At 35.3% G+C, this 72,089-nt stretch overlaps 2 protein-coding genes across 8 annotated transcripts in view; one reads left to right on the forward strand and one right to left on the reverse strand.

The window, feature by feature from the left end:
• The first annotated feature begins 2,562 nt into the window (after positions 1-2,562).
• Positions 2,563-36,207, forward strand: LOC149797938 (heat shock 70 kDa protein 12A-like). Of its 5 annotated transcripts, none has more exons than XM_089962992.1 (6): positions 2,563-2,667; positions 22,550-22,716; positions 23,969-24,290; positions 24,574-24,792; positions 31,254-31,407; positions 31,647-36,207. In XM_089962992.1, the coding sequence occupies exons 3-6, from the start codon at positions 23,982-23,984 to the stop codon at positions 32,711-32,713; spliced, it is 1,749 nt and encodes a 582-aa protein (XP_089819118.1). In that variant the 5' UTR covers positions 2,563-2,667; positions 22,550-22,716; positions 23,969-23,981; the 3' UTR covers positions 32,714-36,207. The 5 variants fall into 5 exon arrangements, with proteins under 5 accessions (XP_089819118.1, XP_089819117.1, XP_089819116.1 ...); XM_089962991.1 differs by lacking the exon at positions 2,563-2,667 and adding an exon at positions 13,682-14,046 and having other exon boundaries at positions 22,550-22,720; XM_089962990.1 differs by lacking the exon at positions 2,563-2,667 and adding an exon at positions 13,683-14,046.
• A 13,488-nt stretch (positions 36,208-49,695) lies between these two features.
• LOC149797939 (protein unc-50 homolog) overlaps positions 49,696-72,089 on the reverse strand; it is a 27,526-nt gene continuing 5,132 nt past the window's right edge. For 2 of the 3 annotated variants that reach the window (XM_089962995.1, XM_089962997.1), the window contains exons 3-8: positions 71,983-72,008; positions 66,665-66,730; positions 63,314-63,434; positions 60,664-60,800; positions 59,873-59,974; positions 49,696-57,946 (exon numbers count right to left, since the gene is read on the reverse strand). In XM_089962995.1, coding sequence (XP_089819121.1) covers positions 57,810-57,946; positions 59,873-59,974; positions 60,664-60,800; positions 63,314-63,434; positions 66,665-66,730; positions 71,983-72,008 — 589 coding nt within the window. In that variant the 3' untranslated portion in view covers positions 49,696-57,809. The remainder of the gene's footprint in view (positions 57,947-59,872; positions 59,975-60,663; positions 60,801-63,313; positions 63,435-66,664; positions 66,731-71,982; positions 72,009-72,089) is intronic. The other variant, XR_016421921.1, reaches the window with a different exon arrangement.

The following is a 72,089-nucleotide window of genomic DNA, read 5'->3' on the forward strand; positions in this document are numbered from 1 at the left end:
TAACGATTTTTGCGTTCTCGTAGGAAGGCTTATTTCGGCGAAATACAGGTGAACCAATTAGAGGTTGTTCAGCCTCCCTGCTGCTTATTATCATGTATGTTTACGGAAAATGGTCACGTAGTTCCTGCGGTTGGCGAATTTTGTGTTCTTTTTAAGAAAACTCGTATCATTTATAGAAAATATTTAGTTATATCAAAGACGTTTTAGAAGAAGTGTGTTTAGAATGGTTAAAGAGTTCGAAATATTCACTAGTAGTGCACACTGTCGGTAAAGATCTGAGATACTATAGGCGAATTATTCAAAGATTATGTTGAGCCGATGGGGTGGGAGGGTGGGGCATTTTGGACACTGTATGGGAGTTTGGAGCAATAGATGTACTCTGGATGAATTGAAATTTAACATTAGAATTTGCAACATTAAGGATGGGTTAATATGGGGCCGTGCAAATTCCCTTTAGTCATGGATTATTAAGGGGTCTGAGAAATTTAATATTACGTTTGGGAGAGTATAGCAACCTATAGAACTTTAGCATTGTGGTCGGTTTAGCATCTCTATGGAAACTGAATATGATTGGTTTGTATGGTGCGCTATGGAAATTCAACATGGAAATGGAACATATGGACAGACTTACAAGTACACATCTATCGATAGGCAAACACATGCGTTTCAGAACTCGGAAAATCAGTGAAAATTCTGTGGTTCAATGCTGACCGTTAGGGTGGATGTTAAGAATTTGGAAAGTACAGTGGAAATTCCAATATTGTTTTAGTGTACGATAAGAAGGTTACAATTTATTTCCGACAAAAAGTGGTGAACAACGACAACTATCATCCTTAAAGGATTTATGAGTTGGCGAAAAGCAAAATTAACTTTCAACTTCAGATCAGTTAAGTCCTGTAGCGCTACGGAAGATGATATTTTCAAGACTTCTAAATTGTAATTTAGTTATTAACAGCAATTGGCAAATAAAATTGTCAGTAGAAATTCAATCTTTAAAGTTGATTAATGTCTCCACTGACTAAGCAATTCATGTAGGAAATAGCTACATCCTGGGACCTTAAGTATGACTGTGTTGCATATATATATATATATATATATATATATATATATATATATATATATATATATATATATATATATGTGTGTGTGTGTGTGTGTGTGTGTGTGTGTGTTATGAGAGTGAATGCATAAATATCAAAGAATAAATGGATCCGCAAACAAAAGGAACAATTCCTGTCTCATTAAAGCTAATCCGGGGTATATGATATGATGACAAATGCTTTCTTAACAGACAAACAGCCACAATTACTAACAAGTGTACATGCGACAAAAGTTTGTTTTTCTGACTCTTACAGATCCACGTATTCTGGGAAACTAATGTATGTAAGTCTGTTATAAAAGGAAGACAAACATTTGTACTTACTAACACACAAAGTCTTATGGTAGGACTCTCAATATATTGAGAGTACAATCGAATCAAATTTTATATCATGAGTACGTGTCTTCATGAAGCGAAAACAGAGCATTGTAGCAAAGACAGTGGTTGAAGTCGACAACGTTCTGTTTTGAGAGTAGTATTAGCACAAATCATATTGTATTCTTTCTTTAACGGTTCACCATTGGCTGTTTAAATTCTTGTACACGTTTTTCAAGTTGTCTACCAAACTCATCTCAACATGCATATTTTGGATCTGGGACAGTATCTTTTTCAGGTTCATTGCTAACTTTGTTTTCAGTTTCATTTTTGTTATATTCCACTTTTTTTAATTTGTACAGAAATTTAGAAAATTAACTCAACAAAGATCTAATGTTAACGAGGATATTTTCCAAGCCTTGCTGGAAACGTGTTTTGCAATTATGATTTGTAATTTTGTCGTATCTATTTTCGGAATTGTGATACTTAGAATATGGGCGGGCTAGTGATACTTAAAATATGGGCGGGCTAGTGCCTTTTAATTTTGAATCTTGAAGCAGGCCTAGTAAAAGCTATGTTTCCTGTTCGAATAAGTAATGCTTTGATCGTATCCGTGGAGAAACGGTACCATTGTATTATTATATCCATCGTCTGCATGTGTAGAGCAAGATTTTCAGAGGTTTTAGTTTAGTTTATAAGAAATGGAAGTAAGGGTGCGAGCTAGGGTGTCAGAGGCCGAGTGGCCGAGTGGTCTAAAGTGCTCTCCGTTACGGATTACTGCCATCTCACCTCTGTCTGCGTGGGTTCTAGTCTAGGATTCGGCCAAAGAGGGTATGTGAGAAAAATTGCCAGTAGCTTCTCGTGGATCGGTGGTTCTTCCCGGGGTTTTCTCGGGTTCGTCCTCCATCATTAATACTGGCCGCGATGCATAGCCTATCGTGTGCTGAAAATGGCGTCAAACCTCACAATAACAACAACAAATAAACATCTCATGCAGTTGCTTGTGTTGTGTTTCTTCGCAAGATTCCACCCTGTTGCAACAGATATACATACATACATACATATATACATACATACACGCATACATATATCCAAAGATGAGACAGAGAAGTAAGATTAATTGCCACGTAGCACAGAGACCGTGGCATGTAAACAAAGCATATTATCTTATCAATGTTAATGCAAAATTAGATGCATGTTTATGTGGCTATAATATGGGAGATATTCCATAATATGACCAACACACACATATGGTAGGTTCCGATTTTTATTCTCTTATTTGAACGTAAAAGAATGCATGCTGACAGTGAGGCGGGCAGACATTAGAAAGCTTGCTTGCAACCGCGCATGCCATTATGGCTAACTTATGCAGTCGATCTCATCAACCATGTATTGTTTGCTTGTGTTTTTGTACTTTTATTACTTTTTCAAATTACATAGATATAGCTTAAAATGAAATTAATGCACGACAAGTACCTCTTACAAGTACATTTAAGTATTCTAAACATGTAAACAGCAACTTGTACAGAGAGAAAATTTGAGAAGGGACGTTTTATTTGTGGTAGGGGTAGAGATGGTGGTGATTGTGGAGGTTGTAATGATAGATCTTCTGCCTATTCCATTAGTCCATGACCAATATTTGTCTATTTAATTCACGAACAAAAACTTGCGCGCGCGCGGGCACACACACACACACACACACACACACATGAAAATAAGTACGTGCGTGCAGCTGTACATGCAGACATACTACATTTAAACAGACGACGGAGGTTTTATCGATTAAACAATACGCCATATATGTGTTATCTTATCAAATTTTAAATGAGCAAGAGCAGTCTTGTTCATTCCGAAAAGCAAAGTGCAAATCCAATGTTGTAAGGTAAGTCCTGTTGATTTTGTCACAAACAAGTATTTAAACTGTTACCGAATTTAAAAACTTCTAATTAAAATCAAACCTTTTTTCTCTGCTGTCTTACAATAGGCATCGCCCTTTGGGTTGAAGATAATTTATTATTGTCTTACACATATGCAGAAGAATTACATGTATTCGAGGAAAGGTAATTTAATCCAGTGATCTCCATTAGATATAATATAAAATAAATATGGATTTATACTGTGTAAAATGTAGAGCACGTACCCCAACAAGTGATCTAACAACTGTTACAACAAAAAATAACAGATCTGCGGTTACGGGCAAGTGTGAGCGATGCGGTACAAAAAAGTTCAAATTTATCTCCCTGACTCCGTCAGGTGGTAAGTCAGCGCCAAAACCAAAAATCATCACCAAGTAAAAAAAAAAAAAAAACGAGGAGGTGACATTGCCGCCAAGTTAGGAAAATTACCAAGGGCTCCGTGGGCTACATACCCAGGAGAAAAACATCTCCCAGGATATAATTACTGTGGTCCTGGAACCAGACTTGATATCAGACTTGATGACCAAGATCGACCAAAACCCGGAGAAGAACCAATAAATGCTATCGATAAAGCATGCCATGTCCATGATGTAGCTTATAAAAGTAAAAATCTAGAAGATAGGCATCTCGCGGATGTGAAATTAATTCACTTGCTAAATTCCATTACTGATAAATCTTTCAAGGAGAGGTTAGCTAGTTGGTTAATAAAATCTGCGATGAAATCTAAGCTTGTATTAGGCGCTGGTAATTAATTATAATGGAGTCGATTTATTATTCCCGACTGGAGGGGTAGCGCAGCAATTAGTAAACTTGCCAGTGCAGCAAAAGTCACACGTGATACTGCGGCAGATTGGTTATCCAAACAGGCAATATGGCAAATTTATCTACCGCGTCCTAAGAAAATTAATTTTGCACATTTTAATGTTAGTGTGCCAAATGAAGTTCATCAAACTGATATATTATTTCTACCACATGATACCGTTCGTCGTCGAACATATAAATACGCGTTAACTGTAGTTGATGTTGAAAGTAAATACAAAGATGCAGAACCGTTAACGACTAAAACAGCATCTGAGGTTGCTTCTGCTTTTTAAACGAATTTATCAACGAGGTGGTCTGCGATGGCCAAATCTATTACAAGTTGATCCTGGCAGAGAATTTCAGGGTGCAGTATCATCAACGATGAAGCAACATAACGTCACAATCAGATGAGGGCATACTGAAATTCACCGTGATCATGCAATTGTTGAACGATTTAATCGAACACTTGCTTTGGATATCAGTACACGAAGGAATTCATTCAGGACAAGAGATCGCGTGAATGGGTTGCAAGATTACCAAGTGTGATAACTGCATTAAATAATGAAATAACTCGAACAACCAGCATGAAACCTATTAAAGCAATTGCCAAAAAATATACCCTTACAACGACGTGATTTTTCAGTACAACCAATACTGGGTGATGTCACTGTCAGATATTTATATGAACCAGGTGAACTTCAAGGTGGTAAAAAAAGAGCGACTGATCCTATCTGGAGCATCACGACACACAAGATATCTAACATAACTAGATCTACAGGTAGACCAGCAATTTATAGACTGGATTCAACTGCTCCTCAACATGGATTCACACGTGAACAATTACAAGTAATTCCCGAAGACACACAATTACCGCCAAGATAACTTAGCTAGCACCAAAGGTGCTGGCACCTCTACGTCGATTACACTCAAGACATGTCAGCATCACATTTTGTCGTGTATGACCGCGACTATTATCTTTTCTATCTACGGTGAATTATCTTGGATTATTACTCGAATACTGCCACAACATTATACAATTACAGCTCGCACAGTGATTATTCTGCTGTTGTTTCAGTGTCATGATAAATTCAACATCGAGATCAAATTCTCGATTTTTTTTTGTCACTTTGTTTGTAACCAGCTAATTTTTTTCTTATTATATCGACTTGACATTTATCGTTGTCATCAGCCATGGACTCATCCAAGACAATTCTCCGCAATTGAGAAAATCTTCTGACTCTGGACACTGCTAAGTAAACTAAGTATGACCATTCGATGCAATCTTCAACGATCCAAACAACTGTTTCAGAAATAGTCAACCCTTGAGATGAATGAATTGTCATTGCGTATCCTAGCGTCCACGGGGATTTATCAGCGCGCAGTGCATCTTCAACAACATTGACATCAGCTGTGACAATATCATTTAATACTAAATTCTGTTTTCTTGACTCTGTCAAGGGTCCTGCTATATCAACGTCAATATTTTGTAGTCGTGTATCAGCTGGTCTATAACACAATGGCACTGGCAACATTGGAAACTTCTCCCGTTGCAGTGAAAACAATTTCATTTGAAGTGTGTCTCTGACTATCTTTCTACTTGCCACTATCAAATCGTTTGGTCTCACGTTTACCAAAAGTCGCTCATTGAAGTCTCTGAAATTATTTTACGCATAATTTCACATTGAATTTTATTCGGTTGTAGTCTGATTAATGTTTTAAATTCCTTCAACGTTGCATCTAGTGCTCTATAATCATCAGACACTTCTTCACAATAATCAACAAAATCTTTTAACCACAAATGCGTAGATGGTCCAACATAAATTAGGTGGCTGACCGTGATCGCCGCACATAATAACTGCAGTATTTTGTATTTTTAATACATCTAACGACACATTGCCTATTTCATCCCAAATAATAATCCGCCGAATATATTTCTCTCCCATTCGGTCAGGAGTCCATACACCACCGCTGTATTTGAAAAAGCTGTGATAAGTACAAGAATTGGCTCCTCGTTGTTTCATCTCCCTGGCTAGTCTGTGTGTTGGTGTTAGCACAATCATATCTGAATTTCGAAATAATTCAATCGCTCGAGTTGTCTTACCAGAACCACCCGGTCCGTTCAAATAAACGGTTTTGTGTCTGGTGATTGGATCATGTACAGACGGTGCAGACGACACTTCTGATAATTCTGATTTGCAATAACTGTCTTTGATAGCAACATCAAGGCATTCACAATAACAATGTAACATTTCCTTTTTTATTCTCCACGAACTCCATGATTCATCAGTGCTTGTAAAACTAGCCAATAATTATGAGTATCTTTTATCGATATAAAATGAATCTGTGGCAACTCTAACTGCAGTGTCGGGAAATCTATTTACTTGCGATAGCAAATTTATAGAAACATAAGCCAGCATCGAAGATCTTAAATGTGTGTATTGAGGTGATTCTCCATTAATATAACTAACAATTGTGCCCAACCGTGTTCCGTCGGACAAGAAAGCGTCCTCCCGATTACAAAATATATTTCTCGCAGCGGCATCAGCAATTATAAAATCTAATTCAACATCATCCATAATCAGTCGTGAGTGATGTCGTTTATGATTATATGCACCACCTTGAGTAAATTTACCGATTATTCTTCTATCGAGATCTTTTGCTGTTTTTTCACTATTGCAGAGTTTAATCTTAAGAATATTAGGAGCGTTATTGTTAATGACATCCATGGTCTGATGGGGACACTCTCGTGCATATTCTTCAATGACTTCATCGAGACTGATACGCTCCGGTGTTGGTAACCAAACCGAAGTCTGCGGTCGATATGATATGATTGCTTCACTGACCGTCAACGATACCAGTATTCGGCTGTCAAGCATATATCGCAACAACACTATTGGTGCCCAACGTTTCTCTGAGAAATGTCTGCCAAACCAAACATAACAAATTGGATGAAGTTTTTCAGCGAATTCAAACGACGTTACACGAGCAAATCCTGTCAAGTCAAAATCGGGTAAAGGACCATTTATAGCAACTCGCGTCATCGAGTTCGTGGGATGTCCAAATCTTTTAAAATATCCACTACACTCGCGCATCCCAAGAAAGCTTCCCGTATAACATGCAACCATATCAACTGATATCATCTCGCTGCGGTCATACTTGGTATTCCACAAACCGCCATGTCCATACTCGACACAACTCAATTGTATATCTTCGAGAAACTCACTTCGGGTTGGCTTCCATGAATTTCTTTCTCTGGCGGCGTGAGCGGCAACACTTGGAACTGTAAAACAATTAGTTAATAACTGCTCAGTGTTTTCTGAATATCTCTGTGCGAGTTTTTTCATTTCCTGTTGCAGAGATTCCGTCCGGTATAATTCACCGTGAGATCTTACAAATTGATCATACTCGCCATCTTCGGAACTTTTAAACAACCACACCGACACAGGGTCGTTTTTGCTTATCTGTTTAATAAAATCAAACCTATTTCCCCATGACGAATAATATTTCACAACACGATCCCACGGAAATATCGTAACTGCGTTAGTCCAAGCGTAAGCTTTATGCTCAATGATATTTATTGGAGCTCCGTTCCGATTATATTTCGATTTGTATAATACTTCCTCTGTTATCGTTGTTACGGTTATGGGAAATCTTAGTGCATTTTCTAGCTTGGCAACATCGTTTATTGACGCTCCTGTATCCTTGACTTTTTCAGCCCACGCTGCTCTCTTGGAACGTCTTAGATCAGTTAGACCGTTTCCACGCATCGCATTTTTGAAATGTTCCATTACTCCCTCGGCTACACAATTCAGCTTTGAGAATCTCATCCGGGAAAGTTTATTGATTTTTGGTGTTTTTATCGGATAGATTCCATAAATGACCGCTGTTACAGAATACGCTCGAGCGTAATATGGTTTATCAATCCCAGTCAACATTCCTGGTTTGGAATCTTTACTTAACAGAACGGTTTTTCCATTAGCAAGGACAGGGTCATTTTTATCACGGATAATCCACGTATCGGAATCTTCTTGCACAATAAACTTTATTCTGAAAAAATATATCTGATCACCTTGATATTCATCAAGGGGAGATAATCGATAATTGTTTTTCCTCGTGCATCATTCATTGTAGCATCAATGTCTTCGTCGACATTGACTTCGTCGACATTGACTTCGTCAATGTTGCGTATAATTTTGAATGTAGACAATACGTGAGATGCTCCATCATTACGAAATTCCTTTTTGGCGTTCCTGATAATATAAAACAGATCAGTCAGGGCTCGTCTCCGCGAGTCAGGGGTTAGTCTGTCAAGATCGATTAGAAGCTTTCCAGGGTTTGATTGTAGATAATCTTTCAAACTCCTCCATATTATATTTGAGACAAACATTTAAATAAGAAATATTATATATATATATATATATATATATATATATATATATATATATATATATATATATATATATATATATATATATATATATATATATATATATATATACTGAATCAATGCAAGTGGTTCAAAGTTGGATCTGTAACTGTTTGTGATAAATCCTGCAGGAAAGAATTCTGCGGGGAACATTCCCAAAGCATCCGAAGGGGGAGTTTAGGGCCAATACCATGCCTGCGATGTGGTGTTGGGGTCAGGGGTAAAACACAGTTATGTGCAAGTCGTGCGGGAAAGAGATACCGTGAACTTAAAAGATATTATAACAAAAAAAATAGCAATGATGCGCTAAATGTGAGCGCGATTATATAAGTAAGTTTTCAGACAAATTATAAATTAGACAAATACATTATTATATAAATAAGCCAAGAATTTGTCCCACATCCTATAATAACAAACTACGAATCACATCATGATGGCGTGATAGACACTGTCAGAGGAAAGTACCAGTTGGTTCTGTTAATAATACTGGTTATCTCATGTTCACGTATCGTGCTGATAAGAAGAAAAATTATTACTGTCATCTTTTTGTGTACGAGTGTTTCTTTGGGATAATGAACGATGGTCTTGTGATCGATCATATCAACGGTGTGAAAACCAATTTACAAGCAATGAGGGAGATAGATAGCAAATATGGCATCGAAAACAGGCAGAACCTATTCAGTGGTTGTACATGTGCGAAACATCACTGCAAACAGGTCGTTTTGACTTTACATGTATGTGGCTAATTACGCAATTTTGGTATAACTCTACGAGGAATTTGTACCTTCAATAGTAGTTCTATATGCTTCTTTCTTATCACGTGTCGTGGATTTATTTGCTTGTATTGGACATATAAATCATCATTTTATACTGAGACTTCAATCACTCTTGACACACTTGTATGAAATAATACTAACAATACCGGGGCCCGTTATATGCACAATTTTTTCTTCTAGGTCAGCTACGTTATTTAATGTTTGCATCGAAAGGGATATACTAAGTTTCTGAAGCTTGCAATTTGATAGAACAGATCTCATTGTAAGTTCTCTAACGGTCAGTCAATGATATGGTTTTGTGCGTATGATTGGACAGCTTTGGGGAAAGATACACTCCAAAATCAAGCGCAAAGTGTGCAGAGACCTCTCACACACGCCCCACCCACCCAGACACACACACACACACACGCACTCACACACATACACACACACACAAGAATAGTAATAAATATCTTTACCCGGTAATAATACATAATGATATGACAAAGTCTAGCGGATGTTTAATCGCATCAGCAGATGTGTTATGCTCATGCTCTTTCAATATCTTTCTCATAATCCTTCTTCTCTACCCAATTTAATCTCTCTTGGCATTCTTTGTTTCCTAAACAATTTCTTGCCATATCGTCAAAGACTGCTTTTCAACCTTTGGAACATAGTTTTTTTCTATACCGATAGGTTGGGTTTTAATCTATTTTTAAATAAGTTAATAGAAGAGTGACTTCCTCCACCAACCATATAGTTCAAGGTCACGTTTGAATATGTTAGGTATTGTTGAAAACGATTCATAATTTCTTCATCTGAGTTGTAAAATTGCTCTTCTAAAAAATATAATTTTCTAACACTGTCTGATACTGTGTGACAGCTTGTACGTGAAATAAAGCTCATTCAGTATCATATATTTTATGTCGTCAACTATATCTGCAATATCAAAAATAGACTGCGTCCTAGAACGAGTTGCGTAGTGGTAATGTTCTGTATGTATTATTTTGTGCTTCTATTTTTAACTCCGATGTCCATTATATAATGCAATGATAATGTGCTGTATGTATTATTTTGTGCTTCTATTTTTAACTCTGACGTCCATTATATAATACAATGGTAATGTGCTGTATATATTATTTTGTGCTTCTATTTTTAACTCTGATGTCCAATATATAAGGTTAGAAATTGTATTAAATTGATGTTTCTTTTGTATTCACAAGGGCTTTTAAATGCCTTTTTGTTTGCATCTTCATGTCATTCTTCATCTATGTCTCATATCTTCATTTCTTCTACTTTTTCTATTTTATTCTCGTTTCATTTTGCACTCCTTTTATCTATGGTATGCTGTATTTAATTACGCTGTTTCTTCCATAAGTGTGTCCCTGTCCTGCAGCTGAAGACGATGAAAGATATATCAAGTAAAATGCATAGTTGATAGAGTTAGCACGATTTCTATGCATTTTTTTTTATAAAGTTCGACACAAGTTTAAAAGTCCCTATGACTGCATTAATAGTTATGTCATGTTCGCTACCTTTTATCGTATTAGAACTTTGAAGAACTGCTTGTAGTGTTTATATTGTTTTTATTTTTCAGCTTGTTTCAGCTTCAATTAGATACAAAAATAATAGATTTATCCATACATATATCAGTTTTCACCGTTGATTGCTTAAACATGAATCATGTCGATTGTATATGATGAGTTTTATTTCAACCTCAATCACCTTTTGATAAACGTGAACCCATTTTATGAGTTTTATTTCAACCTCAATCACCTTTTGATAAACGTGAGCCCATTTTATGGTTTCATTTTGAACCTCCATGTATTAGTTATTAGAGCTCTCTTGGACATTTCCTCTTTTTGTCCTATTGTAAACCCTCTGTCACGTTTCTGCTCAATGAAGACTTCCCTTAAAGTGTAGTGTCATCTCAGCTTTTCGTTTGTTCTGTTTCACCCTAAATGTATTTTGAGAAACTATTTATAGCTGTCGACACGTATTTATACCATCGTTGCACTTTACATGCGTTTGCATGTCACCAAAGAATGCCTGACACTGATTATCTGTGAGACAAACCGTACGATAGGGAAATCGTTTCCTCTTTATCTTGCGTAATGTATTGTACATTCATTTTTAATTTGTTCCCAACATGGATTCCTACTTCTGTAAGCGACTATAATTTGAGGATAGTAATAAAGATAAATTACATAATGTTCTTTGTCTGTTATTTGAAAATCAACTAACACAAAATGTCATGAGAGTATGCTTCATGACTTGTTTTTAAGAGTTACCAATGAGCCAACACGACGGCCACTTACACCATGACCTTTATCTTCGACACCTTACAACGTTTGTTTCAATTCTTTCAAACGATCAAAAATTTCAGATTAATGCCAAATTTGTACAATTCCTATGGTTGAGTCGAGTACAGATGCTTCATATACAGAGTCTCCATGTGGTGTTTAAATCTAACTGTGTCCTCTATAAATCATATCTCTTTTTATTTAATCAATATCAAAAGTGATTATGTAAGCTCTACGAGATCTTCGATTTGTACTGTAAATTTACATGAATACATAGTTTTGTATTTACTCAGATCAGTTACGTAATTTATTCTTTTGTCGTTCACTACTGTTTTAACCATTTGTCTACCAAGACTGGTGCTATTTATGTCGATGTCATCGTTATTGTACGCAATATGCTAATCTGTATCATTTCTGACACATTGGAGTATATCCTTTTAATGTTTGGAATCAACAAATCAACACGTTTATTTTCTAGCATGTTAGTCTCTAGCACAGCGTGATTTGACTTCACTTCTATGCCTGTCAAATTTGTCATTATCTTTTGATAGCGGCATTGTTGAAATCGCGATTAGTAATGAAATATTTATAACACATCTCTTAAAACGCTACACGTGGCTAAGCTTTTTGCCATGATTTATTATGTGAAAATTTACTTAAAAAATGTATGTATAATTTCTTCATAGTGCGACTGCGCCAGTAATTGTTCAATTTGATTTTTAGTGTTTTCGTATCTCAGTACGGGATAACAATACATACAGATATTATTGGCGTGGTGAATTTTAATTTCAATTTTTTCAAAACATGCACACGTTCACCCTAAAGGTGTGTCCCTCCTTCGGTAATGCTTGTCTAGTAATTAGTATTTCTGATTTGTGTAAAGCCCGAAGTGCACCTTAAGCGAACCTGCGTATAAACCGTATTGCTGGCACTTAAAACAAATAATATTTATTTTTTATATAACGATTTCGTATCCTTCTAAGACATGGTGGTAACATATAAGAATACGAGGGGGCGTCTGCGCTTTTATTTTAAATTTATTGTTGTCCTAGTAAAAGTGAATTTTGATTTTTTATATATTCTCGTAACCCTGATACGGGATGTATACTTTTTATTTAAAGAAAAAAGGAAGACTACAACTAAGGCTTATATGTTGTAATTCAAATTTAGCTGGAATTCTCTTCCAATTGCTGGGACGAGTTTCGGTATCGGATACAGCGTAAAAATTGAATGCTGTAGTACATCGGATGTTAATGAAACCTACACATGTTAAAGATGATATAAACGGACAAATACACTTTTGATTACATAAATAATTACAATTATTAAAATATTTTAGTGTTTTTGATAGTATAGCTCACATCTTACATGAAGTATTCAAATTCAAAGCCTCAGTCTACAAGGTATGGTGGTATTAAGGGAGTCAAAACCTGTTTAAAATGGAATCGGTGTCCAACATCTAAAGCAAATCCCTCTTCATTATCTTTTCTTTTGTATCAGTGCCATCATAAGGGACAATTGCTAGCTAAATCACGGGCACCTGCGGATAGTGACAAGGGGGAGCACTTCCCGTACTTCAAATAAACAAGGTCATATGGCTCCCCCCCCCCCCCCCCAACGAATTTCACCTCTAAACGTGTTTTGGCATACATCTGTAAAACTTAATAGCTGACCACGACATGTTTGCTCGCCCCCACCGAAAATAATTCTGCTGGCGCACCTCAGGCAAATCCATGTTTTACAACATACTCTATAACGATCTCAGATTTAACACAATGCTGCTGAAATAACTGCTACAACTAAATGTTGAATACCATTGAATCAGGTTTGTCTTTGACTTTGTTGTTCTTGTTTTTACTTCGCTTTTTTGCAGGATTTTGTCTTTGCACATATCTTAAATATCAAGATCAAAGAACGTAAATAAACTAGAGTCAGACGTTCATGTAAACGTCAGCTCCTACTGTTACGTAAACATCCACTGCAGGATGTAGCACGCGAGTTATCAGTCTTATGTATAGCTTATACATGTACAAAGGACACTTTCAGCACTTGAAATTTCCGATTTCTGCTCCCACTCATTCTATGACGTTGTTACACAGCGAACAATCGGAACACGTTCTGGCTTGTGTTTATCAATCAGGATATAAATCCACTGATATATACTGATGTGTACATTATGGAGTTTATGGTAGAAGTCTATGTGGTGTTGTACTACAGGATGTCGTACCTACATACAAGCGAACATACATAGAGAAAGAAAGAGACAAGCAGACATGTTAGCGTGTTTGTTCCCACATAACACAGATTCATTTGCTTGCAAACAAGAGATAGGAGACAAATAGCTTCCCATTCTTCAAAGTGAAAGTAGAGGCTTATTCATGCACAAATGATATGGTAGACACTGCATAGCATGACCCTCACAATACGTAAGGTACGTTCACAGTTGTTGTTGTTGTTGTTGTTGTGTGTGTGTGTGTGTGTGTGTGTTTAATATCCTATTTTATTCATCTAATGTGTTAAGCGTTTCTCATTCTAAACGAATTGAAAATAGTAATTCCATCTACTCTTTTATCCGCTGTTATCATGGTTGTATTTACATCCGGGTAGGTAACTAAGGCGGAATACATTGATGTACTCCAGTAAAATATCTCTCTCTCTCTCTCTCTCTCTGTGTGTGTGTGTGTGGTGTGTGTACTGTTGAACTTAACGGAAAATAATTGATGTTAAGTAAAGATTAATAGCTGATTCAGGATAGATTCACAGTATCAGAAAAGTATATTTTCTGTTGGTTTAAAAAACACAACAGTAACTGATATTCAGATGTCGACTGTCCCTTGTATGGAGGATTATATTCCTTTTATATTTTATATCTGGATGGCTTTTAGGTATTATTTAACGCAAATCTGAATATTGGGATCAGGGTAGCTTATCATCAAAGAGATGCATGAAGGAAATCGTTCCAAAAGAAAAATAGCAAAATGCAGCAAATGATATAATTTAATTAAATGGGTCTAAAAGAAAAGGCATGATGATAGAAAAAATAACTATCAACGTGTATTTTTATTACCTTAATCATAACTTAAATTACATGTATTGTTTAATTTATTTTGTAGACTCTGTTCTACCCTTGTCTGAAGTCATAATCTTTACCTCTGACAGATTATGAAATAATAAAGTGAATCACACCAATGCAGGGTTTGAAAGTACCGACCTCAACATTAAATGTAATTTGTGTTAACATCAATCTTCGTTTTGCTGAATACTTCAGTATACACTTCAAAGCATCCGCTGCAATGGAAAAAACTTTAGTCTTCGACCTCCAGCTGACCAATAAAGGTAGATAGGGCCTACAAGAGGGGATGGGCAATCTGTCGTACTGTATATTAATTTTCATTCCATCCATTTTAAAAACCCATGTGATACAAATAAGAAGCCAGTGCCTATTCACGCATCGTCTTGACAGCATATGTAGTAAGAAATTAGTATCCTCAGTCGTTGAGTGGTGTCTCGTTTGTAGAGACCTTAATAACTCTGAAAATGACCGTTTTCTCTACCACTACTAATTCTTAGTGGTTAGACCTCCCAGTTCGGGCACCACACGCAGCACATCCTTGAGCCAAATTGTCACGACAGAGACAGTAAGCCTAAAAGGAGGTTCAGTTGCCTCTTTATACCGGTCCGCTTTCTCCTCCTCCTCTTCAGGCATCCAATCGTTATCTCCCCGCCGCCTCATTTTTTGATCTTCGATCTTCGTCCAGTTTGCACAGAGTAGCCGAAATTCCCCCGATCTACCCTTTCGTTGCCAAGACCTCTTCTCATCTGCCACTCCTGTACCTTTTCTCCGTGCTGGTGCTGCTGCTTATATTCAGTCTACTCTTATAATTTCGGGTCTTCTTTCCTTATCTCCTTTTTTTGGACTCTTTCCACCAGGTCTTGGGCCATTTTGAGGAAAACGGTCGTCTTTTCTCCGTTTCCCTGTCTATTATGTGGTGCCTTACCCTGTTCAAGAGATTCACCTAACTTGCCAATAGGTTCGCTCATTCTTGTCTTCTTTGTCAAGTCGACAATAGGTGGCAGGACCGACGGACGGATCTCGAATCAGCGTCGCTTTCCCGCCCATTCGGCTGTTTGCTAACAGTTAACATTGAGCGCACAACGCACTATGTTATTGTTACTGAGCTTGTTACACACAATTCCAGTTAAAGGCCAAGTTTGAAAAGAGCATGTGCTGAGGAGCAAAGTGGTAGAAGAATCGTGAATTGAAATGCTAATGATGTATTTTTAATCAAGTTTGGCCCACGTGTTTAAGTCGGACTGTCTCTAACTGAAAATTATGTGTTAATCACATATTGTAATTGTATTAATCTATATATTGTAATTGTATTAATCTATATACTTAAAAATTTACGTATTTCATTACAGTTTAGAATTTGTGTACTGAGTGTACTTAATTTTTCCGAAAAATGTAACCAATCAGTGGATATAAATTATTTCACACACGGCATTTGGCTGATAGGTGATGTTGTTTTCCTAACCGCTGTTCCTGTATCTTGGACAAATCCGCCATTCCTTTCAAAACAATCACCTAAGATGCCACACAGTATCGATGATATCTTTGGATGCTTTTTGAATAATTGTCCTGGCATTTCAGCACGGGGTTTTGTCGGTGCTGTCAAAACATCCAAAATAGTTAGCTAAACGTTTTGGCGACATCCTTCTGTCTGCAGTGAAAAAAAACCTGAAGCAAATCTTCTCCTGCAATCGCTCCTAATTATACTGGAATTCGTCTCCACTGACTAGCTATCAGCCCATTGTATCATCTTGATTCTAGGTTAACAGATGTTTTCAATGCACTAAACCTTGCCAGTTCTTGTTTGGACAAATCCAGTAAACTTTGTAACAAAACTGTTGTGTCTTGTGTTATGTATATTTGATTTAATTTAATTGTTTGTAAGTTCCCCCCCCCCCAAAAAAAAAAAAAAAAAAAAAATATTTTTAATTTCATTGTTTATAAAATAATGTAATTTTGATTACTAGGAATTTGGTATTTTCCAGAAATATGTTGATCTAGTTCCCGACCTTGACTCAGAAATCACTGAGACAAGTAAACAACTTTTTTAAAATCTTATTCTTAGAGTAATGTGATTGGTTTTTGTCAAGTCATACTGAGACTACGTGCTTTTAGGCGTGAATACTTCTCGAAGATTCTGAAAAGGTGATGCTCATCGAGGAACCTGTTTTGTGTTTCAAGTTGCTATATAATCATTGTTTATATATATATTTCTTAGTTGGTGATTTTCCTTTGCACTGTAAAGTGTGGGTTTGTGACCAGCTTGGGAATTACATTTTAATTTTTATTCGAATTATATGGATTCTAAAAGATTAATTCTTTTTCCTGGAAATATTTGAGTGGTCATACAGATTTCTTGGACAAGGATATTTATTTAAATTTTATTCTGAAATTCAAGCACCGGAAATATTATTGACTGTGGAATAACAAAGGACTGTGCACATAAACTATATACTGACTACATCGCTTTCCATTTTGGATTCTTCGTCGGGACTAGAACTTGAATTCATTAGAACATTTCATTATTAGGACTTCTACAATTTTATTCGCGGATTATTCTTGGATTATTTTCCGCTTTGATTCTTAAAACCGTTAGTTATTATTTTTTTCATTTTTACAGTGTCTTTTTTTCTCCAGGGAAATAAATTATTAGTTGACTTTTTTAAAGCTTGTTGTTTTCAAACTTTCTTTTGTACTGTTCATTATAGCCTAAACTAGTAACATAAGGAATCAAGCGCTCGTCCTTGGATATTAGAATTTTGGCTAAATATTTCAGAAAACGTTGTTTTTTGAAATTTGAATTCCCCTAGTTTTTGAAATCTTTAGTGAAATTGGCCAGCTTTTACACAATATCATCAAAAGTAGATAATTGTTTGAATTTTACTCTGGAGTGGTTTAAATTTTGAAAATTGAAGTACAACTAAAACAGTTGGAATTAGAGATAACACAGGTTCAGTTTCAGATCGAAGAGATACAAATGGAAAGAGAGATGAAAGTAAGACGAATGCAGTTTCAGAAAGAGAGAGATGAAAGACAAATGCAATTTCAGAAAGAGATGGAAGTAAGACGAATAGAGTTGCAAAAAGAAAGTGAGGAAAGAGAAAAGCAAATGCATTTACAATCAGAGAACGTATTGATCATAGTGATCCTCTTTTAGCAACTCACTCTCTTTATTCTAATCTGGGTGATAAACGAGAATCACTTGTCGTCGAACAGGAAAAAGATTTTGAGATCTAATGTTTGTATCAAAGATATATTAGTAAAACCGAAGCCACTCAAGTTCCTGTCTGTTATTTCATTAAAAATGGAATTCTTATGAGAAAATGGAGACCTCCCGAGGTACCTGCTGGTGATGAGTGGTCAGTGAACTTACAGACGGGAAATACGTAGTGTGGCCCATAATACTCCTTTGGATGGTCATTTAGGTATTAATAAGGCTTATCACATGATCTTGATTTACTTATACTGGCCTAAAATCAAAAGTGATGTTGGTAAATCTGTAGATCTTGTCATACTTGTCAAATGGTAGGAAAATAAAATCGAAGATACCTAAGTCTCGGCTACAACTTATTCCTGCATCTGACGAACCATTTAGTAGAATTATGATAGATTGTGGTGGTCCTTTACATAAGACCAAGTCAGCTAACCAATACCTGTGGACCGTTATGTGTGCGTTTACAGGGGCAATTCCTTTGAGGAATTTTAAAACTTTGATAAATGTTTTTACTTAATTTGGCCTTTCCAAATCTATCCAATCGGGTCATGGGTCAAATTTTAGGTCTAGAAATTTCCAGACTTTTATGCTTGAATTCGGCATTCAGCAATTCAAGTCAAAAGTGAAATTACTGTTTGACAGAACTACAATAGAGAGAACTTTTGAGTTTGGTAATAATAGAGTTCTGTCCTCCTTGCTCATTCTTCAAAATTTTCTTCAGATTAGATGTTACGGCCATTACAAAGTTAAGAAGAAAATGAATGAGTTAAATTATAACATTAGTGCTCCTTGGATATAAATAAATTATAGGACATCGGTATATTGAAAGAGATAGCCAGGTAAAACATGCAATTAATATAGTTGTACCTGTCCCACCCAGTGAAGATTAAGGTGAAGGAATATCATCGGATTATACTGATATTGGAGTGACAAATCTTTGGAATTTAGAAATTATTAAAGATCTGTACCAGAAACTTTCACATTTGCAACAGCAAGAAAGAAACAAACTTAAACAGTTATTATTTGAATATGAGCACTTATTTCCAGATGTTCCTACCAGAAAGAAAAAAATATTTCTATGAAGTTGAAGTCGTAAATTCCAAACCTGTGAAACAACACCCGTACAGGATGAAACCTCTAAAACAGGAATACTTGACAAATGAAATTCAGTATTTGCTGGAGAATGAGTTTATAGAGCCCAGTAAAAGTGACTGGAGTTCACCATGCATACTTGTTCCAAAACCAAATAAAACTTTCCGTATGTGCACTGATTAAATGAAGGTGAAAAGTGTGACAAAAACAGATTCATTTCCATTACCAAGAATCCATGACAATATTGATAATTTCTGAAATGCCAAGTATGTCACCAAATGTGACCTTCTGAAAGGATTTTGGCAAATTCCACTAACGGAAAGAGCAAAGGAAATTTAGGCGTTCGTGACTCCAGATGGACTTTATCAATATAAAGTAATGCCGTTTGGGATGATACGGTCGCCAAGTACTTTTCAACGTCTCGTGAATGTGATTACCTCTGGTCTAGACAATTGTGATGCATACATCGATGATGTCATCATCTACAAGGACACCTGGAAAGAACATTTAGCAACAATTCGGAAATTATTTGACAGACTCACAGATGCAAGTTTGACAATTAATTTGTCTAAAAGTGAGTTCTGCCGTGCTAATAACTTTTCTAGGACATATCGTGGGACTTGGACAAGTTAAACCTATAGATGCTAAGGCCAAGGCTATCTCTGAATTCCCTGTGCCTGTAAATAAAAAGTAACTGATGCGATCGATTTTTAGGTATGGCCGAATACTATTAGAAATTTTGTTCCAATTTTTCTGTAATGGCTGAACCCTTGAAAAATTTACTGGGTAAGAAAACCAAGTTCCTTTGTACTGAAAAATGTCAGGAGGAGTTTGATAAGTTAAAAGCCATACTTAAAAGCGCCCAATTCTTAGAGCTCCAAATTTCAGCCAATCATTTAAATTGTCTGTTCATGCAAGTGCTGTTGGGGTTGGAGCAATACTGATTCAAAAAGATGAAAATGGTATTGATCATCCAGTGTGTTATTTTTCTAAAAAAAATTAAAAAGCACCAACGATATTATTCAACAGTCAAGAAGGAATGTTTGGCTTTAATATTGGCATTACAACATTTTTCTGTTTACCTTCGTTCAGCTCCTTCTTTGATTATTGAGTTTAGTAACCACAACCCCCCTACTTTCATTGGCAAGATGAAAAATAAAAATCAAAGACTACTATGGTGGGGTTTGTTGTTTCATAAATATAATTTTGACATCAGGCACAATAAGGAAAAAGATAATTTAATAACAGATGCACTTTCCCGTGCATAGAAATATATTAGTTCATACACTGTGTATAATTCAAAAGAGTTCTTCTTATGTTTCTCTTTTTAACCTCATGTATAATTAATATATGGTTAAAAGAAAACTTTATCAGATAAATTTTTCTTTTTTATGGGGGAAAGTGTTATGCATATTTGATTTAATTTATATTTTATTTAATTTAATTATTTGCAAGTTTCAAAGAATGTATTTTTAATTTCATTTTATGTCAAAATGATTATTTTTGTTTATTATGAAATTGATATTTTCCAGAGGCCAGTTTGACCTTAGAGTTAATAGTAAACACAGAACTTTGTATCTTATGTTGACCTAGTTCCCCACTTTAATTCAGAAATCACTGAGACAAGTAAACAACTTTTTTGTATCTTATTCATAGAGTAAAATGATTGGTTTTGTCAAGGTCTTACTGGGACTACGTGCTCTCAAGCGTGAATACTTCTCGAAGATTCTGGAAAGTTGACGCTCATCCGGGAATCTGTTTTACATTTCAAGTTACTGTATAATCCTTGCTTATAGAGATATTTCCCAGTTGGGTCTTTTCATCCGGGAATCTGTTTTACATTTGAAGTTACTGTATAATCCTTGCTTATAGAGATATTTCCCAGTTGGGGCTTTTCCTTTACACTGGAAAGTGTATGTTTGTGACAAGTTTGGGAATTACATTTTAATTTTTATTCGAATTATTTGGATTCTAAAAGATTAATTCTTTTTGCTGGAAATATTTGAGTGCTCATACAGAATTCTTGGACAAGGATATTTATTTAAATTTTATTCTGAAATTCAAACACCGGAAATATTATTGACTGGAATAACAAAGGACTGTACACGTCAAATCTGTACTGACTACAGTATACGTCATCGCCTTCCATTTTGGATTCTTCGTCGGGACTCGAACTTGAATTCATTAGAACATTTCATTATTAGGACTTCTACAATTTTACCCGCGGATTATTCTTGGATTATTTTTGTATTTGATTCTTAAAACCGTAAGTTATTATTTTTTCATTTTTACAGTGTTTTTCCCCCAGGGAAATAAATTATTAGTTAAATTTTTCAGAGCTTGTTGTTTTCAATCTTTCTTTTGTTACTGTTTATTTAAGCCTAAACTAGTAGCATAAGGCTTAATTTTATCTTAGGAGATAACACCTTTTTTGCTGCAATAGCTACCGTTAAAGCAGAGGGAGAAGCCGTCGTCGTCGCCAGAGAAGCTAATTTAGAAATTGGTTTCCATATTTTTTCAAAGTAGGAATTACTGGTCTTCAAGCAGGTTTTGCAGGCATCATAATGAATAAAGAGCAATAAGAAGTGGTAGCAGAAAACAGCAACGAGCCATGTTTTCTTGTGTACGTTCGTGTTCTTGCGGTGGTACCTCTCTTTCTTGCATGATATATGTATGTTTTCTTGGGACTTTTCTTGGGCTTGCCTTCTTTTTACATTCTGAACTCGCTGCAACGCCTCTTTCCTTTTTGGCCTGATGTATTTTAGGGAGTTTAGCCAATTTAACTTCGGCCTTATGACCCCATCTTAAAAGTTAATGAATAACGACACCTACTAATAAACCACTTCAACCTGGATTCAAGCTTTTGTTGGGGTTTTTGGGGGGTGTTTTGGGTTTTTCTTGGCGTCGTTTGTGTATCGATCCTTAAATCAGCCAATTTTTGACAACGCTTCTTTATGTTTTTCAAAATACGTTTTCTTTGATATGGTATGCGAATGACGCCTTGCAGTAAGTGTTATCAAAGTAAACCATTTTAAAAATTATGTCAGAAAGGCTTCTAACAAGTGTGAACGTACTTGTTCGCCTCTGGTGGCATACAGTGCATGCATCATTTCTAAAAAGGATGAGATTGAAAGTAAGTCATACTGAATATTGTTAGATGAAAAATGTGAATGGTGTATTCAAAGTGTTTTTAGACAGACGCCAAAAGTTACTGGTAAATTACAGAACCTGGTTCTTGACACCCATTTGTGAAACGAATTTGTACGAAATCTCAAATAATTGTGAGTGGTATGATTTAAATCGATGCATAAATACGCATGTCATTATTGGCATGGTCATAATTTTTAGCCAGAGTGATCCTAACTGTTTAGCCACCACTTGAATCTGAAATTTGTCTCTTGGACGTTTAAACAATGATGGGCAAGGAGACGAATGATGTGATGCGCTTTACTTTGATAAAATAAATTTTCAGTAAAGTAAATACTGCTGACATTACAATGACGCTCTTTTCGTGTAAACCAAAATATAATTTCTTCTTTTTCTCCTAACATGCCATAGAAGATGACAAGATGTGTTTGAATAAAGCCAGACACGATCTCGTCGCCTTCAAAAGGAATTCCTTCTACAAATGAAATGGATTCTCCTTGACGTTTCTGGAGTAACGTGTAAGCCGATTGCCACGTTTGTAATACCACACGATACTTTGAAGAGGACGATATAACAGTGTAGGTTTGTTTCTGTTCAAATGTATTTGATTTCTTTCGAACTATATTAGTTTTGTTCTTATTCCTGATTGTAATTTATATTTTGTCAACTGATATAATTATTATAATTAAATTTGTTCAAGGGGTTATTCTCTTCGAAAAATGATGGGAGGAATATTTTTTCTAGATATTGGAGGGCAGAAATATTTTATCAAGACCTTCAGCTACTCTCCACCCCAATTAAGTGCATATATAAATCACCTGGAACTGGAAAGGAATAAAGAAGTTGAGCTTTCCCACCCAGTTTCTTGCTTTTGCGAAAGAACGAATTGCTACAATGGAAAGATATTGTTGACTTCAAACATCTGAAGCTTTATCATGTTTGAATCGTAATGACGTCGACTGATGCAGGCCCCAATTTACTCCCCACCACAATATTCAACCCTAAAGGTTAAGTCAGAACAATATTAGACTAAAAACATATCAACATAAATGAGCCAAGCTGAACCCATTTTGTGTTGTACGCACCCATCATTCGATGTTGGTGGTGGGAACAGTAATGATTAAATGGTCAGACTGATAAAGATAGTGTAGACTTACGTCTATGTTAATGAAACCAACTTTACTATCTCTGTATTGCTTTTACTGCTAGTGAGATGATTCATAAGACTTTATATCGAACATTTCAAAACAGTATCTTTTAAATTTCTACACGAGATCTGAGACCCACATGGGTTATGTACATGATTATAATTATACAATCAGATAAGAAATGACGGTGCACTGGAACATAAATTTGAACGGTGGGTTTTGTAGATTTTGATATGCTCAAAATACGACCTGTAATGGACATATCCGATGCATTTTCATTTAAAGAACTTGATCAACACATTGCTAAATAAGGCATCGAGTCATAGGACTGTAGCTAACCAGAGGAACATGTTGGAATCCTTACAAAGTATCCTTCCACGAATAATAAGTTGCAATAAGGTAAGGCATGTATGTCCGTACAATGTTACTTTAAAGACATGTCGATATTTTATTCTCATACTTAAATAACTGAAATATAATGATGAAAACCACAAAATGAACTCAAACTTTCATTTTTCTAGTATCCTTTCAGAACTTACCCCTGTCCCATTCAATTGTATCCTACCACTGCAGAGGTGACACAACTGCTTCCTGTAGTTTAACAAGGCAATATTTCTCTAACTGTATGTCGACTTAATCCTTGTGTATTTGCTTTGAAACTAAAATGATGTCTCTTTTTCAGATTGATATGAAAAATGTCTTCTGAAAAGCAATACATGCTTGTTGCAGCCATAGATTTCGGCACTACTTATTCTGGGTATGCCTTTTCTTTCCACGATGAGTTCTTGAAAGACCCTTTACAGATATCTGCCAACATTTGGAATGCTGGTTCACGTGGTTTGGTCTCAATGAAGACGCCATCATGTGTACTCTTCAATCCAAACAAGAAGTTCCATTCTTTTGGTTACCAAGCAGAGGATAAATATGCGGAACTTGCTTTGGATAATAAGCACCAAGACTGGTTCTTCTTTTGGAGGTTTAAAATGTATTTATATAAACATAAGGTTAGTAATCGACATTAATGTAACGGTCACTCTGCTTTGATAGATAACTTGACATGTGGGTTTGAATTTCTTCCATATCGTGATAATCAGCCTTTGTATGAAACGTCTACAGAAGCAGAGAAAGCAGACAACAACCGGCAGCTAGACCGATATATAAATGAAGACTAATTCGAGCGCACGAATTAACACACAAAGAGACAAAATTTTAATAGATAGATGATAGATAGATAGATAGATAGATAGATAGATAGATAGATAGATAGATAAACTTCCTATTTTTCAGCACCTCTCGCGGGACCTAATGATCCCAGATGCAACTGGAAAGACGATGCATGCAATAAGCGTCTTCTCAAGCGCCATAAATTTTCTGACAAGGCATCTTCTTCAGACGTGCAAGGACCGCATTAGCCAAACAAAAGAGTCAGACATCCGCTGGGTATTGACGGTTCCCGCCATATGGAGTAATGCAGCCAAGCAATTCATGAGGGAATCAGCAGAGAAGGTAGTTCGTCTCAGAATATTTACAGCTATCACAGTCATCAACTTATCAGATGTTTTACAGGGTAATAATGATTTAAACACTTGCACACACATACATTTTTATTCAAACTGAGGTTCGATCGCTAGGTCAGAGCTGAGTGTACGGTCATGTTCTCTTATTAACCTTTAAGAATCGGGCTTGGTCACCAAGGTGGTCCTTTGCCGGATATCACCCTTGACTGATTCAATTTCAGGCGCACCCATGGAATGTCCGACAACGTTCCATGTACCTTCTCGACCACCCTCCGACAAAAAAGAAAACGAGATTTTCGCGGGGAACCCTCGAACGGCTGCAAGCGAATATTAGGCTTCCAACGAAAAGAAGCTAATTCGATCTCGACTGTGCCTCGTGGTGACTGACTTTGAAAAAACCATATGAAATTCTGATTTCGTTGATATTGTTATCATGGAGGTTATGCTTGGGGCTGTGTTTGCAAGGACACGCTGTATCGCGGCATTGATTTCACGTGTTCAGAACTCTTCATTGGTGTACGACCTTCGTTCATCTTGTATATCATCGATGCCTTCAACTCCCTTATGTATCAACGCACTGACAAATTGATGAAGCCGAATCGATGACTTCTGGTGCATTGCTACAGGCGTGAACTCATACCACGGGTGTCTCCATCCTGTACACGAGTTCATGGCCCGTGGTCACTCAAACAACAATGAGTAAACCGATACCTCCACCAAATAATTCATCGTCTTCTTCCAGTTGTGGCTTCCGAAGTCTATTTTTATATTTTTTTTACTTCACTGCAAATTCCTTCCACACGTCTCCTGCTTCCGAATGTTCTTTAAACTGTTCCCAATATACACATCCAAACGTGAGGATGCTACATTGTTGGAACATTTCTTATATGATTCCGTTTTGAAAAAGGTCCGGTACCTGATGAAAGAAGCCGAAAAAGTTTAAAATATATTTATCAATCTCTTTACGGTCTAGCTAGTTACATACGTCAGGCTGTAAGGTTTTATTCATGTGTTTGGGTGGTACAGTTGTGTTTTCTTTGACCACATGGTCCGCAGCCACCTCTGCGAGCAGAATATTCAATGGATCTGGATGTCATGACAATCGACCCGGTCCTCTTTCTGTTCCAGTCATCGCAGCGGTGGTCCAATACATGTTTGGGAGACCGTGTGCAACAGTACGATGAAATATCACTAACTTTTTACAGTTCTTCAGGATCAATGAATTCGCATGTGCGTATCATTTTGTAATACAGATCACAACCCTGTCGGCGAAGGAAAAACTTTTGCGTTGTTGTCTTTGTGTTCAAACATCGCATCGTCGCACACAATATTATTTTCATTCGGTTTAAGGTTGTCGACGGTAGGAGATGAATCGACTGTGGAAAAGAAATCAATAGTGGGCGATTTGCTTAATGGCGACAATTGAACGCTTCCGTAAAATTATAAAGTACATCATAACAAGGTTCATCTTCCACCTACGTTGCAATCACATAAAAGCAATCCCAGGTCAACCATTCGATATCAGATAAAAATTAATTAGGTTTTACCTGATCCAGTCTGGCCAGTGATTGAATTTGGAAACATAAGTCTGTGCTTGAGTGTTCTGGGTTTTGCCCGTGCAGAGTAGTCAATAACGGTAAAAGTATTTTCAATTTTTCTTTTCGTAATATCATGATAAATGTCAATTGTTGTATAACACAAGGATGCCTTCATATTGTTTGCGATGCCACACAAAATCTCGTACTGAAAATCCAACGCAGGTTAAAAAACGTAATGGTAGAGCCACGATCACTGGAACTTATGCTCCATGTGAAGCAAAGATGTTCCACACCTGGTAAACGCATATACCTGATTTGCCAGATTTAACAATCGACCGAAACCCAAGAACTGAGTGATATCCCTGAAAGCCAACGTGGTAAGATACATTTCATCCATGACTTAAACGCGTTCAGTCCTCCATTCCGAGAAAGAATCGCCAGATGGACCAATCTTGTTGTAATAGAATCATACACCAGTGGTTTGCAAAGATATACATAAATGCGTCCACGGTTATCAGCTTCAGTTTCTAACTCTTTACTTTGCACAGTTATGAGTTCGCCGTCAAATATTTTTCGTAACTCAATTACCAGGACCGCGAACTTTTTATCTTGTTCAATAACAGGGACAAGGTCTACTCATACTCTTTTCCTCAAATTCTATTTTGTGTTGCCAAATTGCCAAATACGTCATTGCTCATTAGCTTGTAAGAGTCATTTTCAAACTGCTGGTGGCCTTACCATGAAGATTAGTATTCATTTGTATGTAATCAGCCGTCCAAGAGCTGTAGCAAAACCTGATTACCCGACGAACTTTTCAAATAAGCATTCCCAAAATCAGATAATGATAAAGATGACGCGCGTGGACTACATAATATTTCTTCATTTGCATGTTCGGGACAAGTTTAGTACATCTGGTATTCTTGCGCTCGGAATTATCTATTATTCTGCACTGATGCGTGGACAGTCAGATACCTACAGCGCTTCTTGTCCTGAGTTTTATGAAGCTCGTCTGAATACTCCATGTCAACTTCAAAGAAATATATATAGTCACTGTTTCTGTTGCACTAGATTAAGTCTTTGTGTAGGTTTTTAGCCTCGGATCGATCCAGTGAAACTCGCAAACAGGCATGGACTTCATCGTTGCACAGCAACACAAACTGATGGTGTTAGGTACATACAACGATTAAGTGACGCGGGATGGTATCCGTCCTCAAACGAATTGTTGGTTCGAGCGTAACGATTGCTTACCATCAAAATCCCACCACAGAATCCTCTTTCGACAAACAAATACTGATCAGTGTCGGTAATTCCAACTCAGGCTTGGTTTTATACAACAATGTGTCCCGTGCCATTCCCGGTGACAAAAAGGATAAGCGAGATCGATAGTGGTTACAAGCATTACGGTATCACGAATGGGACTGTTATTCAGTACTTGGCATTAATACCAGAAACGATCACAGATCCAGTATTTAAAGACCACAGAAAACGTTCGTGTGTCATCGGTGGTTATAATTATATCTGCCAGGGAGGATAGATCTTGCAGAATCCATTTCTCCATAACATCAAACGATTTAAGAAACATACTATACCGGTATATTATCGTTGACAAATCTTTTACCCATACATACTGGTACCACGACTCTTATTGTCAAATCGGCATCATGCCTTTATTCAAAAGAAGTACATTGACCGCTCTGTCACGATTAAAACTGTTCAAACTGACTAATGTAGGTAACTTGTATATCTAAGTCTATGTTACAAAAATTAAATTCGTCCAGGTGTTGTCAAATGTTCTAAGGCTGGGCTTTATTATCAATTGCAAGATGAATGCGGACAGACGCGCATATTCAAAACATCAACTGCCATTATTTTACACACTAATTACCGCGAAATACATGCTGGCGTGAAAATGTGACTCGAACTGCGGAGAGAATTCAACGAGGAAATGTGCGGTTAAACTTCCACACATCCGTCCAGTCCATTTTGACCCTGTATCGGTGAATTTTTTCCAACATTTGAAGAATCCTTGCAAAAGCCTTGTCAATTTCACCGTTATGAGTCTCTGTGACTTCAAGATTTAAGATAACACGAGCACTGCTATGAATATACGGGCTTGTGATCTTGAAGGCATAATAATCACGGTTTAGCGGCACAGTCAAAGTGACATGGAGAACAATCTCCATCTTAACTGCGGAGGTGCCCGAGTGATGTAATGTAGATAACAATCCTGGAGGTATTATTGAAGAAAGTTTTACCACGTCTTTACCTGGCTCGTATTCGATAGGGATAATTGCCTGGTAACCTTATATAACTTACACCCTGTTACTAGTGATTGTCGAGTTTTTTTTGCAGCCTCAGTAGCAGGGGTATGTGCGATACGACGACGACGCTCTTGTTCATCACCAAGCACCTATTATATTTCATCCAGCTTTGCCCGTGTAGGAATCTTCATATAATACTGCGCTGCCATTTCAGTTAGTTATTTCATAAGAGTGGCATCTCTGGAAAAGTTCTAACATTACAAATATATCGGCTTTTCCCATGCCTCTTGATATTTGTATGCCATGCTTCCACTAGCAATAATTTAAGTAGTTTTTTCATATTGTCGGTTTTCAATTTGGCTTTCCCTCGTAAATGTAATTAACAGTGACCTTACAACATCAGATTAACTTTCATTCTCATGTTCATCCCGTCTTTAATAAGGAAAGTTTAAACATTTTTACATTCAAGGCAATGATGAATAATCAGAAATTGTATTAACACAATAAATGCCTAATTTTGCTTTCTAAATAATAGGCATGCTAAAAACCCAGTTTCTTGATTACGTCCAGAAATATTTCTTTTCTCTTTGTTATTGTTCTTGACTTAGATCTTTCTACAACATTTGGCACTCTTTAATTAACACGTAACACTGAGTTGTAATAAGTCTGATTATTTAATATCGATCTGTCTGCCAACAGACTGCTGACGGATCCTGGCAACAGCTGCACTTATGGAACTACACTAATGTGCATAGCTTTTGTGGAATACAATTCCAACGAAAGTGATCGGATTGTTGATTTACCATGTGGGCATTAATACAAATGATCATTGTGATTAACCTTTCATGTGGTCGTGGGCGTGAGCCATGGTTATGGACGTGAATGCATTTGAGTAATACTCTCATTTTATTTGCATTTCACCCGTGCCATATCTGTACCGCACCCGTGCCTGTAGTTGTCACATCGACGGATAATCTCAGAGTAGTAGGATATCAGAGTTTTTATTTTGCTACTGATCTACCTCACATAACTATCCACTTGCATGGGTGTCTCATGGTAACGTTCATGGATTCTAGTCACGGACATACGCGTGGGAAGCATAGGCAGTCTTCAATAAACATAGTTTAAACACACTCATTCAAGGCAAAGATGTATAACACCTTTTGTTCTTCAATATGTATTTCTTTGATATAGGCAACTTCAACAAAATTGGGTCGTTACACTTAGTATACTTAACCACGCAAATTAGCCTGATGGGCTCTCACACAGCAGTACTTACACTCAAAGGATTTGATATCACCATAGTCCATAGTCAGTGTCAGCCAGTTCAGCAGCATGTGAAGTGGTAGTTGCTTATCTCAGGCTTCCATTAATTGCTTCATTGACAATCAATTCTATAAACTGCCAGAGGGTAGTTTTACGTGTGATTTAAGCAGGACTGTTTACCGTTTAGACATATTAGTGGTTACGGGCTTATATTGTGGTGGTCAAGAAATGCCTTTTTCTCTCTGTCTCTGTGTTTGTTGGGGTTTCTACTTTTTAGCTATGAAGTTGGGTCCTACGAATACTGAAACTCTTGTGTATTTGAAAACACTCACATGTTGTGAGGAGGTAACAAAAACAGTTTTTCACGTGACACGTTATATTATGGCATGCATACTGGTGTGGGGATCACCTCAACTATGCCCCTATTAGGTACAAATGTGGTACCAATGTTGTGGGGAACTACTTAACTAGGTCGATTTTAGGTACATTTTTGTTAGACTGCAGGTGTGGGAGTTCCTTAAATTTATATTCTTAGGTACAATTGTTATACCACTAGAATGGGTACCTCCAAAACTAGGTTTCCATTAGTTACTCTTATTATACCATTGTTTTTGGTACCTCCTGAACTAGGCCACTTTTAGCAACACTTCTTATACCACTGGTGTGGGTACCTCCTGAACTAGGCCACTTTTATCAACACTTCTTATGCCACTGGTGTGGGTACCTCCTGAACTAGGCCACTTTTACCAACACTTCTTATATCACTGGTGTGGGTACCTCCTGAACTAGGCCACTTTTACCAACACTTCTTATGCCACTGGTGTGGGTACCTCCTGAACTAGGCCACTTTTACCAACACTTCTTATACCACTGGTGTGGGTACCTCCTGAACTAGGCCACTTTTGCCAACACTTCTTATACCACTGGTGTGGGTACCTCCTGAACTAGGCCACTTTTACCAACACTTCTTATACCACTGGTGTGGGTACCTCCTGAACTAAGCCACTTTTACCAACACTTCTTATGCCACTGGTGTAGGTACCTAATTAATTACGTCCTTTTTTACTGGATTTTCTAAAACACAGAATCTTTTCTAAATTCAGCTAGTCACTCAGTCTTGATGGTACCAAACACACATAATCAATGAAATTTTTAATAGTTAAATTTAATGTGTGATAGATAAACTAAGTGAACACTCTTAATGGTATTATAATGCAACACATATTGCAATAACGCTTGCTTGGCAATGTAAGAAAACAGTCGTCGAACTGCGAGCAATTAAAATGATTAAAGACTTCTTAAGCCATTTACCCTAAACAAAATGGAATCTCTATTATTATGGATGATACAATAACCAGCACTTGTATTAATATTCTCCATTTAAGGCTGGAATTCCTAGTAGTCAACTATTAATTTCACTGGAACCAGAAGCAGCAGCGATTCTTTGCCAGCATCTTCCTCTGGACAAGTTCTCGACTGGCAGTAATGCTTTATCTCCCTTCGAACCGGGTTCCAAGTACGTGGTTATTGATGCCGGAGGTATCTATTCTTATTTTTCCTTTTCATATTTGTTCCAAAACAAATGTGCTGATTCTCCACAAACACTGCTATCTCTGCAAATGACAAACATTTGAATTCAGGAACACATCGGTCAAACAAAATTATTTCAGTAATGTAATAGAAAACTTACGGTATGCGTTTCGTTTTTACAAATGGACATTAGTGGACTCGATAACAATTCATTTGCCCTGTCGTTTGTACTTAATGTCTAATTTCAGGAGGAACAATTGATATGGCGATGCATGAAATTCAGCAGAGTGGAAAGATCAAGGAACTGTATAAAGCTAGTGGAGGCCACTGGGGAGGAACAAATGTAGACAAAGAATTCATAGATCTTATCTCGGGGATCCTTGGCAAGAAAGTTATGGAAGAGATTTCTAAGACCCACACGTTTGATCTTATGGACCTGTATAGAGAGTTTGAAGTTAAAAAGCGCACACTTGCTCCTGGTCGAAATGGAAAAGCTGTCTTCAAAATTCCCTACGAGTTTATTGAGGTCTATGTGCTTCACACTGGACAAAATATAACAAACGCCATAGAAGGCATATCAAAATATAAAGATTCCATCACTCTGAAAGGAGATAAAATGATTATTGATCAACGATTGGTACAGGATCTCTTCAGCCCATGCTGTTATGAGATAGCAAACCATCTAGAGGATCTACTCCAAAAATGTGAAAGACATGATATCAAAACTGTTCTGATGGTTGGTGGCTTCTCAGAATCAGCATTTCTTCAAGAGCAAATAAGAACACGGTTACCAGACTGTCGAATAATTATTCCCGCTGACCCGGGTCTTGCTGTCCTGAAAGGAGCTGTCATTTTCGGTCATGATCCTTCTGTTGTATCAACCCGTGTAAGCCGCTACACATATGGAACATCCACGATGGTTCCTTTCATAAGTAGCATTCATCCACACTCAAAAATGATTACGAACAAACGGGATGAAACATACTGTAAAGATATTTTTGCAAAGATTGTCCAAATTGGACAGTCAGTCAGCAGTGATGAGCCACAAGTGTTGCAAATTGACAGCCCTGCTGAAGAAGACAAAGATGTGAGAGCTATTGAAATCTTTGTTTCCAATGAGGCAAATCCAACCTTTATAACTGACCCTTCTTGCAAAAAAATTGGGTGCCTACAACTAGATGTAAAAATACCAGAACATGCCCAAAAATCTCATGTGGAAGTCGCCATTTTGATTAGTGGAACTGAGATTATGGTTCAGGCCAAGAATAAGAACACAGGAGAAACTACATCAGAGAAGTTTGACTTCTTGGCATAATGACAACCTATGGGGTGAAGGATTGCTTTGAAGTAAAAGTATAATGCTAAATTATTGAAATCCAACTCATTTACTGCAACCAGACTATCAACTAGTCTTCTACTCTTCTATATCAACTTCCTTAAAATTCAAGATTTTCATATAAAATTTTAGATAATTATTTTAAACAGCTTTTCTGTTTGCATACTGTAATTTTACCAAAATCAAGCATAAAATAATTACGACTTTTCCGACTTTTTGTACTATTATACAGTGTGTGTGTGTGTGTGTGTGTGTGTGTGTGTGTGATTCAGATTTTTAACGTAATTTTAACAATTTTCCAGTCGTATCGCTACGATGTCTGCAGTGTTGCAGTTTAAAGTGATGTCTAGTACTGGGGCATCATGCCGCAGACATGTAGCATGATGTCCCACCCAGTCACATTATCCTGACAGCAGGCCGACAGGGGATTTCCCACATTATTATAAGTAGTATCATCAAAACATTTTATTATGTGCAATTGTCAAACAAAGATAAAATAATGACTCCATAGAAAAATGCATGATATTTATGCTGTAGAAGAAATATTTACAATCAATAGCTGAGTATTGCAAAAATAATTGATGAACCTTTCAGACATCACTATCATAATTACATATGTGACTTTGTTAGTCTCCTTAACAATATTAATCTTACCATTAATACAAAATGAAACAGATAAACTGTGCATATATATATATATATATATATATATATATATATATATATATATATATATATATATATTTGGTGTCAAAAATACAGTATAACTATTGAGCTGTAGGGGGCAGATTGACAATAGATCAATAATACTTGGAACGGTGTCCATTAGGAAAATAAGGTTACTATTTGAATTAATATATGATAGGATATCAGAACCTTTTGACAGAAGCATATCAAATAGTCCCGCATGTATCTACTTATAAGGCCAAGCAGATCTGTCAGCACATAAAGTACCAGCACATCTGGGTCTAAAGGATTGTCAGGAGTAATCATGAGAACAGATAATTTATATACCCTGATTTGCTGGAGCATGATCCATCGGCAGATTAGAGTCTATGTTACTTATAGCAGGACTTGACTTATAAGAAAGTACATAGCATATATTTATTACATGTTTATTTACAGAATATAAAAATAAAACGTTGTTGTTTCTTCATCGACTGAAATGGGCAGAACTGGTAAAAATGCCGACTGAGTCTAATTTTGTTATATTGGCTTTTTTATCCCTTGAGTATAGAAGTATCTGCAATTTTAATTTTTTCAGAACATGCCGATATTTTAAAGCTAATGCTGCTTTTAAAGATGTCAAATGTTTTTAGCTTATCAGACCGTTCAGTATTTGAAAGAGTTACATAATTTAGTAAAATACCCGATTTTGTGCCTAGGTGTCTTTAAGAGTATTTATAGGTTACTGCATTTGTATGGGAAAATATGAACGAGTTTTCCGGATGGATATACTGCACGTCCTTGGGAGTGCAGTATATCCATCCCACAAAACGAGTTCATATTTTCCCATACAAATGCAGTAACCTTTATATTATATGCTCATTTTCTTATTCTACCTAAGGCATAATTATATAAACAAAAATACATTTCAAGAAGCAAAGTAACTGAATTTATGCTGTATTCCAAACTAAATACACAAGCGTAGGTTTATCGGTATACAACAACATTATTAATGCGCACATAACTCCATTAGATAAATTTGAACTTAGAGGCGCGCTATACATCATTTTTGAAACAAAATGGCGTTTTGTTCTACTTAAAATTGAAATTTAGAATCATATTGTGAATGACTGAGGATTGCAACAACTATTTCGTTTTGGTATGGAATGAATGAATTTTGGTATTTTTGTCGATTCTACGGAATTTCGTGATTATGGACTGGATTTTTCTGTGCCAATTCTACATGAAGTACATCTGATTTCAGCAGCGAAGGAGAAGCGTCTTGACATCTGCAAGTGTGTTTCTGTTATGTCATTGAATGTATGGAATCATAATGTGGGAAAAATATGAATTCTTTCAATTGTAATTGTCAAAAAGACGTTATGGAATATAATGATCACTTCATTTTTGAGTGTAGTGAGGAGGATGTAATTGTACTTGGAATGTAGTCAAAATTACATTACAATTTCGAAATGTGTAGAACCCATGTCATTATGATTTGCAGAATTAAGAAAGTATATTTTGAGGAAATTCAGGATCTAAAACTGTAAGTATATTTTTGTCATTCTTATCACCAGCTAAAGAAGACACGTTTATGTCTTATCACTTGCATGTTATTTGTAGAGATCCAACAATTGTATGTCCTGTCTGGCGTCTATCGCTAGCCTAAATCCGAAAAATTGTAGCAAAAAAGTTAACGCGAAATATTCCAAAGCAGCTGGTATGTGGCAGTCCACGAAATATCTGCTTTAGTTCATTAAGAAACAAATTTAATGAACCCAAATGTACAGCGTCTACTACGTGAGTGTACGTGATTTGTTTTCAAAGTAGTTCCTAATACACTATTGGGCACACGTGTCGTTCTGACAATGTAAAGTTAACGGAGACAAAAATGAGCATACAATAATGATGTTTACTGAATTTGTAATTTCAATATTAACACATAGGATAATGCTGAAGATAATGTGTGATATTGCTGAGAATAATCCAGACACTACATTGTGGAAGATAATATTTTTCTCATGGGCCTTGCTGATTACTTGTGGACAGGCACAGTTATAATCTCTTGTGTAACATCTTTGTATCCAGATATCCATGTATATATTTGTAAAAAGTCAAATTTCAGTTGCAGCTTAAATAAGAGCTTCTACGGGTCCAAAACAATTGCGTGACTTTAATGAGGGTGGAATTGCATACATTTGTATCCTCCTTAAGAAATAATTTGGATTGTTTATAGCAATGATTGTAAATCCACAAAATTTACATCAATATACGAATGTGTGTATGACCATTACATTAAATATTAAATACGATTATTGTTTAGTTTTACTTTGAACTAGGCGATTCAGCACTACTTTAAACGTGTAACTGTGATTGAATGTCACTCCGTGCTACGTGTATTGTTTGAGTGACACAATGTTACTTCCATTTATTCAACATGCACGAATATCATATTACACGACTTTTTATCTTATTCACATTCAGAGTATTTTGTACCATTAAATGGATATATATATATATATATATATATATATATATATATATATATATATATATATATATATATATATATATATATATATATATATATATATATATATATAGAGAGAGAGAGAGAGAGAGAGAGAGAGAGATAGAGAGTGTGTGTGTGTGTGTGTGTGTGTGTGAAGAATTGAGGACTGTTCTAATTATGGAGAGTAAGCAGAGAAATTGTTATCTGATTATGTGTAAAGGTTTGATATGAAAATGAAAACTCTAACTAACATATGTTTGCTATATTATTGAACAAATAAATAAATAACCCAATAGTTTTAAATTTGTAATGTTGTTTGTATCAAGAGATATATTCAGACATGACACAGATTTGAAATAATTTCATGCAAAAATATGATGTATACATTATAAACATCATGATTCCTTTCGTTTTAATTGGATAAATTGATGATCCTACTTTCTCGTGTAATTTTTTTTAATAAAAAAGGTTTCGGGAGTTCATAAAATTACCCAAAAAAATATTATTCTTATATTAAGATTTAGTACACATTAAATACATATATACTTCTGAAATCTTCTATCGAAAAATTACGAGACAAATGTATATGACAATCACACAAGGAACATACTGTTCACAGTACCTTTAAATGTTTTCTGGCAGTATGCTGTACTTAGGAACTATGAGGCTATAATCATATCATTCAATGCATCCCTCGTTTCGTCGAAACATAAATTTAAATGTAATAAAAAGATGGGATACGTATTACCAAAGTTGATGACAACTCTCAGACTGCATACTTGAAAAACAGCATATGTTCTATCAAAACTATTATGGTGAAATTGTAAATGTACACTGAAACTATAATAAATTATGAATAATAAATAGAGAAGTTGTAATAAAGCGATCCTGTACTTGTAATCTAGTAAACTGCACATCTTGACCACTGCAAGACTTTATTTCATGCCTGTGCAAATTTGCAAACAGCCCTTTTAAAGATTAAGGTTATGATGTCCATCAAGCATATATCGATTGAAGGGTGGGTGCAAATAACTATCGTGTTCCATCAAGAATCTGAAGAAGGTAGGGTACCAGTCCCTTTAAAAGGGCACAGAATAAGATAATTTCTTTTAAAAGAGCAGACAGTTTTCCATCAGAGAACAGAAGACAATACATATCCAGCTAAAACAATTTATCAATTTATAATATTTAGGTAGTTTTATTTCACCTTAAACATTTTACTTCCAAGAATAATTGTATAGTGATATTTTACTTTTGGCCACTGTTATATAACAGAGTGTGACTATTTCATGCATTGCATCATTAGTCAGCACCACTGGATATTGACTTTTCTTTCTAGATAGGGTCTTTCATTTTGAAATTTGCAAGAATCAAATTTGATAGTCAATCTTGTCAGTTGACATTTGGGGATTCACATTCAAGCACATATTAATTGCACACAACACACAGTTAGTATCAAAGTACAGTATGCCAATCTGAAAGGGACACATACCGTGATAAAAGGTTTGGAAGCAACCTAATAAATAAAGTAGGAATAGGTTCAAATAGAAAGACAAGAATAACAGTGGAGTACAGATTTGGGGCATAGTTTTGTGCTCAATTGTACTGTCCCTGCTTGTTTATTGCATCCATCAAACGCCCCATATAGAAGAAAATCAGCTTCATTGGGACCACACACAAAAAATCTTTTTCTCAAAACGGTTGGTTATCCAAGGTGACCACTGTCGTGGCCATATTGGATATTCAAGTGGAACATTTTCGTTTAAGACCAAGTAACATCATAAGAGTTCTTCTGGTAGAAACGCCATGTCAGTATGATTTTCTGCTCATGAGAATGGATCAGATTTTCAGGATGGATGCCATATTGGTCATACGGATATGAGATCGCCACTGATGATATTTAGGACTAACTAAACATAATAAGAAGTCCTGCAGTAAATACCAATGTTGATTTTATCATCCAGTCAGGTGTAGTGATAACACGATGTTCAACGTGACCACTCTGGCAGCCATATTAGATGTCTAGTTATAAACATCTAACTCAAACTAAACATCATAAGTCGATTTCCGGTGAAAACCCAAATTCACGCAATTTTGACAATGCTGCTGTGTTGGACATATTGGAAACACAAATTTGTCAATGGCTGCTGTGTTGGACATATTGGATATCAGATTGGCGCTATCTTTTTTAAAACCAGCTAGAAATCACATGGTATTTTTATATGTAAAAACTCCAAATGTTGAAACATATGTGTGTTTCTTCTGTTTTTCAAGAAGGGTAATTCTGAATGCATACAAGCGATTAACTGGGGGGTATGGAATAATCAATAAGTAGATAAATAAAACAGGTATGATTGGTGCATCTAATATATTCAAATTATTTTCAAATTATTTTGAAGCATGCTGAATGGAAATAAAATTTGTCTTGAAACTTTGTTACTTGTTTGTTCCATAGGATATATGCCATTATATTACAAACCCATGGTAAAAAGATTTCATTCGATAGAAATTGCTCCAATCCCTGATTGTTGTACCCTTAAATCCAAATTGAAAGACCCTGTGTATGATCATGTCGATGTAAACTCACAACTTCTAACGTAATAATGAAAAAGGAAATAGAAAGTGACATAATCATAATCAGCGAAACTGTTCGAAATGAAGTTGGTTTTTGTGAGGGTGGAGTAAAAATTCTCAGATTCTACTATGGCATTGCTTTACTTTTCCATAAATCTTAGTCTTAGTCCAAGCTATTTATCACCTCCTCTAATTAGTATTAGATGGCCATAACTGAAAAGAACATGATCCCAGTCTGTCTCATTGGTCACAGGCAACATACAGAATATCTTCCTCTTTTGACTTGTGCTAGGAGTACAAGAAACCAGAACAGGCTGGGAGGAGTGAACCCTTGCAATAGTAGCAGATAAGCATTACAAAACTCAAATCGTCTACCACTTTCACCCCCAAACAGCGTTACATTGTATTAAAAGCAATGCAGACTAGTAATATTATATTGCCGAATTTACCCTTTAGGACCAAGACACCACCAAATTCGGTCTGATACACCAAGCATCAATGGTACAATGATGGGAAGATATTGCAAGACTATCAGCAAGCATCTCTCCTAACATAATCCAAATAGGTCCTACTCAAATAGGCCCATGATGCTGCATTAGCTTTAACTTTACGGGCTTCAATTATCATTAAAGAATGGTAGATCTCAGTGACTGATACGCAATATTCTGCTATAAAGACGCCATTCCAACCCTTCTTTATTCTTTAGAGGAGGCCAAATAAAATCAAAATCTCATTAACTGGGCAAAGAAGTATATCTTGATCATCCATAGCACATATACGACTCTTGCCCAGAATATGAGACTCGTAGAGTGTCCATTGGTAGAGGTGGACTGCCACCCAAAGAGAATGATCATGAGTACCTGTTGAAGGGCTGTCTGAGACGACCAAAATACAATCGTTCCGCATGAGATTGACACACTCCTGTAATACTAGGGACTGCGTTTTCAAGTCGATTATATCCAGCGTAAATTATTTTTGACCAAACCACTTGGTAGAACTACCTCTCAGGTTCCAGAAGAACACCCTATCCCAAATTTGATACATCGTTGTACATAAACCTTTTGTTAATAAACGACTATACCTAAAGCCTGAACAAGTCGCTGAAATTTAGAGAGACAAGGACAGAATATTTAAACATGGAGATAAATGTTTATTGTAACATATGCAGGATCATCAAAACAGTAAACAATGCCTTGGTGATGTACATTAAATCTGTTTACCCATCTTTTCCTTTGGTAGCGATAACATATATATATATATATATATATATATATATATATATATATATATATATATATATATATATATATATATATTGGTGATAAACCTACAAATAAGAAATACAAAGTAGATGGTTTGTTCTCTTTAGTCGACAAGAATACCGTATGTATTGACATAAACAACATTAAAGAAAAAAAACTTAAATTGGTTATTTGACCAAAAAGCGTGTACAACTTGAAAAATAGAACTTGCAATATTCTTATTTAAAGCGTTAAATTAATGTTCGTAAATACATCCCTCCTTTTATTTTGCAATCGATCTTCTGCGAAACATTTGTTTTTAAAATGGCTCAAATCTAAAATATGTATCAAATCAGCTCCTTTATAACTTTTTTACTATGACAGATTGAAGATTTTCATATGACCTTACACACAATGAATATTTATGCAACATTTTATGCTTTAATCTAGTTAATGTTAAATCTTCACATTAAAATAAGAGTACATCCTGTTTTATTTGGGTCGAGGTTATTTAACATTTTGCTCTCGATACAAGTTTTTATTAGAACTATTAAAGAAATAAGGCTTACTTAGGCAGAAGACACTTAATTAAACATATATGATGCGTAAATGAAACAAGCGGTCGTATTAAAATATGCTATGGGCGCTAGAATATTTGAAACACGAGTCCCATGAAGAATGGGTGCCCTCCTGGCCAAACAAAATTTCCAGGAATAAAAGAAAAACAATTTCTACTTCTTAAATGCGTCAGTAATGTAAATATTTTGAAGACGGCTATCATGGCGGCAGCGATGCAAGATTAGCACCATCTTCATTTGCGACAAACTGGACATCATAGGAAGTCTTTTGGTGAAAACATCATGTAGATATAACCTTCCATTCACGATGAGTAGTAATAAGATTTTCAAGACGGATGTCATTGTGGCCACATTGTATGTATGATCAGAACCATATTAATTTAGGAACACCAATATATCATAGTATGACCATCCATTCCGAAGGAGTAGAGATAACAAGCTTTTCAAGCTGTCAGGTCAGTATCATTGTAAATTATAACCAACTAGAAACAATAAGAAGTCCCCTGGTGAAACGTCTGTTCGGTATGATTTTACGTGATAACAATGCTATCAAGGTTAGCGTCCATAAACAAAGTCGTGTTGGCACCTATTTCATTTAATGCCAATTAGACAACATAAGAATACTTTTTGTGAAACTCTGATCTCGTTATACTAACCATTCATGAGTAGTTAGCAGTAATACGATTTTCAAGATGGTTGATTTGATGGCTATTTTCGATGTCAAATCGCCATCATTTTCATCTAGGACCAACTAGACTTCAGTAGAAATCTTCTGATCAAACCTAATCAGAAGGAAGGGAAGATTATTTACAAGATAGCATGCAAATGGAAGAGTAGTTTTCAAGTGTATGAACAACATACAAAAACTAATTTAAAATGGCATTGATAATTGGATTATAAAACTGAATGTTGCACGAGTGAATCGGGATTACTTAGACAGGATGCACATACATTCTGTTCACTAATAATGAAGTATCTTTTATACCAAAGTAGAGGCAGTGTAATGAGTTGATTACAATCTGAGATTAATGCAGTTTTAATTTGTGTCACTTTTAACAAAGTCATTCTTCTTAAAATCTGCTTGAGAAATTATTACCACTGTCCAGTTCATGCGTCAGAAATTAGCTTGATTAGCCACTATGAAATAAATCGAACCGGTATTCTTGCAATCGTTTTTATATTATATAGTAGCTTTTGAGCCAATCATTTACTCTTCTGAGTTTTGAGTGACACAAACGAGCTCCTCAGTCATGAGATAGCGGATGTTGTAGACGGGTTTAAAACTGAATGTATATTTGCAAACGGGTATGTAATTCTTTCATGGAAGAGAATTAGACGAGTTGATACGGGTACATGGTAAATATAATTTTACCTTTGCATCTACCACTGTTCTCAGATTAATGAAGGAGTGTGTCGAAGTATCTCATACACTGTTTCTCCCTCTACGTACCGGGAAATCGTAGGGGAGCGTAACTTAGTCGGAAGAGGCAAATTTCGCCATATTCGTAAGTGTTGTGGTCTCTAACTTCAGTTTGGTGCAAAAGAGAAACGTCGACGATTGCTTAGTGAATAGAAAAAAGACATAAATAAAATGAACCACAGATTATAACCGACTCCCTTCATGGAGAAGAAGAGCAGTCTGAGATCGAGGATCGCGTGGATAATGGAGTGTTTGAAGTTAATTGACAGGGTTAGGTGTCAGAACGAATCATAGGATCAATCTAAATGACACTTGGTAAGATTTTTCGTCCTTTTGGAGATTGATTTTTTTTCAACATGTAGCTTGCGTCAGCCCCCTTTGCAACTATATTGTTTTCATCGACGTCTGCCGTTAACAACAGACATGCATTTTTCACTGACGTTCTACTCCAGTGATGAAAAACGGGTATATACTGGCCTGTAGCTCACGTTATCTCCCATATATTATTTATAGAACACGAGTAATGTTTGGCTAAGATTTGATATATGTAGATTTCATTGTCCTGATCAATAGTTTTATGATATCCGCATACAGATAAGGGTTCCGTTTGACCATAAATATATGCTCCATGAATACTGATGTAGGTGGCGTCCTCACAAATATATGGCTCCAGTACAACCAGGGTTGGGACTTTATTGTCTAAGCTTTCATGTCTTCTCATTTCTGGTACCTGTAACCGACATTTCACAGATGAGCGTTACGAAGTGAAACATTGATTTATGGCAACAGCGGTACTCGACGGACCGTGTAGTAGAGTCATATGTCATCACGGGTGTGAGGTGGCCTTGAATGGGTCTTTTCTACGAATGAATACTGTTCTGTGGGGGAAAATTATGACAATTATTCAAATGGACTGTTTTAATGCTTGCGGCTCATATTTGTCAGTTATGTTACCAAACATAAATCATATAGTAATAACACAATCTAGTTCTGTATGGGTCCGCTCTACAGATAGTATGTACATCGTAGAGAATTAGTGTTGTAAGGCAAAGATAGTTGTATTTGTGACGTGCACAGGGGAGAAAATGTTGGCATACCTCGATTTTACTTTCATGTACTGTGGCTGACATTTCCTTGGATACAGTGCTTGTGGAAATCGTAAATGATCTAAGCCCACATACAGTCAAAATGACTAATCCCATATGCTCGAAAATTCATCCTGAATTAGCCTTAAGAGCACTAGCTGTTATTAATACCAGATAATACCTGCGTCTGGAAGTGCAATGAATGAATTACAACGTATAGAAAATGTAAAATAAGTTATAGCTCTTGTTTTACAATTTACATCTGATGTCCCGAAAGTGAAAATGACCAAGTGGAGCTAGAAGTTTAATGATAGATGCACATCTGAGTAAAGCTAAGCTGTATACTCTACAACCCAAATTACACCCATCAATCGTGTGTGTGAGTGGGTGGGTGAGTGTGAGGCAATATAAGTTGTCAGAATATAATTTCCAAGTAAATCCATTTCCACACTTGTGTATGGAGGTCTACAGTGTACATCGAAAAACAATCGATGAAGCTGGACAGAGAGAGAATCTGTCCAGTCATTTCATATTAATAACTAGTGCACCGGAGTTAAAGCTACTCGCGGTTTCAATATCAAATCATCCAGGCATTCAGCCATTGCCAAAGATAAAAAAAAACTGATTGGTTTAGTGACCTGGAGACAATTCAGGAAATGGGGCCTAAGGCTTTCGTAGCACTCTAAAGTGCAATTACTTGTCGTTGTTACATATCATTACAACGTTGCAAAACATACCTAGACCTGGTTTACTCAGGGCCGGCCTTAGGCCGATTTGACCGATCTGACCCAATCGGGTCCGCGCTCACAGGGGCCCCGCGCGTTAGCAATTTTAAAAAAATATATCTAAAGAGAAAGTAATTTTAAAGCGATGGGAACAAAATTAAGTTCAATACAAAAAAATCAAACTTGTTTAAAAGTTTACTTTTCAATGCCGTGCTCACAGAGGGCCTCGCGCGTAAATTGGGGAGGGGAGGGGGCGGGCCAAAATTATCCAAATCGGGCCCCGCGTTTGCTAAGGCCGTTCCCGGGTATCCTTAGATAACGTGGTGCATAACCGCTGCATAAATGAATTTTTAAAGTGATGATTACTCTATTGCTTTCACTATACTTGAATGTGACTTTTTTATATTAACTATTTAGGTTTAAATGTATGATTTGATACTTCTCGAACAGATAATAACACTTTGACATATAATTTACACGACTGCTTACTTAGAATTGGTATAGATTACCTTTATGGACTAGTGTAAAGAAGAGATCAAAGTCCCGTCTCGCTTAATCCATGTGCTGCTGAATATTAAGCTATTAGTTTCTTTGTTGGCTTTTCTTTCAAAATATTTAATTAAACATATCTTTTCTTTTAAAAGGATCGAAATAAATGGGGAAAATCACTGCAGCCTCAAATAAAAATGGATGAATGAAAAGCACAGCAAATTATACCTCTTGCTAGATAACATGAATTTAACGCGGTACAGACGCCTTTAATTAAGCAGAAATACCCATCATTCTTTAGTCACAATTTCTATTGGAAAGCAATGGTATATGTGAAGAACAAAGGTAACATTAAATACACTGGAATAAAGGTAACATTAAATACACTGGAAAAAAGTTAACATCAAATACACTGGAATAGAGGTAACATTAAATACATTGGAATAAAGTGAACATTAAATACATTGGAATAAAGTGAACATTAAATACATTGGAATAAAGGTAACATTATATTAAATAAATCTGGAGGTCTTGGAACAAACTCAACAACATAATAAACAATAACATAGTAAAATAACCCCCAAGATTCAAGCATGAAAGACAGGTGAGAGAATTTAAATTTGACCTGCGTATCGACCATCATTCCATCATCCGTGAATCTGTGTTCTGGAAAGAACATATAATGCTTCAACAGCCATAGAAATGAGCATATTTCGTACTAAACGCATTTAATGAGCAACCTATCTTCTTTCTTTTTTTTTACAACACACATCAAACATCCACAAATGGGTTAGTTACTGATCCTTTTAGCAACAGCAAGGCATGTTAATTGAAAGTTGCAAAGCAAGGACTACTGTGTGAATAACTCCTGTGATGTACAAAAAGCCGGGTCTGTTTTTACATGTCTTTCATCAGTTGTATAGACCATGAAATGATGCTTGGTATGATCAGTGCCTTTTCTTGAAATTAGGTAAATAATCACAGATTGTATGATTAAATAAAATATTGTGGACCGCAATCAACCTTCTGAAAACGATTTATTGTGGACACCTGCGGGGGGGGGGGGGATAACTGGCAGAAATGTGTACACTTCATGAAAACGTGAGTTTTCCTCTTTTAATGAGGTGTTCAGAATACTAGACAGCATGCCAACCGATAGTCAGAGCTTTTCGGAAAATTTAAGTCTTTTGCATTGGTGATATGTGCAATATATATGAGTCGATTAATCCATATCAGCGCATGGAACGGCACAGGAACAAAAAAAAAATTACGTTGTGTTGTAGAACTAATTTCTGCGTAATCGCAATTTAAAACTATAATGATTCAAAACATGTCAAATCAATTTCTCTTTCATTCAGAAAATGCAACAAAACCGGTGAAATTCCTTTTCATGTCAGCCATATGATTCCGACAGCTCCCTTAAACTTGAAGGCTTTATTTTTAATACTGAATCAATCCACATGGAGCTGAAATTCCCCTCCGATAATTTTCCAACCATACAAACCGTCATTTCATTATCAAATATTCAAATTAGGTGGCAATTACCTTTATATCCCTACCAAAAAAAACCAAAAAAAATGCATAAATAGAACTCTTCTATCACCATCAAAATGAGAGTGGAAAAAATGTGCTAAAAGTAGACTAGAATTACATTCGTGTACTGAACTGGAAGTACTAATTGTGACCTGATTCCAAATGGCTTATTCCTAGCATACTTTAAAAAGTGCGGTGATCTCGCGTGACGTCACAGAAAATTCCGCTGTTTATACAGAAATAAAGTATAATAAACATGCTTTAAAATGATATCAAATTTGTATTTTAAAATTGAGATTTACCTGAAAAATTGTCATTTTGCAGTTTTCATCGTGTAAAATTTGAAGCAAAAACAGTACAGGTATTAAAATGTAGGTCATTCTATCTGGTTTACAAAGGTGCTAAATATAGTAACATGGGAAATACCACACGTAATCAACAAGCCTTACAATAAACATGTATATAAAATTTCGACGTTCGGATTAAACTTTGCTGCACAAAATTATGCCCTTTACATAACTCAAACATATTTTATGTATGAAAATAAAAGAAAAACAAAGATTTATGCATAAAATGATGCTAGAAAAGTAGTTATTGTGACAAATGCATATATTTATTGATTTTATGAATAGTGATGGCTATAAATTTATTGTTCAAAATGTGCAAAATTTAGACTTTTGCCCTGCTGGCAGCCAAATGACCTGGTCATCTTGGGCAGCTTAGAGTACCTACTTACACAGGTCTAAAAAATAATATACATCTGAATTGTCAGATCATGCTCTACAGCAAAACTGCACAAAAGTACTTCAGCTCTAATGATGACTGTTTAAACATGCCACTTACTTTTGAACTTAAGTTCTGCATATTTACAGCGTTAACCAGCAACACTTGCAATGCTGATGAGTGGCATCCACTCCAAAAATGACTAATGTTAGTATGGGGTGAGCAACGAATAAAATGCTCCCCTTTCCCACTGTGTTTCACAAAGTAAAATTTCAGCACGAATTCTGAAATTTAGTTTTGCTGGTTTTGCTGATACTTGTCCCATCCTGAATCACAGTTGCATTTAAACATGTTGCCTTCTTAAATTAATCACACTTACAGACAATTCTAATTACCAATATTATGCCCTGCACATTATATATGGAGTAAAATCCAATCTCAAAGAAATGTTGCCTCTGATCATTAATTTGCCAGTAATTTTTAATATAGTTTAAACATTCTCATTCAAGGCAATGATGTGCAATAACTTTTGTTCTAAAACTCTCTAATATACCTAACTTCAAATAAATTAGATTGTTTCATTTAGTGTACTTTACCTATGCAAATTAGTCTATTGGGCACTCCAAAAGCAATAATCATACCCAAAGACTTTACATAACACTAGCTAATTGTCAGACATTTAAGTAATATGCGAAATGGTGATTATTTATCTCCGACTGCCATACCTTTTAACTATCTTTATGACAATTCTACAAACTGCCCTGAGAATAGTTTTTACATGTGCTCTAATCAGGACTGTTAACTGTTTATACATACCAAAGGTTACAAGCATAGATTGTGGTGGTCTTGAAATGCTTCCCACTCCATTTGTGTGGGGAACTCCCAAACTATGATCATAATAGGTACAGTCTTATCTAGGCCACTTTTATGTGCATTTATGTGCTGGTGTGGATACCCCCCAAACTTGGCCCCTTTCAAATACACTTCTTGTATAGTTGGTGTGGACAAGACCACTTTCAGGAATACCTCTTTTACCACAGATGTGGGTGCCTCATTAACTAAGCCTCATTCAAAGGAATTTCAAAGACCCCAAATTCTCTTCAGTTCCAGTCACTCGGTCTTGATAGTAAGAAATATAAAGGTACAATGCAAATTTCAATTAAATTACCCATATACTACAAATTAAGCCATTAACCCTAAAAAAATAATTAGCCTATATTATTGGTGATGCAAAAACCATGATTTGCTTTTATGTACCCCCATTTCAAGCTGGAATTCCTAGTAGCCAACTATTAATTACACTGGAACCAGAAGCAGCAATTCTTTGCTGTTATCTTCCTTTGAACACGTTATCTAATTGTAATAATGTTTTTTCTCCCTTTGTAAAGGGTTCCAAGTATGTGGTTATTGATCCTGGTGGTAAGTATTCTTCCTTTTCCATCTGATACTTTTTCCAAAAGAAATGTCATGAGTTTCATAAGAAATGCTATCACTGCAAAATGATAAACATTTGGATTCAGGAACATGTCAATAAAACAAAATTATATTTCCAATGCTAATTTTAAACAACTGGATACCTATAACTAAATGTCAAGACACCAGAACATACCCAAAAAATTCTCGAGGAGGTTGCAGTCTTCATCAGTGGATCCGGAGTAATGGTGCATGCTAAGAATAAAATCAAAGGAGAAACTACACTGGAGAAGTTTGATTGTTTGGCATTATGTCATACTAAGGAGTGAAGAAATTCTTTGCAGTACATGCTGAATTGTTTGGCATGATGTGATACTAAGGAGTGAAGAAGTTCTTTGTAGTACATGTTGAACCCACTGGCAACCTAGGGAGCGAGGAAGCTCTCTGTAGTACAACATACATGTACTTACAACCTACTGAGTGAAGCAACTCTTGAGAACCTATGAAGTGAAGCTCTTTTTAGTACCTATTGAACAAACCAATAACCTATGGAATGAAGCTCTTTGCAGTACAATGTACAACATACTGACAACATAGAGTGTAGCCCTCTATAGTATATTTACAACATACTGACAACATAGAGTGTAGCCCTCTATAGTATATTTACAACATACTGACAACCTGAACTTACAGACAACCTATGGAGTAAAGTTCTCTGTAGTACATGTACAACATACTGACTACCTATGAAGTGAAGAAGCTCCTTTTAGTAAATGTACAACATACTGAGAAGATATCATTTGAAAAATCTCTTTGTAATACATGCTGAACCTACTGACAACCTATAGAGTGGAGAAGCTTTCAGATATACATCTAGAACATTACTGAAGACCTGCAGAGTGAAGACTGAAGCTCTTTGCAGTCCATGTGCTGCATACTGACAACCGATGGTGTGAAGAAGCTCTTTGCAGTCCATATGCTGCATATTGACAACCGATGGTGTGAAGAAGCTCTTTGTATTACATGTCAAACATACTGACAGCCAAAAGTTACCTCTCTGTGATACATGTATAAAATCCTGACAACCTATGGAGTGAAGAAGCCCTCTGTAGTACATGTACAAATATTGCCAATCTAAAAAGAGAATAAGTTTTTTGCAGTACATGTTGAACATACTGACAGATTATGAAATGAAGACGTTCTTTGTACAACATATGTACTTACAACCTATGGAGTGAAGCTCATTTTTGTAGTTCATTTACAACATATCGCCAACCTATAGAGCAAATAAGCTCTTTGCAGTACATCTTGAACATACTGCCAACCTATGGAGTGAACAGAGCTGAATTAATGAACACCAACTTATTATCAATGAAAACCTATCAACTAGTCTTAAACACTACTATTTCAACTTCTTTAAAATTCAAGATTTTCATATCAAGATTCAGATAAATTCTTTAACAGCAATTCTTAGAGTTTACTTAAGTGCCACCATAATAAGGCAAAAATAATTTGGGCTGTTCTAGTAAAACATATATGAGACAAAGCGCAGACACTTTAAAAAATCTGAACTGTCATCAAAGATGCAATTAACAAACTTATGTATAATTTTCACTTAACTCAAAATAATCAGTGTGCCCTAGCAGATTTTTTAAAAAAAATTACTGCCTTCCCTAGATACCATTGCGAATACACAGAACTACACTCAGATTGTTATTATGATATGAAACTGTACATGTAACAAATTACTATCTCGGTGTCACATTCTCTTTTCTCAGGCTCTTAACAAAGTATGTGGCTAGAGACAAGCAAATCACAATATAACTGATCCAATGCAATGTTGCTAAGCAATAATTAATGGATAATAATCAACAGGTCATTGAAATTCAGTGTAACCTCGCTATAATGCGATAATTGCAGTCCAAAAATTGGATCACGTTAATAGCGGGGTCGTGTTAATGCAGGGTTATACAGTATTTTACATTGTACAGAGAACAACACATTGGCACATATACATTTATTCATGTCTAATCCATATCATAAATAAGGTATCAACACCATTTACTATCGTGCCGTCATAGCATGCAATTAATCCATACCACGTGTAATTTGACTGAAAACTTGCACAGATTCGATATTGTCACAGATCGTTGCATCTGAATTCAATGTCTAATATATAGCATGAACAGAGTATTAACACTATTTACTTACCATCTGATATCATACCGTTGTGGCATGCAGTTAATCCATAATACATGTAATTCCATTGCAAAAACTGCATACATATTTAAACTATTCAGTAATTTTGTCACAGATCATTATGTGTCTGAATGGGAAAAATTAACAGCAAAATTAGGTTAAGAAAGATGAAGCACATGCATGGCTCATTAAGTTCCAGGGTCTATGAACGGTGTCCGTACAAATTTCATACTGCTAAAACTTTCTCATATGTGTTTCCGTGTACCTTTATCCATTGTAAATTCCCAATAATTAACACTTGTACACCTATTCATTTGAACGACTATAGCAAGAATAATTTAACAAACAACACATGCTTTCAGCGTGCATATCAATTTTACTTCAAATTTTGTGAGTATCAAAAGAAACATGAAAAATACTTTTATAAAGATTTTTAAGCTAACACATGTACATATTCATACCCTTTCAATTTCCAGCTAATAAAGTGGATATTATTTACTGGTCAACTGATTGCGTCTAAAAACACTGCCACAGCCAGCTAAAATGTTGGCCGCTTTTGTTTTTAGATGTTTATAAAATTGGAAGAATCTTTTATCAACCACCGCATTTCTGCTGCTTGGTTGTGTATGCAGTTAAAGAAGAAACACATGTCAACTATTGTTCAAGCTATGATTGTATTCAGAATTAACTGAAGACAATCACAAAGAGACTTACTGGCTTTACTCATAGATTAGTAATAAGTAACATTTCCGATAACGTTTATTTTGGCATAACATTTCAAGAACCTGGTGAAATTGTTAAATTTCAGAAGCCATGCCACGATTGTATTATATTCAAATTCATAAGCGAACTCTTCCCCCAAATGATAATAAACATTTTACACATTATTTCTCGTACTTAAAAAAAAAATCTTCAGTTCATAAGAAAAATACACATACATGTATCTAAACTTTCAGGAACCATGCCACAACCGTATTATATTCAAATTTATACACGCTCTCTTCCCCAAAGTGATAATAACTTTTTCATACATTATTTCATGTACTTTAAAAAAAAATATTTTTCATGTGCAAATGAATCTATGAAATTTCAGGAGCCACACAACCAAATTATATCCGAATTCGCATTATTGCAGGGCGCGTTGTAGCGGGATCATGCTGTATAACAAGAATTCAAACTTACCATTTAATAGTGGTACAGATTCCATATCACTAAAAGACTACAACAGATGTAGAAAATAAATGAAGCAAAATCCATACTGAATTTTATTCCAGAATCCTTCAGAAAGATAAATAATGAATCTGAGATGTCTCATTTTTCTTCCTATATAATTCTACTGTTAGTATTATAAGACTGTACAAATTTCCCACACTGGTAATAACATAAAAGCATTTTATTATGTACAGTTTTCAAACAAAAATCAAAATAATGACTCTATACAAAAAAGCACGAATGTAACTGCTATACAGCAAATATTTACAAAGCAATAACCAAGTATTGTAAAAAATATATTGCTGAACCTTACAGACATCGCTACAACAATTGCATATGTGATTTCTTTAGTCCCCTTAGAAATTTTCATCTCACCACTGACACAAAATGAACCAGACACATCTTGGTAACTCATCAACTCAAGCCCCTGAACTGTGCACAAACATCTAGCAATTTTATCCCCCTTCCAGGTTCTCAAGGGAAAAAGTCAAAATTAGGACCACACTTATACATTGTTTTTATATTGTTAGGTTATAAACAAAGTTTAATCAAATATCACCTAGCAGTTTAAAAGAAAGTATGTGAATAGACAAAAGGATAGAACACTTAAGTTATTCCAATAAATTGAATGCTTTCTAAAAAGATGTAGCCATAAAAAAACACAGCAAAGCATAAAGCTGTGTACAAACAATTAATTTCAGTTTAGTTTACTTATTGTACAGAACATCAATATTAAACTCAGTACAAAGTAACAAAAGAACAGGGGCCCCGAGTGGCCGAGTGGTCTAAAGCGCTCTCCGTTACGGATCACTGCCATCTCACCTCTGTCTGCATGGGTTCGAGTCTAGGATTCGGCCAATGTGGGTATGTGAGAAAGCTTGCCAGTAGCTTCTCATGGGTCAGTGGTTCTTCCAGGGGTTTTCCCAGGTTATTCCTCCACCATTAATACTGGCCGCCATACATAGCCTATCGTGTGCTGAAAAATGGTGTTAAACCACACAACAACAACAACAAAAGAACAACAAAATGAAGTACTTGGTGCCAAATATATTGTATAATATATAATAAAACTACTGAACTGTAGCAGGCAGAATGGTTTTGGTGATAAATATATCATGTAACTATTTAGCTGAAGAGAGTAGTCTGGTATTGCATTTTCCAAAAAATAAACATTACCGTTTGTATCAATATCTGATAGAATATGAAAACCCTTGGACAGAGGTATATCAAACAGTACCATATATAATTGCTCATAAGTTAGAGTCTAATTGCAAACTGCACCAACCCAGATCTGCCATCACACAGACCACTGCATAAAGTGCCAGCAGATCTGGGTCTATGTAGTTTGTTTGGAGTAATCATCAGAACAAATAACTTTGACCCTAATCAGCTAGCACATGATGCATCAGCAGATTATGTCTATTTTTATTTGCAGTAGGACTTGACTTACAAGTATGTATCATATCTTTCTTACATGTTTATTTACAGAATATAATGGGGCCCCGAGTGGCCTAGTGGTCTAAAGCGCTCTCTGTTATGGATCACTGCCATCTCACCACTGTCTGCGTGGGTTCGAGTCTCGGATTCGGCCAATGTGGGTACGTGAAAAAGCTTGCCAGTAGCTTCTCGAGGGTCAGTGGTTCTTTCTGGGGATTTCCCCGCTTCTTCCTCCACCATTAATATTGGCTGCCATGTATAGCCTATCGTGTGCTACAAAATGGCATTAAACCCCACAACAACAACAACAACAACTGAATGTAATAGAAAGTTTTTTTTTCATCCACTGAAATTGGTCAGAACTAGTAAATAAGCCTACTTAGTCTGATTTTGTTAAACTGACTTATTTTGATCTCTAGAGTATAGCAAACAAGGTCAATACAATAAAGTGATTTTTTTATTTTGACATTTTACAACATGCTGATATTTCAAAGCTACTTTGGCTTTTAAAAATGTCACATGTCTTTAGTTTATTTAACTGTTCAGTATTTGAAGGAATTACAAAGTTCAATAAAACATCATATTTGGAACCAAGGTGTCTGTAAGAGCATTGATATATTTACTAAATTTATATTTTCAATATCACATCATAGGTCAATGCTGAAGAACAATATGCAATATTGATAAAGTCAATACACACCTCATATTATGGAAGATAACATCTTTATCATATGTTTTGCAGAGTACTGTATATACTCGTATATAAGCTGAATAATTTAAATAAATAAAGGCCTGGAAGTTTTAAGATTTTTTTGCTGACTACCATAATGGCTGCAAATCTTGGGAAACAAATAAATATTTTTTTCTTTGTCCTAAGACACATATGCAGATGAAAAAAGACATTCTTGGTGTCCAAACACTTACTAACTGGTATAAACTACTATGGTTGCTTTTGTTATTATTTTGCATGTGCACATTTTCTGATTTCTCCAACATGAAATGAAATACAGGTAAATAAACACTTCATAATTCACAGGCCGGTTCGAGTTAACCCAGGAGACCAGACTGTACTATAATGTACAGTACTTACACAGTGCAAATCATGTCTAGCGTCACTTTAATCATTGTTTATTCCCAAACATATTAGATGCAGATTTTGCTTTATTCATTTTTTCAACCAAATCACATTCTTCCAGATAACACTTCAGCTATCCGGTAATTAGCTGTTTCATTTACGCCGATCCACGTGGTCATGAGTTACTCCTTTTCAATGATATAAGCGGTGCTACAAATTAAGGTAATCTTTATGAAAACGGACACACATTCAGTTGTGCAAGGCACAACCAGCATAACTGTTACATGTTCATGTAAGGAAAGAAATAATAACGGATAAAATTATGAATACAAATCAACTAAGATCATCATCAATCTATTTTACTTTTGTATACTGGCTGAACAAATCATAATATTCCACACAATGGAAAGCTGGATGTTTTGACATCTCCTTTGTTTATAACTAGCGGATTTGTCTTTCGTTTTCGGACAGCAATACAGGCCAGTTAATCATTAAAATCCTGAAACTGCCTTGGAGTAAGAGAATTTTGACCAGGAACTATACAAGTACTTTGATGTGTAGTTGTCTTTCACTCCATAATATTAGCACAATTACTGTAGTTTTGTAAAACGGGGTGTAAGGTCACTTACATCAAAGCAAATTACAACTGTTTTTATGACTTTAGATTAATTTTTGAAGCAATATTTCAGAAACTTCATTATTATATTTGGGATTTATCATTAAATTTAGTGCAGTGGTGTCAATTATATGAGTCCAAGGTATGTGCTTCACTCAGCGGAATGTATTTCATTCCGTGCGTGTTCAAACCTACAATGTACATGCTGTGGCGCCATTATGTAAATATGCTCACTAGCCTAATTGCAAGTGTTGAATCAAACCCTATTGTTGTTCATTGTTATCATAATGGGATAATATTTTAAGGAGTTTGGTATTTACAATTTCAAGGCAAAATAAAAACATAATTACTGGTGCACTGATATAAAAAGTCTAATGCAGTAATGCATAAACAAACAATAATTGAGGCCAAAAGAAGAGGCAGTGTTACAGCAACCTGAGAATGCTCAATTCTTATCATCATCCGATCAAGTTATACACAAATCTGAATTAGGCAAAAACGGTAAGAAAACAGAAAATTAAATAAATTTCTTGACATTTCAAACAAATTTATATCTTTTCTATGTAATAATTGTACATGCCAACCCCGAGTTATATGGGTAACTTTTGCTAATGTTAGTTTGCCTAAAAAAATACATTTTGAACTAATCACATGCATCTTGTGATGTTGTCTCAGACGTTCAGGTCAGCTTAAACGTGGGTCATTCACTTTTTAGTGTCTAAAACCATTCAGTTTGGGGGTCAGCTTAAACGTGGGTCATTCACTTTTTAGTGTCTAAAACCATTCAGTTTGAGGGTCAGCTTAAACGTGGGTCATTCACTTTTTTAGTGTCTAAAACCATTCAGTTTGGGGGTCAGCTTATACATGAATGGGTTTATATGCAAGTATATACAGTACTTGTTGACTTTCACAATTATAAGTTCTGAAGTAAAATTTTAGTATCCAGATCTCCATGTGTGTATATATATATATATATATATATATATATATATAAGATATTTGTAAGAACTCCAATTTCACTTGTAGCATAGATAAACAGGTCCAATACATCTTTTTTTACTTTAATGAGGATGGAATTACTTACATTTTTATCCATGTTAAGAAACAATTTGAATTGTTTCTACTGACTACTGTACATCCCCAAAATTCACATCAATCTATAAGTTGTTGTTGTTGTTGTTGTAGGGTTTAACGCCATTTTTCAGCACGTGATAGGCTATACATGGCGGCCAGTATTAATGGTGGAGGAAGAACCCGGAAAAACCCGGAAAGAACCACCGACCCACGAGAAGCTACCGGCAAGCTTTCAATCTATAAGTGTATAAGTAGAATGTATGGGGCTGTAAAATCATATAATTCACTTCACACCTCACTTCTTCTAAACATAAATCTAAATGCAATGAAAACATGGATTGCTTATTACTAGAGTCAGTGACAGCTCTCAGGCTGATTACTTATAAAAAGCATAACATTTTCTGTGAAATCAAAGAATGATGCAAACTAATACAAAGGAATTTTAAGTGTACACTTAAACTATAATGAATAATGAATGAAAAATAGTGAAATGTGGTGTGATGTCATGTGATTTGGATTTTTAACGTAGCTTTAACAATTTTTCAGTCATTTGACTATGTGATGTCCGCAATATGGCAGTTTATAGTGATGTCTAGCACTGGGGCATCATGCTGCAGACGTAGCATGATGTTCCACCCAGTCACATTATCCTGACACCAGGTCGACTAGTCCCAACACTAACCTCTTAATGCTGATTGCCAAGCGAGGCAGCTGTTAGTACCAATTTATATAAGTCTTTGGTATGACTTGGCCAGGGACTGAATCCATGACCTCCCACATCTGAGGCGGACGCTCTAACCACTAGGCCACTGGAGCAGTAAAAATAGTGAAATTGTAATGAAACAAATCTGTAGTAGTCATATAGTAAACTATCAATCTTGACCACTGCACAACTTTATTTCAACTAAATCTGCATCCTGGCGCAATTGCAAAATGATTCACAAACAACCCTTTTGAAGACTGAAATTGTCATGGAATGTCCAAAAAGCAGTAAGCCATTCAGTGCTCCAGCAAGAATCTAGAAAAGGGCAGGGCTCCAGTCCCTTTAAAAAAAAAACTGATTAAATTCTTTCAAAAAAGGAATCAGTTTCCCATCAATGTACAGAAAACAACATATCCATCTAAAATTATCTGCCATTTCAAAATTATACAGCTACTTTTACTTCACTTTAAAAAACATTTACTATCAAGTATAACTGAATAATATTTAATTTCAAACAGAGTCTATTTATTGCATTGCATCATGAGTCAGCACCACTGGGTGTTGAAATTTTGTTCTCAGGACTAAGTCTCCCATCTTGTAATTTGCATGAATCAAAATGAAAATCAATCTTGTCAACAGCCACCTGCATTGAAAAAGTCCTGACTCTTATCTGACTTCAAACAGCACAGTGTATTCCAGTCTTGAAAAACGAATCCGTTTTTTTCTCTACAAACAATTTTTTGTTGACATTTGGGAACTCACAAATTTGTACCATAATAACTGCAGAGAACACATTTATTAATATATTAAAATATGCCAATCCAGAAAGGACACTAACCATGATAAAAAAATTGAAGGGCAATCTAACAAATAAAGTATGAATGGAATTCAAACAGAAGGCCAAGAAAAACAGCAGTGCAGAGAGTTGGTGACATAGTGCTGTGCCCTAATGAACACTGCCCTGCTGGTTTGAGCAACAAAATGTCTTTCACTGAAACCACACTGTTGATACAACCATCAATTCTGGATTAGTGACATGTTTTTCAATATGGCCACTGTGGCAGTCATATTGGATGTCCAATTGCAACTGCTTTCATTTCACATAAATCTGGTGAAAACTCCATGTTCATATGACTTTCCATTCAGGAGTAGTAGTGACACAAACTGGCTGCTGTTTGGGCCAAATTGGATGTCAGATTGGTACCATTTTTATTTACAACCAAACACAAATCACAAGAAGTATTTCTGTGAAAATCCCACATTAATATGACCATCTATTCAGGAGTAGCAGCAATGATTTGCAGGTTTGCTCTTGTAATGGCCACATTGGATACCTAACATCAACAGTTCCCTTTAGGACCAACCTGACATTTGGATGAATGTTGGTGTAAAGTTTCATAACAATGGCCCAAGAATAATAAACTTGTTCTAATGGATGAATGGATGTTGCACAATGTATGAGAGACAACTGGTCATTCTCACAGATCTCCTTTATTACAAACAACTAAAAATGTCTATTTCAGAAGTTATTTTATATGTCAGAATTGTAATTTCTTTGCGATTAATACAAAGAATATCGTGGCAATTAAGAACTACTAAAACAAAACAAAAAACAATTACATGAAATACATAAGTACTTTCTAGGTATAGAAATATAAAAGTTTTTTTAGGGCCTTTCTCAATTTCTTCCATTAAATTATAATGAAGGATACAAAAGTCACTTAAGTCTGACTGAAATCTGTTCATATGCAATCAATATAGCGCTTTTGTTCCTTCAAATAGTGAAAATAGCATGTGCTGCTACAAAACTCTGAAATGGTAGAAATCACAAAGTCCTTTGCTAAAGTTCCATCCAAGGATCAGAGACAAAATGTAAATTAATAAAAGACCCATCACTGGAAACAGCAGTACTCTTGTGTTCTTCAAGAAGGGTAACGCTGTAAATAGACAAGTGAAAAAAGGGTAAAAAGAAATGAAACTTTATTAAAAGCATTAGTATGATTCAGAAAAAATTGATGTTTTCTGCAAGAAATGGTAACCTTGAAAATATGTTATGATCAAACCCTGGTGACAGATATTGAGGCACAAGTGCACTATGAACAACTTAGCAAGATAAAATATGAACTAAACATTTACCTTTTACAGCAGTCTTTAAATCTCCACAAAATAATAATGAACTCCTAACGTGTGGACATTTTAATCACTTTCTCAAGCATCATGTGTGAATAATTTTAAGTGGGAACCTTGAAGATTCAAATGCATGTATAAATGATCAAAAACTAACAGAAAAGGAGTTTATTATAAACCAAGAAAATGTGCTTGAACTGCTTAAGAAGAAAAGAGACACAGGAGTTGATAATGTACACAGAACACTAAAACTTTCAATCACCCAAAAATGAGAGGGTGGTGAGACTGACTCAAGAAATGGTGAAGTCAACCACACTTTCTCTGCATATCTGAATAACTGATGGTCACTGAGCTGACTATTTTTCCTGATCCACCATCTAATATGGACATTGGGCATGAAAGGTTAGTCAAAGTGTGTGAAAGATTTTCAGAGTTACTAATTATAACATTGTTCATTCCAACTGGAGTGTGGGATGATTGACATAGCATTTCTCTTAGAAAGAATACATAAATTTGTATGATCACATTACCTGATGCCTGGACATATATTAAATACAAAAAAATGGTAAGCAATGGCTGTTTCTCATTAACTACCCTAAATATAATAACTGAAAGATAGGCACATTTTACTTCCCTGTAGATGCTCATTTTATTGCTTTAATAGAAAAAAATGCTGAATTTAAAATAGCTAATGAGAGCAAATAATCATTACTTTTTCCCATCTGAAAATGTGCTGAAAATATAGTATATAACATTTTTTTAAAAATATATCTACAAATCAGAACTATCTGAAATACAGCAAAGATGACTGCACATTGCTGTATTATACTATTGCAGATACACCGTGCTAAACATAATGTCCATAAAACAGACAAGTACTCAATGAAATACAACTGTAGACCATAGACAAAGAACATTACTTAGAACTTTAATAAATTTATGCCAACTTAACATTAAAGATTCCCTTAATAAATTTACAACTGGGAAAGTCCTGCAAATGTTGAAGAGTCAAATTTTCTTCCATGAAAAAAATGATGATCATTAGCCAAAGAAGAACAAAACCCCCGAGCAACAAAGAACATAAATCTCATGGAGAAGGCTTATGGCAGGTCAACAGCAATGGCTGATAAACTCCGAGTTACTATATGCAGCAGTGTTTTGTAACAGCTAATCTATCAGTGAAATATTTTCTATTATTTCAAAATGAAAGCAACATAAAAACAAATTACAACAGGTAAAACAATCACAGTGATACAATAAGGTAGTTACTACAATGTCACATAAACTTCAGTGGGGAAAAAAATAGATTTTATGAAAACAAACATCCTCAATGAGGACTATTTCTATACTGTTCACTTATTCTAATATTTACAGCTTGGAGCTTACATATAAATCATTCATGCACCAATGTGTAAAACTAATATACTTTTTCATTTGTACCTTGAAAGTGAAACCTTTATATGACCAAACAACAGTGCTTTGTATGAACTGGTAGTCTTCATATGACCAAACAACAGTGCTTTGTATGAGCTGGTTGTCTTCATATGACCAAACAACAGTGGTTTGTATGAGCTGGTAGTCTTCATATGCATGTGAATATGTACTGAATTTTACATAAATGGGACCTAGGAGACTTGACATTTTGATATAGTTGTGATTAATGTATCAGGTTTGACTGCATTGTCATAAATCAATTAAAATTAAATAGAGAAGGATAAGTTCATAAAATGCCATACCGCTATATCCCAGAAATGTGATATAAATGTAGTATCCTAGAGCAATCAGCCATAATGTGTTTCCAAAGAATCGTCCAAAGAACCAGTCCCGAATAATGATAGCTGTAAAAGAAATCAAATTTCCCATTTGAGTCTTTACCCTTTTACTGTATTTTTTTTGCTTACCTAAATGGTTAAATCAATTTATACCACAGATCCAAACAGTTTATACACCATATGCCCCACTGAAAGTAACTCAGAAAATGTGAAGAATATGGGGAAAGTCTTAACATGCCATTATTGTTATTATATATGGTCATGCATTGTGGTCCATCTGACACTAGGTCAAGACATTGATCTTAAAGCAAAAGGAGTTGTCAGCAATTGATAAATGTACTTCCAATAAATGTAGGTCAACTATTAAAAGAGTGTTTTGTATGTCTATGATTGGAAGGAATATGGCAAAAGTCTGCTTTTAGAAAAGGTTTATTGACAACAGATGCACTAGTAGTTTTTAAAAAAAAGTAGGCTTAAAGCACTATTTTTATCAAGGATGGACAAAGCATCTTTCTAAAGATAATCATGTGGCTAACATTCAATTATGCTATATAATCAATATTTGGGATTTTTTTCTTTTACAACAGACTATTTGATAAAAATAAAAGACCTATACAGGTTACCAACTTCCTCTTGAAGTATAGCATGCAATTGTTTTTGCCTAAAGTGATATACTTATACATACTAAAAATAACTATACATAAAGCTTTAACAAATCACTGTATACATGAGAGAGAGAGAGAGATTAAACATACAAACAAATGCCAACTGTAACAGATGCAGGATCATCAAAACTGGAAAAAATGCATTGAGATGTACATCAAAACAAAATCCCCATTCAACATCTTGTCCTTTTGGTGGTGCTAACATCATGTATCTGTTTGTGATAAACCTACAAATAAGAAACACAAATTGGATGCTTTGTTCTCGTTTGTTGTCAAGAACAACTGATTTATAAGCAAAAATAACATAAAAGAAAGAAAAATTGCAGTAGGCTGTATGTGACACAAAAATCATTTACAACCTGAAAAATGGAAATTTCTATCCTCTTAATTTACTGCATCTCTAAAAGTTAATAAAAGAGTAAAATAAGTTTTCATCAAAACAGATCTGATATTTTTGGCAATCTATTTTCTATAAACATATACTTTTATCAATGGTTCATATCTAAAATATTCAAAAAATCTTCTCTTTTTTTTTTTAATCATTTGACATAAATAAATATTTCCATGATATCAGATTTTGTTTAATCTAGTCGGTGTGCAAGATTCCCATCATAACAATGGTTATGGGGACCTTGATATTTTGATCCTAGTATTTTGTTTTAGAGCTAACAAATAAAGATTTTGTGGGTCAGAAGGCATTTGCTTTATAAAATACACATATAAATGGAGCAGGTAAGTGTTCACAATTGAGCAATTTTATTAAAATTTATGGATGCTAGAATCTCTCGAAGACAGAGTCCACTGAATGAAAAGAGACTCTCCTCTCCATGATAAATATCCAGAAATCCAAATTAAAACAGTCTGTTCTATGTAACTATTTGAGTAATAACAAGATATTCAATATAGTTGTCATGGTGACCACATTGTTCTAAGTTAGGCACCTTTTTCATTTAGGACCAACTGGATATCATAGGAAGTCTTTTGGTGAAAACCTAATGTAGACATTATGCTTCATTCAGGAGCAGTGGCAAGATTTTCAAGATGGACTTCATGCGATCACATTGGCTGTAAAACCATTTTCATTTAGGAACAACTAGATATCATAAGGCTTTTGGCGAAAGCCAATGTGACCGAAGTACAATGCCAATCAATAGTGAAAATAAAGTTCTATAAAATGATCTGCAGCTGCATGTGGAACATGCCTGATACCTGCAGACTTATGCGTGCGATATAACATATGTACATGACACTGATGTAAAACTGTAAATGAAGGAAAACAATTCTGCTAATTTGCAAACTGCATACTGTAGAATCAAAGCACTCATAGGGTACTTTCTGAACATCAGGGAAGAACTGAATAAAGTAAGTAAAGGTGGTTTCACATTTGTAAAAATGATCATGAATTGATGGAAGAGCCTGCATATGTTGAGTGGGAAGGGAGACAACTGATGATCATATATGATGTACAGCATGACAGATTCTATTATCATGGGCATTAATTCCTCAGCTTTCTGAATATACTGAAGAATTAGATGAAGCTCCAAAAGGTTTAAGATGGGTCACACATTTGTTGATGACCAATCAAAAATAGACTTTGGCTAAAATTATCAAACAACTACTCATCAAATAAGAAAAGAGTGATCAGATATGTTTGAAGAAGACATCAAAGGCATGAAACATGAATTACTTTCCCGAACTCAACCCAAGAGAAAAGAATAACAGTAAATAATAAAGTCTGGATGAGAGAAAACAAGCAGACAACACAAATCACTTAACAAAGTTCAAATGTCAAAAGAGATTTAGATACATTTTGTGATTTTTTTAAAAAATGCTATTGAGGCACCTGTGCCTGTCTCTGCTATTGCCACCTGACACTTTTACGCCGACAAAGTGTTGGCAAAAGTTGTGGAACACAAATAAATCACCTGTCTGTGCAATTGCACCCAAGGTATTCCATCTACCCCATGAATCACTGTGACCTACTTTTATATTGGTGTATAGTATTCATAAGGATGTATCCTCTCACCAAGTTTCTATGTATAATAAAGTACATACAATTAAATGTAAAACCTTAAACTAAAAATGTTAAATGTGAAATGTGAAATGTATGTCACTGTAAACATCTTTTATTTTTACGATGTGGTTACTAATAAATATACATAGAATCATGTAGCTGATGACTCTTGCATGAACAGCAGTGTTTCCCTTTACCCTCATTTGCGCTTTAAAGACCCACAATTTGTTTTTTATTTGACCCCCAGTTTTGATACCAAAGTATGTTTTTTACTCAGTCCAACCCCCAGTTTTGACACCAAGGAGATTTTTTACTCTCAGTCTTGCACCCTTAGGGGATACACTGATGAACAGAGTTTGAGAAACCAATTTTTCCTAGTAAAATATGTTTCTTCAAGAATACTTACCCAATCATAATCAAAAGTAAAATCTGGAAGGGCTGGATTTGCTAGGTAGTAGTAGTTCTCATAAGGTATTATAACTGTGTAACTTATTTAAAGAAGATATAAACTTCAAAAGCAAAACTGAACTTAAGCAACTGAAGCATGAAATATTGGACAATGACCTTATTTTTTATGAGGGTGAAGCACTCAACAAGTTTCATTTTACACAGTGCAAAAAAAAAAAAAAACAACCTTACCTAAGTGCATAAACCTAACCAAAAATTTACAACAAATGTACATCTATGTACTGGAGTCTACAAATACTACTAAGATATTGTACTTACCAGAATATTGTTGCAACAACAAGTCCTACTCCTATACAGTCCACAAACACCACCCAGAATATGAATTTTAGAAACCCAAGGAAATTAAGTCCCAAGACAATGGCAAAACCAACAGAAGAAACTGAAACAGAGTGAAGATTTTTTTAAAATAGTATTTCATATACAAAGCAATTCTTCACACCAAAAACAACAGCTTTTTACAAAAAAGGAGTGCATAAATGTGATTAGTTATTTTTAAAGACAGTTCTTTTGAGAACTGTATAAAATATCTAATATGGACACTAATAACCATTAAAAACATGTCAAAATGCATATATTGCATGTACTTGCTTATTAGATGAGTTCAATTACAAAATGCACAGACTCAGATCTGCCATTACATAATGCATTGGCAGATCTGAATCTGTGCAGTTTGTTAGGAGTAATCAGTATTATCAACTTATACCTTGGTCTGCAGGCACATTATACTATGGTAGATCAGGATCTTTGTTGTTTGCAGTTTTACTTGACTTCTAAACTCGTAAATACAGTACTAAATAAGAATGTATGATTATAAGAACCACAGATTTCACAAACACACCAGGTATTCATTCTGGCATATTCTAATGGAAAACTGGTTATCAATTAGTTACTAATCCAGTCTGAAACAAAAAGTGTCTAATTTGGTAAGAGTAGAATGTCAATCAAATATCTATCAAGAAAACAGCTGCCATAACCTGAAAGATAAAAACTAGACTCTGATACATAGATGTCACTGCACTTGAGAAGCATATGTTTATCACTGATAATCCATATGTACCTGAAGTTCTTACTGGGGGTTTCTTATTCCACCAATTACAGTGGCCACCATTTATCTTGCACTGACCTTAAACCCCAAAACAACAAAAATACCAGGCAGCTTTTAAGATACAAAGCAAAAGAAAAGAAACCTAAAAATGCTGCCTTGTGAACTTGACCCAAAGGTCAAGATCTCAAATGTGCAATGCAATACATCTTCTAGTGACATTATATTAGTATACCATGTTTCATCCATTTATCATAAACAGCTGTTACATTCTGAAGGACAAACATGACTGATGTTTAATATTCTGATTTGTGACCTTAACCCTGAAGGCGGGACCCCCATGTGTTATATGACAAATCTTCCAGAAATCTTCCAGTGATAATCTGAAACTATGCCAAGTTTCATCCCAAAAGTGAGTCTAAAATTATAGATCTGAAGAAACGTGTGATATAAACATTCAAAATATAACAGGATGACATTGACCTTGAAATTAATACCCGTATATCAATGTTGCATCCTTTAATCTCATACAGCTCTAAAGTAACAGAATGTAAAAGAAAGTATAGTATGATGGATAACACACAATGTCAAGCCATGACCTTGACGACAGGACTTGCTATGTGGTAGGTGATGTCTACTAGTGATGATGCAGTTCATACTTCATCCATTAATCTTAAATGACTTAAAAGTCACAGAGCAGATGAAAACATGATGGCGAATATAAAATACTTAACTATAAGCTTGACTTTGTAGACAATACCTCATATGATACAAGACATAGTATAAGTATACTAGATTTCATCTTTTAATCTCAAATGATTCAAATTCATAAAGCAGAAGCAAAACAGAAAGTGCAATGAAATATACAGCTGTGACCTTAGCCTTGAAGAGAGCATCTTCCAGTGTGGTATCTAACACACATTATTCTGGTGTAATGTAAATATACCAATCTTCATCCTGCAAACAGCCTTACACTTAGAGTGAAAATCAAAGTGTTACAAACATACTTCAGAGTTACTGATATCATTTCCCTGATTATTCTTTCAGTAGGAGGGAGACAAAAATATTTCTAGAAAGTATGAAATCCCTTTTCTACATTTAAAAAATGTATTAATTAATTATATAATTAATTTTAATGATGCATAAGTGACTGTGGAGAACATTCAATTCATACGGAACAACTTCACAAGTTCTACAGCTAAACATTTCATTTAGTTTTCTGATGTTGACATCTGATTCAATTTTCAAATTTATCACATTGTAAAGATAATGGATATTCCATTTAAATCTACCCATGAGAATAGGAACGTACTACAGCAAGTGGCATCTTAACTATTGTTATTCTCTTTTTTCCTAAATAAATTTTCATTCTTTCTTAATAGTTTAAAAGTATACCCACCATCCAGGTAGATTATATAGAGTTCCCTTAATATTTAAGGAGTTATTCAAGTGCCATAACTCTAAAGTTAAACATAATGGTTACAAGGGCAACTGTGAACATCATACGCAAGTCTTATGTTTAATAATCTTCTATGTAAGTGCTGGTACAACATGGCTGACCTTATTCAGCAACAAGTCTCTATGACCTAGGCCTTTGATCATGATATATGATCATGAATTAAACTTACTGTGCAGAAATGATAACTGTGTTATCAGATATACCATGATCATTACTTATGACCTTCAGACGCCCTGAATCTGTAGCTTTTTCTATTACCCTAAGTGCAAGCCATCCACAAATTTTGGTTGGTTGTTCATTTTTCAGCACACGATTGGAACAGAAGGTGGCCAATATATCTGCTAGAGTTAAAACCCAGGAAAACCCAGAGAAGGACCACCAATGCATAGGAAGCTACTGGCAAGTTTTCTCACATAACCACGATAGCTAAGCCTGAGAATTGAACCCACAAAAGGCTATACATCAGTGATCTGTAAAGGCAAGCACATTAGAACATGTGATCAAGGAACTTAATCTGATGCAAAAGTTAATGTGCAAAATTCATTCAGTTTTGCCACTTTGGCCTTCTGAACCAAATCACAATCCAACTTCCTTACCTAAAGTGCAAGTCATCCACAAACACTGGTCAAGGTATGTGTTCTAAAACTTTAGATATTAAACCAAATCAAAATTATCTTCGTTCAGTAACAATGACCATAATCTTTGACCTTTTGACTCGTTAAACTGATAGGCTTCTTTCTTCCTCTGAGGACAATTTACCTAGTACATAGCAAAGATAGATGTTGTAGAACTAAAGTTATAAGGCAGAAAAGGAAGTATTACTTGACAGACTGGGTCATAGACTAATATATTCTGCACAAAAATCAGCATACAAAAGGGCTTTGTTGCAATCAGCCAGTAATAAATCAACATCACCTATTAACACCATTTTTATAAAAATTCTTGTCATAAGAATATTAACCATAATAAATGAAATTTATTTTGTAAACCTGCTGGCCATACAAGCTATGTAATAGTCACCTTTCTATATAATTGTATCAGGCTTATTATAATTTAAACTTATTTTAATTCAAAGAAGAATAATATGAAATTCAACATAAATTCTTACCAACAAGCCAAAAGCTTAGGAGGACAAGAAAGGCTGGGTCATCTCTAGCCCACTGATTTTTTGTGTCTGCAAAAAAAACCAGCATGAATTGTCAAGTACATAATGCATTTACCTGTGTAAAGTACTTCCTAAATGTAACACTGTCAATAGAAGCCATACAGTATACCACCATATAGTGAGACCACATCAGTGTGTGTGTGTGTGTGTGCATGTACAATATCACTATGAGATAATACAATGGGATCCATGACTATACAGAGCATGTAATAGGACAAGTGTTGAAATGTGTGTGTGTGTGATTTGGATTTTTAAAGTAACTTGAACAATTTTCAGTCATAATGCTACAATGTCTGCAGTGTGACAGTTTATAGTGATGTCGAGCACTGGGGCATCATGCCTCAGACATATAGAATCTATGTTGGGGTTTGGACCGAGACAAGGAAATCCCAGTCAAGGGTTTATATTATTTGTCTCCACACGAGGCTTGCCCAAGTGGGGAGACATATATAAACCCACGACTTGGATTTTCCTTGTCTCGGTCCAAACCCCAAAGTAGATTATTTTTCTCATCCAATATTTTCCTTTAAAGTAAAATGAATTCTTCACTAGTGTTTACGTCCAATGTTTACATGCGGCACATGAAAATAAATATGTTAATGAGAACTGTGGTGTGACCGTTTTGTCCAAAGTACACAGTTTATACATGTGAACAAAGAAAAATAACAACATAAAACATCGCATAATAATGAGGTATTATCACATTTAATATATGGATGTTATATGAAATAATAATAAACAATAAATAATTAATATTTATTACAAGAAACTGTTTTATTTTCATCAGTTCCATTTTTGAAAAGTTATATTGTAAATAATAAAATGACAGTGGCTACTCAGCTCTACTGTAGTTATACTTAGTACAAACTGAAATGAAGAGTAACATCTTTCTTTAGATTATTCACGGGTAATTAGAGATCTGTGTCACTATCATATATAACTATTCTTTTCTGTAGAGGAGGTGAAACTGTGTGTGACATACTTGTGTTGTCCTTAATATTGATTGTAAAATTACCCCCGTGTATAATAGACCCTCCAAAAATGGACTCTAGCGGATAACCATATGTTAAACTTTCAAGTTCACGGATTCTTTGAACATTTATTTTTGTGTCTTGGAAATATGGCAAGTGCTACAGTGAAATTTGCTTATGGATTAATGTGTTGATGAATAAATGATTCCTTCTGGCTGGTAAGTGCATTATTTGTCATTAAATATTGTAGGTATATTTTTGATTCAACTGGGGCACAATGGTGATGCTTAACAAAATCAGAATAAAGCATGTTTTATATAACACTTTTTATGGCTGTTACTAAGTTCTTAAGAGAGTTGGGAGGCTATGAAATGTATAGGTCTATAGTCTATGTACATGGATCAGTGTTTTCCGTCATAGTTCATTCCACACAGCATTGAGAATTTTATCCTATCTGTAGCACAATCATTTTTCAGGTCAGCGTCATTAAATATAGCTAACAGTATATAATTTGTTTCACACAAAGTATTTAAAACTAGTCAGATAGCTTTAGCTACATTTAATGATGCTGACCTGAAAAATGTACTGAGCTAGGCCTGCATATATATAAAATTGACCATGCTGTATGGAAAGAAATAGCATAATACCTAAAAGTTTGACATCGTATGCATTTGTGTCTTTGTCTCTCAAAATGTTTTTACGGTGTGTTCTCAAAGATGGATTTACCTTAAGTTACTATGTTTTTGTTATAGATTTGTTGCTGTTGTTATTGTTGTTTGATTTTAGTACAATTAAGTCAGGCAGAGCAGAAGACAACAAGGATTTCTTTTTTTAAAGTAGTTCTGAGCGCGTGGACACCTTGACTGAGATAACTGGTCTGAGATGAGAAAGGTAAGGTTAGCAAAACAGCTAGATTTCTCTGCCACATGGGTGAGAAATGTAGCCTGATGTCCCACCCAGTCACATTATCCTGACATGAGGTCGAACAGTCCTAACACTAACCTTTCAATGCTGAGCGCCAAGCGAGGCAGTTGTTAGTACAATTTTTGTAAGTCTTTGGTATGACTCTGCCAGGGATCAAACCCATGACCTACCGCATCCAAGGCTGACTCTAACTACTAGGCCACCAAGCGGTGCCAGTGTTGAAATGAAGGATGTTATAGTGAGGGAGTGATGTAGTATAAATAATGTGAACTAAACTACATTCAGGGCAGATCTTCCATCCTTGATAAAAATGTATTCTTGTTAGCATGACTGAGAGTGAGAAGAGCAAACAGTACAGACCTTTGATACCAGCCCAATATAGGAAGGCAGATATAAATCTACACTTGTCACCACTGGTTTGGTGTTATGTCTGAGTACATATGGCACATATTCTGAACACATCACCAACATTATATTCAAATTTTCAGTCTCTTTGTCTCATTATTATTAGAATTATTTAAAAAAAAACATTTCAGGTAATTACAATTTCACAAAAAAAAGTCATAAACTGGATAGAAAGATAAAGAATTAAGAGAATTAAGTTTCATCAGTAAATAAATGTATCAGAGGCCTTTATAAAGAAGTGAATTCAGTAACTAAATGTATCATAATTCTTCAGATATCACTAATGAAGAAGTCCAATCAATAAATAAATGTATCAGAAGCCCTCTGAACTCTCTATAAAGAAGTCCAATAAATAAATGTGTCACACGAATTCAGAGACCCCTAAAACAAAATAAATAAATAAATGCATCACCACAAGACTTCTGATACCCTTTATAAAAAAGTCAAATCAATAAATAAATACATCAAAAGCCTTCAGAAACCATTAAAAAAGTCCAATCAATAAATAAATGTATCCCAAGTCTCCAGACACCCCTTATAAAGAAGAGATAACTTGTTAGGGATATAATTGTCTTTTCCTATTATTTTCATAAAGACAAAGGGCAATAACTCTTGCAATTACACACACACCCCACCAACCTGCCACTGCCAGATATCACCAACTTTTAAACTGTGTGAAACCTGGATTTTTACTGTCTCTGTATGGTTGTCTCCTCGGTTAGACTGTTATTTCATGGCAATGGGCTGGGAACTACAAGGCACATTTGACTAAAGAAAGATCCCTTGTCCCTAGTCCACTTATCATCCCTCTGCAGTGGCAAGGGCTGATTGTTTCAAAATGCCTGTGTGGGTTGAGCAGTGAGTTGGAGAGGGCAGTTCCTGAGCTGGTGGCATCCAAACTTCTTCAATTTTTCCAGCAGAGAGTAACAGTAACCCAAATGAGGTCATCTGTAAAGCCAGGGCATGAAGAGACTTGAATAATGTGAATCACAATCATGCATCACATCGTATCAGGTCAAAGTTGGATGAAGCAGTCAATGCATTGGCCATGGCATGGTGAGCTGCCCTGTTAATGACAATAGCAATCCTGGCCAATGCCTCCCAAGCATGGTCATTGCCAGATTTCTTCACTAGTCAGAATATTGCCAATAAGGAAATTCAAACACTGAAGAGGTAGTGACTTTGTTTCAGACTAGCTTTGACACAACATGGAATATTCTTGTCCACTTTATAAAAAGTGAAGCAGACATGAATTGCCGCTAGAGTTTTGTGAAGGTACATCAGCACTGCAGGTGTCCGAGTAAGTTTTGTACCAGCAAAACAAGAATATCACTGGAACTTGGCTTCCTGAACAAAAAGAGCCTTAAAAATCCCTGGGTCAATTACAGTCAGTCACTGATCTCCTTAATTTTAGCCAACTGGGGAAGGAGTCAAAAGTATGGTGTCTCTTCTTCATGGTCGAAATCTACAGATGTTTTAACTTTATAGTCTTGAATAGTGGTAGGAGGTGGAGGGCATTCTGAAATTGCCAACACCCTATAAAATTCCCTGATTGCAGCCTTGAAGCTAAATTCAGTCCTTTCCATGGTTGGATCAGAGCTGGGAAGCTTAAAAACTAGTGACACCTGTTCATGGTAAGGGGAGGTAACAGACAACAGTTATTGCCCTCTGTCTATATGAGATACACAGGAAATGATGATTTTCGTCTTTTAGTAGGGCTGGATTCTCGAGGTAGCAAAAATATAAAAACTGCAGTGTTGCTTAAATATTATTTTTCTCTTTCTTTTCCTATTTAAAATCCATTTTGTTGATTGGTATTTTAATTAATATATGATAAGTAAGCAATGATGAAAAAGGAACAATTATGCAATTTGCGGTGTGTAAAATTGAACAGAAAACGTAAGAAAGGACTTCCTTGTGCTCAAGCACTTCAGCAAATGTTTCAACACACCAAACCATACATGACCTCTGTGACCTATGTCAGTATTACAATATATACTGGCTAATAAGCTGAGTCCAATTGCTAACTGCACAGACCCTAATTTACCATCACATAACGTGCAGGCAAATCTGGGTGTATACAGTTTGGAATAATAAGTGAATAGACAACATTGACAATGACCTGCCAGTGCATTACACAATGGCAGATCAAAATCCATTTTATTTGGAGTTGGACTTGATTTATAAGTGAGTACAAATGGCAGCAGTCTTTGAAATTTTATTTTCAATTCCCAATGCTGTCATTTTTTTTTATCAATTTTACAATTCTTCCAATCTACCAAAAATTTGGAAGGAAGGAAAGATTTGTTGAAGTGTTCTTTTAAATAATTAAGATGTTAGGTATAAATGACATTCAAATATTCAATGCCACTTCTTAATTCGGTCAATGAAGTTGCTCAAAATTCCATTCATTTTTCTGAATGATCCATAAGTAGTGATGTCATACATTCTACAAATTCCACTAGTGACAACATTCACACATGGCAAATAAACTAATAAAAGGGATGGAGGAAAGGTATTTTAAATGGATCTGAGAATTTTAAAATTAAATAGGATTGTACACATATCATAAACAACATGCTTGACCATTTTCCTTCATTTTGTATGCAATTTATATTTAGACAGATAATCTATAAAAAAAAATCACATAAGGATCACCTACTGTATCCAACATAGCATGGTGTTAACTTCTGTTTTCAATGGTGACATTATCAAATCAGTTCAAAACATCAGATTAATTCATGTACATGTTCAAATGGCCACATTTCTCATTTCACAGGATAAACTACATAGCTCATAATGTGATGAAGTCAATTATTTTTAAAGGCACACAGTGATGTTGAGGACCAATTACATGTACCTTTCAAAATTCAGCATTATTCGGATGATTTGGCATATATGGCTATGCATACAATGGCATTTAACACTTTCTTTCAAATATACATATTTTCATGTACTTACTTTTTCTATATTGAAAATTCCTGTACCTGCAAGACAAATATAAATAATTTAAAACACTTGACAGCAATTTTGGGACTTTCCATTAAAAGTAACAAAGGTGATCTATG

This window comes from Sinohyriopsis cumingii, chromosome 6 (genome assembly GCF_028554795.1).
Source record: "Sinohyriopsis cumingii isolate HCF-2022 chromosome 6, ASM2855479v2, whole genome shotgun sequence".
NCBI classification, from domain to species: domain Eukaryota; kingdom Metazoa; phylum Mollusca; class Bivalvia; order Unionida; family Unionidae; genus Sinohyriopsis; species Sinohyriopsis cumingii.

Bases quoted from the DNA above. Each gene is read 5' to 3' on its own strand.
- LOC149797938 (XM_089962992.1), top strand. From the start codon at position 23,982: ATGTCTTCTGAAAAGCAATACATGCTTGTTGCAGCCATAGATTTCGGC. The intron at 24,291-24,573 runs GTTAGTAATCGA...CCTATTTTTCAG, and splicing joins TGTATTTATATAAACATAAG to CACCTCTCGCGGGACCTAAT. The intron at 24,793-31,253 runs GTAGTTCGTCTC...TCTCCATTTAAG, and splicing joins TGAGGGAATCAGCAGAGAAG to GCTGGAATTCCTAGTAGTCA.